A 64675-nucleotide genomic window follows, 5' to 3' on the forward strand; every position below is an offset into this window, starting at 1 on the left:
CAGCGGTTAAGGTGACTTGCAATACATGCGGAAAAGTTGGACATTTTTCCAAGGTGTGTAGATCGGCTCAAAAAGAGGTGCGTGAGGTAATGGTGAATGACGTTACTGTGCTTTACATGCAGGGGGCCGTCGTGAATGATCAAATTATGTGTACTGTACGAGTTGATGCAAATTATCATTCCCATGATGTTGAGCTGATAGTGGATACAGGCTCATCTGTTTCTATTATTCCAGAGAGTACTTACCAGACACTTTTCCATACATGTGTCCTTGCTGAGCCTACAGTGAATCTGCTTACTTACTCCAGAGAGAAAATTCCTGTTAAAGGTTGCATGCATGCTACAGTTGTTCATAATGGACATTCAGTTACAGGTTCATTGATAGTGGTTGAATCAGGAAATGCATTGCTGGGACTAGATTTATTTGTAGCATTGCAGATGTGCATTGAGGGTAACAAAATTATTACTGTTAGCTCTGCTAGCTCTCCTACTGTGCTCCGAGCACCTACTGTACAGAGTACCACTCCACAGACCGAACCAGAGGTTCTAGTACAGGAGTTAGGGTGTGCAAAAGGTTTTATGCACAAAATACAGGTTAAACCAGATGCTGTGCCAGTACAGCAGAAACTGAGGAGGCTTCCGTTCTCAGTGAGGCAGGCTGTGACCGATGAGCTCGCAGATCTACAGGAAAAAGGCGTTATAGAACGTATAGACGCATCTCCATGGGTTTCCCCTATAGTTGTGACCCAGAGAAAGGGGGGAGGAAAGCCTCGCCTGTGTGTTGACCTCAGAGAACCTAATAAGGCAATCATCAGTGACTGTCATCCCTTACCGCACATGGATGAACTGTTCGCTGAGCTCCGTGGAGCCACAGTCTTTTCTACTATAGACTTAGCCTCTGCTTATCACCAGTTGCCATTGCATCCAGATAGCCGTGATTTAACTGCGTTTATCACGCATGAGGGTCTCTTTCGTTTCTGCCGAGTGCCATTTGGCCTCGCGTCTGCTCCTTCAGCTTTTCAGAAAATGATGTCGACTGTACTGACAGGCCTGCCAGGCGTACAGGCCTACCTGGATGATGTGATTTGCTACGGCATCACACAGCAGGATCACGATGTCAGCCTACGGAGAGTGCTACATGCTCTAAATGAAGTGGGACTTAAACTGAACATGCACAAGTGTAAGTTCAACCAGAAAGCTCTGCGCTTTCTGGGCCACACTGTGTCCAAAGATGGTCTTCATCCTGACCAAGACGGGGTCAGTGCTGTGGCGAACGCGCCTGCCCCGCACGACACATCCTCCCTGCGGTCCTTCTTAGGACTTGCATCGTGGTATAGTAAATTCATACCTGACTTCTCTACTGTGGTGGAACCGCTACGTGCTACACTCAGGGAATCTACTGACACTAAGTTTGAATGGACAGCGGATGCAGAGTCCAGTTTTACTGAGGTTAAGAGACTGATTACTGAGAGTCCTACCTTAGCATTATATGATCCTGAGTTACCTACTTATGTCACTACCGATGCTTCTAACTATGGATTGGGGGCTGTAATGAGCCAGATTCACCCAGACAATACAGAGAGAACCATAGCTTTTGCGTCCAGGACACTTTCTCCTGCAGAGAGAAAGTACTCTACCGTCGAGCGTGAGGCGCTGGCATGCGTTTGGGCGGTGGAAAGGTGGAGAACCTACCTGTGGGGACATCGTTTTGTCCTACGCACAGACCACCAAGCGTTGACAACCCTACTCACTTCCAGGGGTACGGGTCGCGCAGGTCTGAGAATAGCGAGATGGTCTGCACGTCTACTATGCTTTACTTATGATGTCACTTACCATCCAGGGAAACGTAATGTGACTGCTGACTGCTTGTCCAGACTCCCTCTGCCTTCGACAGGAGAGGTGGAGGAGGAGCCAGACATGGTGGCTACTGTGTTCACAGGTTCCTCACATGCCATATCTGTGACCGAGTTCACTGCTGCCTGTGAGGCCTGTCCTGAACTGACTCAACTGAGACAGCAAATACAGAAAGGTTGGCCAAAATGCAGTAAGAATGTGACAAAGGAACTTGCTCCATATTTTAGAGTGAGAGATGAACTGGCTGTGGATGAACTACTTGTCATGAGAGGCCCCGACCGTGTGGTTGTTCCTACTACACTACGGTCTAAAGTTGTAAATTTAGCTCATGAAGCGCATCAGGGAATAGTGCGTACTAAACAGAGACTACGAGAGCTATATTGGTGGCCGCAAATGGACAGATGTGTCCAGACATTAGTAGGCTCATGTGTACCCTGTCAATACAATGACAAAACAGCCAAAACTGCGCCTGCACCACTTACCCCAGTGGAACTGCCAGGTGGACCATGGGAGAAGGTGGCCATTGACATTGTTGGTCCCTTTGACTGTGCGACATGGGACTGCCGTTATGCTATTACACTCACAGACTATTACAGTAAGTGGCCAGAGGTGGCGTTTGTCTCTACTGTAACTACAGAGGCGGTTATTAGCTTCTTGACTACAGTGTTTAGTCGTGAAGGTAACCCTTCCTTCCTGGTCTCTGACAACGGATGTCAGTTTACCTCCCATGCTTTTGCAAGCTTTCTGGGAGAGAGAGAGATAAAGCACCTGCGTTCCAGTGTTTATTATCCAAGAGCCAACGGGGCTATTGAGAGATTTAATCGAGTTCTCAAAGAGTGTATTCAGACGGCTGAGAGAATGCACAAGCCATGGAAACATGTAGTAACAGAGTTCTTACTGAACTATCGCGCTACGCCGCATGCTACTACAGGAGCTACTCCCTTTGAGTTGCTGAGGAACAGAAAGATGCGTACAAAACTAAATGTCCTCCCTGTCTCACACCAAACTAAGTCACATGAGAAAGTGCAGGAGACAGTGAGACGCAAGCAACAGGAGAGTAAGGAGTACACAGACAGAATGAGGGGAGCGAAAGTGCCCATGTTCCAAGTGAATGACACCGTACGTGTCCGCAGACCGGAGCATGTAAAAAAGGGATCATCAAGATTCACAGAACCGCTGACAGTAGTTAGTAAAGCAGGACAGAATACATACCTGCTCAGTGATGGTCGAAAATGGAATGCATCCAAGCTTACACGCTTCCCCAAGGATGCTCTGTCTGGCACCAGTGGTGAAAAGGAGATTGAGCTAGAGGAGTTCACGGTGCCCGAGACAGAGAATGTGTTTAATGAACCAGGTCCAAGAAGGAACCTGAGAGTCAGAAACCCACCTAGGTGGCTGGTAGACTTTGTGCCGTAGAGAACGTACTACAAGGGTAGGATAGAACACGGTTCTAACTTAGTACTAAAAGGTCCTACAATGCAATGACAAAAGTGAATGTTCATTTCATGTTTCACTGTCATAAACTGTTTATTGTTGTTATTCATTATGCTGATTCATTCATTTTCATTTCCTTCGTTTTCATTTTATTTCAATGGTACTGACACCAGTCTACAGAATATTGCATTCGTTGAGGACTGTAATCCCTTTAAGAAAGGGGGAAATGTTGTGTCCTGTTTATACCGCCAGTGGGCGCTAGTATGCAAGTGATGTATGCAGTGACGGAAGTGATGTATGCACTTCCGGAGGTGAAGAACGGGAGTTGAATAAATGGCGAATTGAACAGCAGCAGCGTGTCTCCCGGTCTCATTCTTTTACTAACTACTTGCTTACTACAGAATACCACACCTCTATGCATCTTCAGCCCCGCCACAAGTACATAGTTCTATTCTCACTTTAATGACAGCCCAAGCATAGTGAGCAAATGAAACAAAACAAGCATATATCATACATGTCATCGTCTATGCATTAAACGGAAACGTAGCATATCATTTTAAACAAGGACCAATTTCATAAAAATAATTCAAGCCAAGATCTTACATTGTTCGCCGTGTTCATATAGTCCCGTACAGCTAAGAGTTAAACGTTGTGAAAAAAAGGGACAGGTGTCTAGAACACACACACAAATAAGAAATAAAAATAAGTTTTAAAAAAAAGGGGATGGAGATAGTTTTCTAGACGTCGCTTTCCTCTTCAAACAAAGCCAGCATAGATCGTTATTATTCGCCGTGTTGAAGTAGGCTAAGACTGAGTTAGGCGTTTGAAAAAAGTCAAATGTTTACAACAAAAAAGAATGGAAATATACTTCCAGCCATAACTTTCCTCTTCAAACAAAGTCAAAGGAGATCAGTCTTGATCAGTCATACACACACAGGAAAAGAAAAAAGAGTCTTACTGTGCGTTGTTCATCGTTGTTCTGCTACTCCATCATAGTGTCTCCAAAAAATGCTCTACCTCTGTCGGTGTTTCAAAAACATAAGAACGGTCGTTGTGGGTTATCCTCAGGCGCGCCGGGAAGATTATTCCATATCTGATAGCCTTGGCCCGTAGCCGCTGTTTAACGCCGTCAAATCGCTTCTGCTGTTTATGAACTTCCATGGGTAGATCTGGGAAAAACATAACTTGCTGATTCTTGTAGAGAACTCTCCCTTTCGCCCTGGCTGCATTCGCGACGCGCACCTTATCCTTGTAGTTTAGGAATTTCATTATCAGAGCCCTCGGTGGTGCGTCGGGATTGGACCTTGGGCCAGAGATTCGGTGAGCTCTCTCGATGATCAAAGGAAAGCGTAGTGTCCCCATATCCAGGGCGTCGGGAATCCACTGCTCCAAAAATGAGCAAGCATCTTTTCCCTCCGCACCCTCCGGGAGGTGGACCAGCCTCAGGTTCGATCTCCGACTGCGGCCTTCTAGATCAACTAGTTTGGAGGTGAGCCTTGTAACTTTTTCTTCCAGAGCGCTGGTGGTTGCGTTCAGGGTTCCGATGCCGTCCTCGGCCTCCGAAATGCGTAGCTCCGCCTGTGAGACTCGGCCAGCACACTCTTTGACTTCTCTGCTGATATTGTCCATTACAGACAAAACTTTTTCGAGTTTACCAGAGAATTCTGTTTTCATGTCGAGGATGGCCTTGAGAATATCCTCAGAGCCCACGAAACTGTTCGTATTGCTTTCCTCAGTGTTGTCTGGAGCTCGCGCGGCGCTTTCATCCTCAGAACCAGTCATTAGGCCTAGATAGTAATGTCTTTGGTGGCCTTTTTCTTAGGTGGCATAGTATATTTCTTGCGGCTAACCTTTTAATACTAAATTATTAATGTAAGATCTTTGAATGTGAGCTTTCTTTTAAGAATTTATTTCAAACTTGTAGCGGAGCAAACAAATGCGTCTGATCAGCTCCGCGTCATTACCGGAAGTGACCATGTAAACACTATATGCATCATTACAGACTACAACAAAACAACTGAAAACACAATGTTCAGTGTGTGAGAATGTTCTTTTTTTTCACAACTGCCAAAGCACATTTTTAGAAACCTTACAGTATCTGTTCTCAGAATATATCACTGTAGAGTATTGGGCATTCATAGATTTGTGTGTTTCATATGAACAATATGTAAATCTCCAGAAAATACAGTATGTATGTTACGGTACATGTGGGAATACTGTACATGTGGGAAAACTAGGGTTAGGGTTAGGTGCTAGGGTGACTTGGTACATGCTGGCATGTCTAACCCTAACCGTAACCTTAACCCTAACCCTACCCCTAATCATAACCCTAACCCTAACCCTACTGTAACCCTAGCACCCTAGCACCTAACCCTAACCCTAGTTTTCCCACATGTATGATAGTCATGCATAAAAATCAATCTGCGCTCCCTGTCTAACGTTATATCTAACGTTACATATTTTAAGGCTGATTTTGTATGATAGTCATGCATTTTTAGATATCTATTTCCCCCCCTTTAAATGGCATATGATGTCCGAAATTTCACTAAAGTTCAGCCGCGAAGTTGTTGCACTGTTGTACTATCGAGTTTTAAATAAAGGTTTACCGTATTCCCACATGTACCGTAACATGTACAATACTGTACTGTATCACAACTCAATGCAAACACTACAGAGGATCCATTACACACAACAATACTCACTGAAAACAATGTTCAGGGTGTGATGTTTTTTTATTCATTTATGGAACTATACCACACACACACACACACACACACACACACACACACACACACACACACACCACAATCATTTGCAACAAGTGTCTTACATTTTGAGTCGTTATGTTTAATGAATGAAGCCAGGTGTGTTCATTGTGTTCAAATTTTGCTGACTGTGGCAAGCATTTTGCATCACATGAGCTTTAATTTGAGAATTTGAGCACAGTTTTTTGCAACTTGTGTTTTAGCAAGACAAAATGTGTTTAGATTTATGAGAAAAGGAGGATTGTGTTTTGTGAATTGTGTCTTCATGTGAAATGTGTTTATGGTTTTGGCAAATGGGAGCTAGTTTTATTAAATGTGTTTAGAGAACTGGTCATTTGGTTTAGAGAATTGGCTTTTGTGTTTTAGCAATTGGGAAAAACTGTAGTAATTGTTTGATTTCAAATCCAATCTGTTGGGAATATTCGGTTGTTAAATCGTGACGTGTTTCCTGGTCCAAAGTTGGCTGAGACACTGTCTTCGAAATGCCTCAGTAATAATAATAATGCATTATATTTATATAGCGCTTTTCCGAGGCTCAAAGACGCTGACAACTATGGGAAAGACGGGAAAGTGCTGCGTCCCTTGTTGTATGAATAGATCTGAGTCTAAAAAGCGATTGAACTGTCATTCTACCGCTGTAGTACACTGGTACTGTGGTGCAGGGAATTTCTGGTTTGGACCCGAAAATTGCTAAACGTCACGTTTGACGTCAGACTTAACAACCGAATAGAGCTAAAACAAGCCAACAGGCTTCCTCTTTCCAGTACTTCTGGAGGGCGCTATATATGATATCTGAATGGTGCTGCCGGTAGCAACGTAAAGAATACATAACAAGAGACGCTTTCACTATTGAACAACGATGTGAGGAGATACATGGCGCTTTTCCACTACCGTGCCGCGTGAGCCCGGTTTGTTTTCCTTTCTCCACTGCCAACCGAGCCGGGCCGTTTTAGCTACCCTTCCTGACTAGGAGCTACTAGGAGCTAACGGTACTTTCGGGCCAGGCTACGTGTGACGCTGCAGACCGTTGATTGGTCAATGGAAATTGTCATCCCATGTTCATAGATTTAATCGCTAACCGCCATTTTTAAATACCACAACATATTTGGCTCTTGGAAAATGTCACTTACTGTTTCTGTAATAACTTGTTAATAAAGATTTGAAAGATTATCTTATCATTCTTATTATCTTAGTTTAATGTAATTTCAATGCATCATAGAACTTTTATTTACAACAAGCATAACAAAAAAAAATCGCTATTATGGCGATGTGCTGTGCCGATGCTAGACTGTTCCTCAGTCCAGCGCGCTTCATCATTCCCTTTTTAAAACTGCCCCCTTTTCGTCCCTTATGTCATTTTATCAATGAACATGGTGTTACTGTTATTTCAACATTTAAGCCTCTTTCACACATAGTTCCCTATAATTTCCATGGAAATGGAAGCTGTGCCGCCCAGGCATTTTCGCTGTTCACTCATGAGCCAAATGCCGGTAGATTCACGTCTTGCTTTGTTTAACACGTCTGTGTTTCCCTGGTTGCGCAATCTACTAGAACTACTAGATCTACTAGAACTGAAAGCGGCAAGTATGCGCTATACAAATAAAATTTGATTTGATTTGAATTAACAGGCACGTAACATCCATATGCTGTATAAATAACTATATTTCACTACCAGCAAGACAGCGCAGCACTCGTATCTATAACAAACGCGGAGATTGTATGAGCCCGCGTCAGTCCAATGGAAGTGTCAAGCACAGCCTTTCCGTAGAAATACATCACTCCCTGTCTAACGTTATATATCTAACGTTACATGTTTTAAGGCTGATCTGTGCATGATAGTGCTGCATTTTGACATAATTCTTATCGCATTTCCCCCGTTGAGCTGTATAGCGGCACTTATTAAAGTGAATGACACTTAACTCCTCCTACTGTCCCGGGTCGCTCCAGGTCTGTTGTGTATAATGGAGAAGCGTTTCTGAAAGTACGGTACAGGTAGGATACAAATGCATGCCATACCGAGCCGTACCGGTCTGGTCAATGGAAAAGCGCCAAAAGTGAGTGGGGGAAGGTGAGCGACGGTGAAAGAAAAGAGGAAAAGGAAAAGACTGACAGTGTTTTATTAATCGAATCCTCTTGGAAGAAAGCTGCGTTCAAGTCCAACGGTTCCGTCTCACAATCAATTCTGCAAACACACACAGCCGGTGACAGTGGCTGTGTTCGGAATAGGATACTAGCATACTTCTCATACTAGATATGACGTAGATTTTGAGTATGCAGTGCGTTCACACTGTACAGTATGCGAGATTTGAGTATGCGAGAAATTTAGTATGTGAGCAATATTTCCGGGATAATTGAAGTCTGTTACGATGGACACTACTCGGGTACTGTTTCCCAAAATGCATTTCGCGTCCAGGGTTGCCAGATGGGGCGGGTTACCGCCGAATGGGCTACTTGATTTTGAGGTTATAGAAAGTTTAGGCTGTAAATTGTCAATCCCATCTGGCAACCCTGTGCGCTTTCAGCCTCGTCAAACTGCGTCATACAAACCCGTCATACAGCTGTTGTTTACATCGTCCGCAGGGCCGTTTGGGAGATATGCGAGGCCCTGTGCGAAGTCAGATTTGCGAGGCCTTTTATAATGATGTAGGCAACTATTATAACCGCGCGACACGCACGCACCGATATATTGCAAGAAATGCGCTCACATGCTGTGCTGATAGACAATAGAATATCTACTTATTTAGATAGTTTACAACCATGTTTGTTTCATTTCAAACCTTTTATACTCGTAAAGGATTAGGATTTAGGATAAAGCAGTCATCATACCCAACATTAAATACGCACAAGCCATTATTGACATGAATAGAGATGTTACTCACCACCATGTAGGCCTATCCTTTATGTTGAAAAGCTTAAAGCTTACAACTCTCCCGTTTTTGAGAGTACACAAGCCACTTTCTTTCAATTTTTTCCCCATTTGGTAGTTTTCGGAGAAATAAAGTTTCACTAAAGTTTCTGTTCTCATTATTTTTAGGATAACTAAATCCAGGTTTCATCTTTGGGGGACCTCTTCTAATGATCACTTCTGTAACTGTAGAGTCCATATGTACCGGCCAATTTACCAGGATCATCATACATGACATATCTGACACCGTAGGCTCGTCTTGCGTTCCATCACTCTCAGCCCTGCTGCTGCTGCTCTGAGTAGCTCCATCTTCCGCCTCCGTATTCTCTACTTCTCCACTCCTGACTATCATCACCTGGGGCTGGGCAGCCCCACTGCTGCCGGTGTAGCAGTTGTCCTCCTCCACCTCCGAGACATCATCTTTGCCTCTCAGGGGGGGCTGTGCCGTGCTACTACTAGCATCGCTAGTGCTAGCAGTAACGTTAGCTTCTTCGGTGCTAACGGGAGCCTCACTTGTTTTTAGAAATGTTTCGAACTAACCTCAAAGCGAGGCCTCTAAGCGAGGCCCTGAAGCCTTTTATTTTTATTTATTTTTTCAGCACCCGATTAACATTTTCTTCCTCGGTCTCGTTCCCTCTGCATTTTGTCCGTTGCACTAACAGTCACTATGCACAACAAGTGTCAACGCGCGCCCAAAATTCACGTTTGACGTAAGGTGTCATAGGGGGAAAGTACTTTTTTCTGTTGCTAAGAATCTCCCTGTCCTACAGGCAGGGTTTCCGTTAGAAAAATTTGCCGTCGGACATCGTGTCCGGGAAGAATTCGATTTACCGGACAAACGTGATATATTCCGGTCATCATATTAAAATATAATAAAATAAATAAATATCAAAATCATATATTTTTAAAAAAAATCTAATATAGCTGTTTGTCGCGTTGATTACTGTTGTGTAGCGGCCTATATATGCCATTTAATGTCTATTTCTCATCCGATACGATTAGATGCGAGCTATATAATATATAATAATATAACATGATTTGACGCATGCGCGCTATGCCATGCGTCAAATCCAGCGCTGAACGGGTCCAGCGCTGAACGGGCGCCTCACTGGGAACTGACACTTTTCACATTAAGTGAGTACCAAGCCTGTCGTTATTGTATTTAATAACCTAATTGTATTTTGTATATTTTGAATGAATGGCTCATTCTAATTATTATCGATTAGAATAATCGTGGAGGTCGATTCTCTATTCGGACATTATAGGCGCTATATAGTCCAGTAGTAATAGGGTTACACCCGGAACAAATTTGTAACAAGCTGATCAATGAACGGACTCCACATTACGTTAACTGAAGTTTGTTAAATTGTTTGGGATTAATGTGAGTTTTCTATTTTCTCTTTCCAGTTTTACCCTTTTTTTAAATCAATAAAACGTCATTTCTATAACCAGGTCTCGCTGGTTGGGAAGGCATTTCGTTTAGCTCGGGAGTATGACAATGGGGAGAACATAACTGTTTATTGAGAAACAATTGATAGGCAGTCTGGGATACGTATATAAAGAAATACCACAATGTCTAGATGTATAACATTTTATTGAACAGTAACAGTGCAAGCATGTAGGCTTCTGGCGTGACACGGCTAGCCTAATTTCCGTTCATATGCCTTTTTATCAGATAAAATAAAATAGAATAAAACTCTTTGAAAATAAATAGGCTTTAAATTAACTTGCAATGCGTATGTATAGGCTAATTTCCGTTCGATGTTACAGCCTAGGCCTATCGCCTATGCCTTTTCTCAGATAGATAGGGGATAGCCGTAAATAAAATAGCCTAGAGTAAAAACTCTGAAAATAACAATGGCTGCTCATATAATTCAGCTACTTATTAGGCCTACGTCGCTTTTTGGCAGCACTGAAGCGTGCAGCTGCGGACTTGAAATCAAAGCTGCAAAGTGTCTCTCCGCAACTTGCAATGCGCATTAGCCGTGTGACCTTGCCCTCCCCAAGGCGACTTCGGTCCGCAGTTTTAATTCGGTTCTGCAGAGAGAATCCTCTCTCTGCAGGCATACTGGAGACGGGAATCAAGCAGGCTATCTTGGCCAGTGTGGCCCACTCTGGGTAAATTTCGCTGAAGTCTCGGATGAGGACTTCGCAGGCTGTTGAGAAACGCAAGCCCCCATAACCACGAAGCGCTGTCATGACACCGATGGCATCTCGTTGCACGTTTGTGGCATCGATGACCGGGGCTGTGGCTGGTGCTGAGTCATCATCGCTGGTCATTTCTTGGCCAAAATGACCAATGATGGTCTGGATGGCCGGTTTAGCATATTCTTCAAGCGCTGAGGGGACGGAATAAGTGATAATGAATCAGTGATGGCCTATTTTTTTTTATGACAAAATGACATCAACAGCCAGATTAACTGAAAAGTAGGAAGGTTTAAATGTTATCCTGTTGTTTTCATCATTGTTGTTATTATAGCCTAATAATAATTATTGTTATTATGATGATGATAATTATTATTAGCCTATGATGGGCGGCGGCCATAGTCTACATTTCGCAATTTAGACAAGCATTTTAGGTTATTCAAAAAGGATAGGCCTAAGAATTATACTATGCATTTTGCAACCAACTTAATTAAACAGGCTAGCTTCTACTTACCATCCTGCGTCTGTGGGTATTGGGAGGGGTTCAGAAGGATGTCGAAGCTGTTCAGTACATCTAGGGAATCTTCGGGGAATCGCTCGTGTAGTGCATCTACTAGATGCTGGATGTAGCGTGCACGGGCATTTTTAAACGCCTGAACGGACCGGTCACCTACATGTGTCACTCTGACATCATTGTACAGGCCGTCTTGGCAGTCCACCTGGAACTTCACTTCTTCTGGGCCTGGGGCATCTCGTAGCTGTGTTAGTGCCGCTACGGATGCGTGAACCATTGGTCGGATCATGGCCAGATTGACGTCGTATTTCTGGAAAACCAAGTTCAGTTTGGTCATCACCGGTAGCACATCAGCCAGTGCGTGAGTCCAGGCGATAAAGCTATACGGCTGGATTTGACCTAGGATGCCTTGGGCTTGGGCATTTCCTCCCACAGCCTCTTGATTTAGCTCCATCACCAGAGCAGGCCAGTTACGTTTTATACCCTCCACTGCCCTGTGCAAGGATAGCCAGCGGACAGCGCACGGCTGCTTTAGGCTCGTCATGTCTTCGTCGCTGAGATCTGCTGTCACCTGACGGAGGCGATTGGTCCTGCTGGCTGAGTGCTTGTAAAAGGAGTACACAGAAGCAGCTGTGCGCTTGTAGGCTCCTACCTGGTCAACAGCCTTTGCTGCATCTAGCGCGGCCAGCGCAACTCGGTGGGCACCACAGTGCACCTGAATGGAAAACGCACTCTGTTTCTTCAGAAGAGCACCAACTCCAGCACGCTTTCCCATCATTACACTGGCCCCATCCGAGCCCAGGCCAATGACGCGGGACAGCTCCACACCTCTCTCGCGGAGCACCTCCACCACTTTGTCAAATATACACTGTGCGGTCCCGGAGTGCACATCATAATTGCCCAGAAAACATGTCTCAACTCTTCCTTTTATTTCCAACTTCACGTATATAATCAGCTTCTTGTCCACGGTGATATTTACTGTCTCATCAATGATAATGCCAATGAAGTCACTCCCCTTTAGCTTTTCATCCAGCTGATCCATCACAACGTCTTCCAGTGCCCTTTCCATGTCATCAACAGAGTCGCTGTGGTGGTAAATGCCCTCACTCGAGACAAAATCTGGAGCCTTAACTGCTTTCAGTAGCTCAGTCAGACCCACATACTGATGACATGCGATGCCATTTTTTGCCATGTGAAAGGCAACTTGTAGCTGAGAGTGCAGCTTATTGTTAGCCGTTGCATTAGCCTGCTCACAGTGGCCTTGCATAGCGGTTTGCTGTTGCCTCAAACTGACCGCCGATATGTGGTCACTGCACCGACTGTGATCAGTGAGAGCCGACATTCTCATATTAGTTGCTCCTCTCGTGAATCCATTATTCCTCCCCGATGTTTCGCACGGTGAGCAGAACATTTTTCCGGCTTCCTCATCTAAACGCAGCCAGGGGAAAGTTTTTTTCCATTCAACTCTGAATCCACGAGACTTCTTGGCTGGAGGAGCCACGACGGCGTCAGCCGCTGCGGCCTCCATCTCTTCAGAGTCAGACTTCTCCTCAGGCTCAGACTCATTGTTGCTTGGCTTCATGAAATAATTGCTAAGCTTACTTTGTTTTGCCATCTTTCCATTAATTTAATCGCTCGCTATGGTGCACTTTGAGCTGCAACGTTTGCGTATTACTATGGTGGACGGGTTGGCAGGGTTGCCAGATAGGCATGGGTTACCGCCGAATGGGCTACTGTGTTTAAGCGGTAATAGACTGGTTAAGCTGTAATCCCATCTGGCATCAATCCCATGTGGCACCTGTGCGCTGTTTCGCATAGGCAGCCTACACATTAGGAGTCATCATCATGCCGGTGTCAAATCATATCATAATAAAAGAAATACATAGCCTATATATTCGTCTTTTTTAAAATAGAAGGAATCAGAATGTGAACTTTAGCGAATTGTATTCAAAGGGAATTATTTTCACCGGACAATATGTCCGACGACTTTTCAATTTGTCGGACTTCAACAAATTTTACCGGACAAAGACCGGTAATTACCGGTTAACGGAAACCCAGCCTACAGGTATGCTAGATTTTAGATATATGATTGACTATGATTATCACGTGTGAACATTTAGAAATGTATTAAAGGCAAAAATAATAATATGGTCCCTTGCCTGGCGCTTTGGAGGGCCTCGCCAGCCAGGGTACAAAAAAATAAATAAAAATAAATAAAAATAATAATACCCTGCCTCACGCGAGGCCCTCCAAAGCGCGAAGCCCTGTGCCACCGCCCCAGCTAGCCCCCCCTTAAAGCGGCCCTGATCGACCGATAGCCTGGGGACCGAAAGCTTGCAATAAACATCGTTTCTTGCACAGATTTGAGTGTGCAGATGCTGCTTTTTTGCACTCTATTTGATACTCTTCAGCTGCAGCACCCCAGCTAAGTCTGATCACGGATGAGCGGTGGTATTTTCACTATACTGGGAATTAACATGGTGAAATGCATTCTTAGACAAGGCTACGTCGTCATGATTACAAATATGCCACTTGAAATGCATGAAATCCAAGTTTATTTGTGTCTTACACACATGTTCACCTAGTATTTGACTGCTTGTAGCCCAATCACGAATGATCCCAGTATTGTAGCTTCAGACGGACAAGTTGGTTGTCGTGCTTGCCCACGATATGTTATTGCTCATACTGTATATATTTATTTTAATCATGTTATTTTACCAACTGTTAAGACAACAATATAGTAAGCTAGTTACTTGAGCTAGCTAAAGATATTGGCCCCCCAAATCATTTTACAACGTGTTGTAATTATGTTACAATATTTCTGTCGAACTCCGTAAGTGAAGGTAAGCAACGTAGGGTGCATTCGTAAAATCGCTCTGAGAGCGCCGGAGCGTACACTGGGTGCAACGTCATAAAGGGACCAGGTAATTTGATTGGACAAGAGGCATTCCATGAGTGCTGACCAGATTTCCTGGGCGAATTTACGAACGCAGCTAGCGAACAGAAGACGCAAAAAATCGTCAGATCAGATATATAAACGGGTTATTTTGGTAAACTGGACACATTTTGGGAATATATGTGGTTACTTTCTCGCCTGAAAACATATTAAAACTTCATAAAATGACATGTTAACACTTGTAAAGCCAAAATTACATCTTTTAGCTAATGGAGGTTTAAAATGGAGGTTTAAATTCGCTGCTCCCGGCGAAATTCATTCTGGGAGGCAGTATGCGTACTGTGTAAAATGGTCGGCTGGTTTTCGCATACTTATTATGAATTTAGTAGGCAGTATGCAGTATATACTCATTGAGTATGCTAGTATGCAGTATGCTAGTATACCATTCCGAACACAGCCACTGTCAGAGAGAAAACCAAATGCATTGTGGGGCAGGAATTCCTAACCTTATCAAAGTGGACTGTAAAGGTATCTTCGACAGGATCAATGAAATTCTGCATTCTCAGATAAGAGATGTCTTTTATGTTCTTCCATGTGTAGCCACCAATTCCACCTTTACAATGAAAACAGTTATAGTCCGGGTTGGATAAGAACGCACGCCACACTGTCCTAAATTGTAGAAAAATTAAAAGGTTTATTGTCCATAGTCAAAAGTAATCCAATGAATCCAACGGAATGAAAGGTAATAAAGCAGACGGTAAGGTATGAGATTAAAGAATAGCGTAAACGTGATCAAAATAATGTTTTTCCAAACTAACCTGTTTCCATTGACCCAGGTGCAACTAATTGTCTACCTAAATACACCTGGGCCTATCCTATCACCTCACCACGTGACAATTATGAAAATTATTAACAAAACATTCATAATATAAATAACCCAAAAAAAACATTAATCATGAAATATAAATATAACTCAAAACATTAAGCACAAATCACCCAAAATAAAAGCCCAAAGTAAAAATGGCCATAACACCATGACTCATTTTAAAGCAGATTCTATAGTTCCTCTACCTTTCCAATTATATGATAGGAGAGGTTTTTCCTTTTCAAATAATGTTTGTGGACATTGCAATACATTTTTCATCATTCAGTTTAATTCCATTCTTGTTTCATAGCATTTAAAAAAGTAGTGGTTGATTCAGCAAAATGATAAAGATCATAACTAATGCACTTCTAAAGACTAATTTCAGAATTTCTAACATCAGAACTGACACTTTACCAAAACATGTGTGATGATCACATAAGATATTAAAGAAACTCATTAAAGAAAATTCCAAGTTCCAAGTACAAACATTAAACTGATGCACAACTACAGGTTATACCAACACGTTCTTCATGTTTAAATTCATACTGTTTCATTAAGTATTTTATGGCGCTTGTCTCTGAAAGATGGATTTGTCCCAGAGTGCTGAAATTAAAGCTATGCTCCTTAAAGGAAATCGTAATATTATTGTCTAACATAACATGGTACATCCTGTAATCCAGGGGTCGGCAACTAAATTTGGCCTCGGGCCCCAAAAATTTTTAGCCACTAGATGGCGGGCCCGAACATAATCAAAGGCTAATTTAAGTAATTGATTGTTTAAAAATGTGACACGTTCTAATGCTTTGACTTTTCTTTCGAAAAATGTACACATCGCTAGTCAACTAACACAGCTTGTTTTGTGAACCTGCTAACAATGTAAAGTAGTGTTCTAGTTAACTAGGTAGCAATCCAATCCATTACGTCCAATCCATTACGTTGCAGTATTTTGGCTTGACTAGCGAGTTTGTGTTGTGATTCTCAACAACGTTGAAACATAGTTTCACCCTTTTCCATATTTTTGAATAATAAATGTGTGGACTGACGATGTAGCGCAGCCTAACTTATTCTAATAATTATTTAACATACTTTTGTTCTGATAATTATTCCTCCCTCCTCCCAGACAAGGTCACATTATTATTGAATTGGTTGTTTGCGTGTCGGGTGAAGTTAGCTAAACATTTAACCTGCTAGCTAGCAAGAGAAACATAATGTCACTCTCCAAAGGTCTAAAGAGGAAAGTTGACGGTGAAAACAGGGCATTTAAAGAGGAATGGACAGCGAACTTTACGTTCATCCTACCTGATTTCATCAATGCAAAGCCGTTGTGAGACTCACATTTTACGTGCTCACAATGTTCCCTTTCTATACATGCGAGTCGTCCTTTTCGTCAATGAATGTGATAAAGACGCACGAGAGGAATCGATTGATGCATAAAAACCGTAAGAATTGCCTGCGGATTAAAGTGACGTCCATGTCACCAGATATCAAGCAAATAGTGACCGATGGGAGATGCCACTTTTCACATTAAGTGAGTACCAAGCCTGTCGTTATTGTATTTAATAACCTAATTGTATTTTGTATATTTTGAATGAATGGCTCATTCTAATTATTGATTAGAATAATCGTGGAGGTCGATTCTCTATTCGGACATTATAGGCGCTATATAGTCCAGTAGTAATAGGGTTACACCCGGAACAAATTTGTAACAAGCTGAATTTTTCAGGATATGTTCAGAATACCTTTAGGAATGACATACTAAAAGTCCCCGTGAATCCCCCTTGTGCTCTCTGAGATATTCAAGATGGCGTCCATTTGGTCAAGGTGCTGTCTGTTATTCCTCTACCATGGGTCATCCCTCCACTAGTTTTCAGCATCCTCATCAGGAACTGCTCAATTGTCTGGTCAGAGAAGTTGCCAGACCAGAACTCGTTGGCTCGACGGATAGTGAAGTACCCCTTTGAAGAGAACAATGTGTACTCCTCAGGTGGCATGACTTGGATGGAGTTCATCTGCTGCAAGTACAGTCTTGCAGACTTGGCATATGGAAGATGACCTGCTGCATGGAAATGTGGGATCATTCCCTGCACACAGTGAAGATGAAACTTCCAGTTGCCTGTCCTTTCGGCTCTGATGAAGTTGAGCATGAGGAACACCTGGTTGATGTACTGTACCCATAACTTTCCTGTTCTGCTCTGTGTGGCAGCTTGTTCCAGGTGATGAGTGAGAAACTGTTGAAACTCTCGTAGAGTTTCATCTTCGTTGACCTGAGTTGCATCTTCATCTTGGTCAACTATATCTTGATACAGATTGACCAGATGTTCCTTGTCAGTCTGATTTGCCCAGTCTGACTTCTCTAGCAGTACAGAGATGAGGGCCAACAAGGTCAGAATGTGAGCACGCACTGCTCGAGAGAAGGCATGACCTTTGAGCATATGCACCACTGAACCTTTGGCATACACCCGTTCCCACAGCTCTGCCAGCCCGCTTCCTGTCATGATCTGCCCAATGCTGCCTAGAAATGACATCAGCAGGTGGAAACCTGCAGTGTGATGGCTGACTGGATACTGTCTATAAGTGCTGTCGTTTGGCTCATAGCTACTGACAGCCAGTCTGAGACAGTCTGTGAGGTGTCTGTCAGTAAGGCGGCTCCTGTACTTTGATTGGATTATTTTCATCTGTGAAAATGACATTTCACATAGATACGTGGAAAAGTAGGCACTCACTCTTAGTGCACATGCAGTGAGGAGAGGAAACTTCTCTCTGCTGACAAGTCCCCAAAAGTCACTGTCCCTTGATCTGGCTTATGTCATATAGATATGATATATCTATATATCATAGATATGTCATTTTGTAAATCAACCATCTCCATGTCAACTCCGCTTGGCAAAGTAAATACTTGCTGGAATTTGGCTGCTACCTGCTCTATGGGCACGAATGGGTTTGAGACAAATGCAGCGATATCTCCCATGACATCTAACTCACCAAAACACCGATTGAACTCTGTTGCCAGTTTGTCCAGGTGAGCACAGTACTGCTCAGGGTGAAGAGCATCATTGTCTTCCAAGGCCTGTGCCATTTTATCCAGGTTGGGAAAGTGTGTCAGCCTCCCATTCTTTAGGTGTGTGGTCCAAACACCGAGCTTGGCCTTGACCCCATTCACTGCGCTTACCATGTCGGGAAGGTGTCGGTCTTTTCCCTGCAGCTCGTAGTTGAGTGCTTTCAGTTTTGCGGTTATGTCTGTCAGAACCCCCAGGTCCAGTAGCCACACATCGTCTGACAGTTCCTTGTGCTCCTCGTTCCTTGTCGACAGGAACGTCTTGATCTCGGGCAGCAAGTCGACAAATCGCTGCAGCACTTTGCCGCGACTCAACCACCGCACATCAGCATGGAGAAGCAGGTCTCTGTATGCAGCATCGAGCTTGTCCAATAATGCTTTGAATAAGCGCTGCTGAAGCACTTTCGCTCAAATCGAGTTGACTAGTTTCACCACCAGTGTCATTACATGAGAAAAGTCCAAGACCTTCCCAGCCAAGGCCTGTTGATGGATCACACAGTGATAATTCACGAAGTAGGGAAAATCAGGGTCATTACGGCACAGTCCAATAAATCCATTCAGCGCACCGTGCATTGCTGGGGCCCCGTCAGTAGTAATCGCCACTAGTTTATGAATGGGTATGTCATTTTCACCAACATATTTTTTTAACTCATTGTAAATATCCTCACCCCTTGTTTTCTCCTTTAAGTGCAAAAGAGTGAGGAAGTCCTCCTTTGTTGTAGAACACCATTTTGGAAAACCATTTTGACAAACACAACAAGCTGAGCTGTGTCCATTACATCCATGGATTCATCGAACTGTAGTGAGCCATATTCAGTGTGCCAAGTCCTTTAACACACGTCTGTCCACATCCTCTGACAGTGACTCGACCCTCCTCGTCACTGTTGCAGGGCCCAGAGGTACACCACGTAGTGCAGTTTTGATCTCTTCTTTGTTTTTGAAGTCACTGAAAACAGTCTCTGCGGTAATGGCCATTGCTTCCTTGACTAATTCTCCATCTGAAGGACTTCTTGTGTTTAGACAAAAGATGACACACAAAATGATGCTTCACTAGCAGCCTTATTTTGAGAAGCAGGTTTGGTGAAAAGCGATTGCTGGACCTTCAACCCTGATTTCAGCTCATGAACTTTCCTTGCACGGATTGTGCTCTTTGGCGGGTAGCTGTCTTTGAATTTCTGGTGGTTGGTGTTATGGTGCGAGAGATTTCCTCTTTTAGGCAGTGCTTGTGTTTGGTTGCACAACATACATACACACTTGTCTTTCACCAAGGTAAAGAGAAATTCTTCTTCCCATTCTGGATGGAAATAGTAAGTTTTCGCTTTCTTGCGTGGAACCTCCGCCATGCTAGCTACCTCACGTCACCAACTGTCACCACCTGTCATAGATTTTTTTGCGAGTCATGTACCAGTACTATTCTCTTATCTGATTGTCACTTTCATGCAGCGTCTGCAACACGACAGTTGGCTCAAGAGAGAGAGAGGGAGAGAGGCACGTGCAAAACATAGGCTATTTATTATTATTATTTATTATTAGGCTAATTTTCTATTATTTTGGGGACATGGAAAGTCAGACAAAGATCTGCAGGCAAAGTCTCAAAGATCTTGTTGGTGACCACTACTCTAGTGTTAGCTAGCTAAACCCATTGCAGACAGGCCACGCGTGACACAGGGTCTCCGCGGTGTCTTGAAAAGTATTAAAAATTGATGGATCAATTTTGGGAAAATCAAGACCCTTAATAAGTATTAAAAAGTATTTTCACGATTTTATGAGGTCTTGAATTTTGTAGGTATTTTTTCTGAATTAGACTCCAAAGAGTTTGAGTCCTAAAAACTTTTGGTAAAAGTTCGTGAATTTATTATTTATTATTATTATTATTTATTTATTTTATTAAAAAAACAAAGATGAACCGGAAATTCTGTTGTATGATAGTGGTCTAGTCTGTTGCAAACTAAAACTGTTAAGTTAAAGGTGTCACTGATGTCAACTGTTACAACTCGAAGTGGCGGTGAGGTCTGGAAAAATATTGACAAGCGAGGTCTTTAAAAAGTCTTAGAAAGGTATTGAAATTAACCTCAAGATTCCTGTATATACCCTGTGACATTAATCAAGAAATAGTAGGCTACGTGCACAGTGGTGCCAACAAGCCAGCTGATTACATCGCCCCTGGTTATCAGATTGCACAGTAGTTCATATGGAGGATCATTTGATTGTCTGTAACGCCAAGTAGTTGTATTGTGCTCACATCATTTGAATCTTCAGAATCTTAACTTTTTTATTTTCTTATGTTTTACTGTTGCATTGCTTTAAAATTATTATTTACATTGAATTAATTGAAATTCATCTGTAGTCATATAATAGGAGATCTGTATATATTTTAGAGACTAATTGTATCCACTTCCTCTATTTTCACCGGTAGATCCCAGACACAACAGAATCAAAATATGAAGCAGACTCGGTTGAACAGCGTACTAAAGAAGAGGCTATCGCCAAGTGGATTGGACGCACTGACCTACCTGCCCGTTCGGTTGAGGACGAAGACTTCATACAAATGATGAAGACCATCGATAAGAGGCTGACCGTCCCCAAAAAAACACAAATAAACAATTTAGTTGCAGAACTTTACAATGCAGAAAGACTGAAATTCAAAGAAAAACTTGCCACAGCACGCAGAATAACAATTGGGCTGGACATATGGACAAAAAATGGACCAACGGCGTTGTCGTTCCTTGCCATTAGTGCATGCTACTTTTGCACTCAGCAGAACAAAGCGGAACACATACTGTTGAGACTTCAGCAGATCGCCCACCCACGCCTCACGTGTATAAAGACATGTGTCTACGAATGCACAGAGGACTGGGGAATACCAAAAGAAAAAATTATGACTGTGATAACGGATAACGGGAGCAACGTGGTTGCAGCATTCAAGAATGAGGAAGATGATGATCCCAGCTCTGAGGAGGAAGCAGATCTGTGTGATGGAGAATCTGAGGATGAGGATGAAGAAGAGCAAAGGTAAATTATTTTAGTTTGTAGTAGCAGGCTAGATAATGTCTGTCACTGAGCTATGTTTGAGTATTTAGTATTTATCCCTTATGGCGTTATGATGATGTGTGTGTTAATACATTATTGTGATTGCATGGTGTTGCTCATGGCAATTGATTTTCCCTTGGATGATTAATAAAGTGCCTGTCTTCTCTCTCTATGTCTGTCTTCTATATCTAGGTATGGAGCCATAAAGAGGACCCCCTGTGTTGTACATACGCTGCAACTTGTTGTGAACATGATCCAGAAGGAACAAAGTGTCAAACGTCTCCTTGACAAAGTTCGAGTAGTTGTCAGGCTCTTCCGCAATTCGTTTGTAGCAACTGAGCGACCGCTTCAGGTGTGTGGACTTACTCTGGTCAAAGACTGCCTCACTAGATGGTCCAGCTCATACCTGATGATCTCCCGCCTTCTTGAAGTGAAGGAATCAATTATCCAGGTTGCTGATGGGATGGATTGGGACTGTCTCCTGCCGAGTGAGTGGCAGAAGCTGGCTGCTCTGAGAGACCTGCTCCTCCCCTTCGCAGAGCATACCAAGATGCTACAGAGTGACACTATGTCCCGGTCCCTGGTGGTGCCCGCCCTCTTGGACCTGAGTGCTCACTTGTCTGAGTTCCCCCTCAACACTGACGACAGCGACCTAGCTGACCTGGCGCAAAAGATGAAGGCAAAGATGGAGGAGCACTTCAGCTGCTTCCTTGATCCGAGTGATCCTAAGTTCTCACCCCTCGCCACTGCTGCATGCTTCCTGGATCCGACCGTTTCACCTGAAGCCCTCATTGAAAATTATGACCAACAAATTCAGGAGCTTCTGAGAAGAGCAGAAGACTACATTTCTAAAACTGTGTCACCAGTAATACGGGAGGAGGCGGATGATGATGCATATGAGGTGGAGGAGGAGGAAGAAGAGAGAAAAGAGGCACCAGAGACAACCCCATCAAAGCGACCCAGATTTAGTTTTCTGTCAAAATCACATGCAAGCCGGAGACGTAGCCCAGTGTCTGGCAAGAGATAAAGAAATACAAGGAGCAGCTTTCTCAGCCCATAAACGAAAAGAGTGCTATTGACTTTTGGGCTGCACATGGTTCTACTGCTTACCAGGCCCTAAAACCTCTTGCTTTTGACCTTCTGGCAATGCCAGCATCTCAAGCATTTGCTGAGCGAGTTTTTAGTGTTGCAGGCGACTTCACCCATGGTCATCGATATAGAACAATGCTCATTTTAGAGAGAAGTGCTTTCCTCAAACTGAACCGAGATAAGTAGCCTAATTCTGACAAGCAGCAAAGCAGATAGGGGCAGCTGAGAGGTTATTTGTTTTTGAAAATTAATCCATAAATGACGATTGTTCGGATTATTATTATTATTATTATTATTATTATTAATAATAATAATACTATTATTATGTTCTATTATTGTTATTATTGTTATTATTATTATATAAATATTATTATTCGTTGTAGTTGGAATAGTATATGTCATGAATGAGAGTGTGAAAGTGGTTGTTTGGTTCTGTTCCAGGTGGTGCTGACCCAGCTGCATGGACAGGAGCTGCAGCTCCAGCTGCTGGACAAGGACATGGACATGAAGGATGACTTCATGGGCAGGTAAACTACAGTACAGAGCGTTCACACTGAAATTTATTTTTCATTTCTGATGTAGTGGTCTGCACCCGACAGAATGCTGATAGATAACTGTGATAACAGTGGTCTGCACCCGACAGTCAAGGTACTGTACACCACCTTTAAATAACCACCACCTCTCAGGCACTCTCGTCCCTCACGCTCTGTCCATCTCTCTCTCTCTTCCGAAATGAACTACTCAACAGGACAATATATATATATATATATATATATATATATAGTACATTTTTGTGTATGGATGATTCATATGCACACAAAAAAGTTTGGCAAGGTGCAGGCTGGCATGCAGTAATTCAAAGAAAAGTAGAAAATGCTCAACTTTACTGCAATAATAGTAAATGATTTGCCATTGCTTGTTCTGGGCTTTTATGATCATAATCAACACATCAGGGCAGGGCTACAGTGGGTCAGGTGAAAGGTGATAAAATAAATCACTGGTTGGGGGTTTGGGTGTGGAAAGTCAACAAGTTGAGAGAGACGTTACAGGAAGGCGCATGCGCGTGTTAGGACGCATGGGGTGTGAGTAGCTCCGGAGTTAATGCCTAAAACTGTGGAATTATAAAGAATCCAGACATCAAACCTGTATAAATACAACGGGTAAAGTTAAAGTCTTTATCTGGCTTATTGTTGCTGAAGTCCGAGATAGCGGACACTTAGTCTAAGTCGGTATAACGCAAGTTCAAAACCGATCGGACCAAACATTTCAATATGCCTCCAAAAACGAGAGATCAATCGGAGAGAGACAATGAACAATTAAACAAGATCCAGGAAAGCATAGACAAAGTTCTGGCTACTGTTATTTCAGTGGATCTTAGAGTGAATCAATTACTGCCGATGTTCATGAGCAAGGTGTACGTATCGATAACCACGATGAAAGAATCGAGGCAATGGAATTTAAGATGCAAGCGCTGGAGGAGGATTATGATTCTTTAGAGAACAGAATGCGTAGAAATAACCTGCGGATTCTCTGCATCCCAGAGGGAGAAGAAAAGGATGATTTGACCGGCTACATGGTCAAGCTGATAATAGAGGAGCTAGAGGTGGAATTAAAATCAGAGGACCTGGAGAGGTGCCACAGGCTCGGGGTGAAATTGAGAACGGATAAATACCCACGCATCGTGATCTGCAAACTGTGGAATTACCAAACAAAAATGGACATTCTAAAAGCGCAGAGTAAGCGAGAAGAGCCACTGAAAATTAGACAAAAGGAGGTTCGCTTTGTCCAAGACCTATCGGCTAAACTAAGAGGAAGACGTGCGGAATATATACGGATCAGACAGGTGCTTAACAAGGAGAACATTAAATCCCAGCTACGCTACCCATCTGAGCTGTGGGTCTGGAAGGGCAAGCAGAAAATGGAATTTACAAGTGCAGAAGAAGCCCTCAAGAAACATTCCCATTTGATGAACTGCAGAATATAAAGGAAATTACGAAATGGAAACCAAGAGAGCGCACTGGGCCCAAGTAGGCCTATTTCCTGGGCCTCCGTCTCTCTATTATTCTTTTTTTTTCTCCTCCTTTGATTTTTTCTTTTTTTTTCTCCTCCTTGGAACCCACCAAGTCGCACCATCACTTTGTCCAAGTCTCTGGAGGCAGCAACTATCTCAGAGGCCTTTTGATACAGGGGTTGGTCAAATGTGACTGGGCAGATCTTGAGGTTGTGCTTCTCACTCTGTGTTTGTACAAAGCACAATGCAGTGTAGATAGTGCTTGGATTGCTTGGATCCAGCTTTATGAATGGAAGAGTCTCAATTCTGGAAGTTTGAAATTCATCACTTCTCAGGGCAGTTTTCATGAAGCCACTCCAAGGCAGACAAGGTGTTAACTTCAACATGTACCCAAGCATCCAAACAGAATCAAGAGCTGATGCTTGCAGTATGTGACTGTCAGAGATCTGCAGAGGCTCTACTGTAACTGACTGCAAACCAGGAACTGCAGGTTTGCTGTATGTCCTGATGGGTATTTGCCCAAAAGTGCCAACTACTTCTGCGGGCAGTGGTTGCACTGTGCGCTTAATTGGAGGCTTGTCGACTGTACCTGGTGGCGTCACACAAGCTATGCCACCCATGGCATGAAAAGTGTTGTGCCCAGTAAGTGTAGCCACATTGAAGTCAGCATTATCAAACACAAACTGGGTGAATCCATTAAGGTCATAGGAGAGCTCACCAACAGATATGAGACTGTTTTCAAACCACTGGACCTCCCTGTAATCATCTGCAAAACTGATGCTACTGAGGATGTCTATCAGCATTAGACAGGCCCCTCTTTTTCTAAAAAAAATGTGGCAAGTTACAAATGGGCTTAAATGGTGCCTGGGCTTAATGGGTACACTATGTGAATTTTGTGTCATTGTCACATTAATGACCTTGAAATCTTGGTTAACTTTAATTTTAGCTGTGTGTCAATGGTGAATTTGGATTCCTTGTATGAGAAAACATATATTTTAACATTTTTATTGCATTTGTATTATGTTTTAAGCCTGAGATATGGAAAAATCTCCAAATAGCGGCAATTTTGGACGCCATCTTGAATATCTCAGAAAGCACAAGGGGGATTCACGGGGACTTTTAGTATGTTATTCCTAAAGGTATTTTGAACATATCCTGAAAAATTCAGCTTGTTACAAATTTGTTCCGGGTTTGACTCAATTTTGAGCTAATGCTCTTGGACTAATATGTGGGACTGTCGATCCGATAGGCCTATTGTAAAAAAATTAATTAAAAAAATAAATAAATGTGATTCTCAAAATAATCTGCTGGGCCAAATATTGGCCGCCTGTTGCCGACCCCTGCTGTAATCATATCAACGGTATATCATAAAAAGTGTAACAAGTCCCCCCCTCCCCCAAAATCATACCCCTTCTCTACCAAAGCATTTTTCTGCATTGATTTCATATGAACTTCATATTCATCCTCAACTGACAACGCAGGTCTTATCAGACTCCTTTTTTCTGTTCGGGCTGGGGAAAGAACTGGTGAACACTGGTGCTGGTGCTGGTGCTGGTCTATACACTGGTGCTGGTGCTGGTCTATACACTGGTGCTGGTGCTGGTCTATACACTGGTGCTGGTGCACGTGCTGGCAAAGCAACAGGTACCGGTTGATATGTTACCTCGTCACCATACTGGATAAGATACTCTGGGTATACCTGGTGCTTCTCAAAGACCACAAATATGGAGGGGTCGCTGACGTTGTCAACACAACTGTCATAGAAGACGGTGTCCCCTCCGTCTTTCGAGGGAGGTCGGAGGTAACTAGAGTGTCCTGTAGTGTAATCTCCCACCAACACACGGCAAACAAACATGAACTTCACGCTTGATTGGCCAGCGTAGCTGTTTGAATACTTAGCATCTCTGGCAAAGTAGCTCCCTGAAAAGAGATAAAAAGGGGATTTAATAACAAAAAAAGTAAAAACAGTGGTTGTTTTATACAGGAAAATATGAAATACAATACCTTCTCCGATACTGCAAATATAATTGCCTCTTAAAGGGTTATTAAAAGCTATTTCACCCATTTTATGTCACTACTGAGCAACTGCAGTAATATGGCTGCCTCCATGGGTCAAAATATGTATTACAGATTGAGGATTTATAACATAATGAACATATTTCATGTCTTTCTACCAACATATTTTAGTAGGAGATGGCAATTAGAGCATAAAGGAAAACCAAATTGTGCCATTTGGAGACATTTTGTCACCATCAGTGTATCAGACTTTCTCATGTATCAAGACTGTAAAATTGATTATATTTCATTGACATATCACTATAGGGATGAATTGAATCCAAATCCGACTGTTTAGACTCCATTTCCCAGCAGCAGGGCCTTCCTGCGTCCTTGTCTGTGCGCACCCGCCTCTTTTTCACACCAGGTCAGATTACGCAGTGAAATTTCTCCAGGAACCATTGTTCAGAATGTCATTCCATTGTTCAGAAATGACTTTCGAGGACCAATGATATGGAAATTCGGCGGTTGAAACCAAGCATGCTCGGTTTTGCTATGTGACGTATCTGTAAACAAGAGCTTGTGACGCGCAGTGTTTTTACCGGGCGAGGAAAATATCGACATGAGCGGATAGGAGAGAATCTCATGAATCGTTTGCGACATCGATGAACATTATTGATAAAGGTAAGCTCTTTATATCTGTTATATTGTTATATATGTGTTATAAAAAGGGGGCTTGACCCACCAGTGTCCCCGGTTTAGCATGACTGCACTTCTAACCACCTCACCTTTTCCATAGGAGGTTCCATGTGTCCCACAGATCCTCCAGTCAAAGTTGCTATGGCAGATGGCATCGATGTGTTTGGAGTCAGTGCCGTGGAAGAGCCGTTTCTCTTTATTGTCCTTCTTCATCTGATCCCTTTGCCTTTCAGATACACAACAGAGTAAAAAAACTGACAAAGGAGTATAATAAACATTTACTGAAGCAATTAATGAAATAGAAGCACTAGAAACAGTGCCAGAATGTGTTACTAATTGGGCAAATGATGTGCATTACTTTTGACAACAGTGTCAATTTGTGACAGAAATGTATTCAAGAGGTAGAAAGTGAGGAAAAAGAAACGGTTGTTTAAATGTGCAATTGTTTTGGAGGACATTTTTACATACCACTGAAAGACTTCCCAAAGTGCTTTGTTCTGAATCCTCTCGATTTGGCGGAGGCTGAAGCCTCTCATAGTCTTACCAAAAAGGGCCTTCATCTCCCCATATTCAACTGAGGAACTCTGAAGGACCACTCTCTGAGAGGGAGATGGGAAACAGGAATAAATCAGTTCAATACCATTCAGGGGTAAATGGGGACATCTCATTTAGTCAAAACGGGATCAAATTGAGAGATCATAAAACCATGTACAGCAGCAGTGTGTCACAAAGTACCTTGCAGCCTGTTTCAGGAGTTTGCAACTTGTCCCAGTGTCCCGGTAAAGCTTTGAAATTTGGTTGAAGGTTGGGAGCCCTTTTGCTGAAATGAAGATCACCCATGAATACGCATTTGGTAGTCCAGCAAAGTAAACATACAGAAATCATGTTTTGCAGCCAGGATAAAAAAAAACAACGAACAAATAGATATGCAGTACAAAGTGATTAACTAGCGGTACTGACAGTGAGAGTACATGAAAGAAATTTGTGTCACGGCTTGGTGAATAGGTCCGCATGTCGGGAATTGTGAAACCTTCGCAATCGAGCCAAACAAGTCTTGTTGTGAAAAAAAATAAAGAATCAACGAAAATGTAAGCGATGAAGAACCCACTCGATATCAAAACCAACTGTTTTACATTCACTAAATACCTACAGTTTGTTAGCAAACTTGGGTGGGAGTAGTATTTTTATTTATTTTTGAGTGGGCGTGTCCCTTTCGGTACTCCCCCACATCCTCATTAATAGCCATGTGCGCATGTGTCTGTTTGTTGACAAGAGAGGACACTGCCATCAAGGACTATCCACAGAGAAAGTTTTGTTGATCAACATACTATCCACGTGACTGTGGTCTGTCAATACACCTTCTGCTTTGTTTTTGGGTAAGTTAGTTATATGCGTTGTTTACTAAGCTGTGTGTACAAGTTTGTATGTTTGTTGCCGACACACCGACAGTGAGTTACATGGCAAAGCCAAACGTGTTAGTTTGTTAACTGTGTAGTGAGTTACATTCCATAGCCAAACGTGTTAGTTTGTTAACTGGTGCAGAGTTACATGCTAAGCTGTATCAGTGTTTACTAGGCTAGCCACACAAGTGTTAGCTTGTTAGCTACCTAGCTTTGTTAGAGATATTATAGAAAAGGTAATTGCTTTTGTAATGAACAGTAATGTTGTGTGGAATCAAAAATAACGATTCATTCACAAACTGCACTCATATTTAGCAGCTTGATGCTAGAGAATGTTGCTGATTTGTAGATTTGCTGTAGAATAATACTGTGTATTGAAATTATTTCACTAGCCTATTTCTTTCTGTGCAGTATGTAGGATGACTTCCAAAAGTAGAGTACACTATGTTCATGAGTCTACGAAAAGCATGCAAGCCTACACTATAGAAGTCTGACCTGAAATTTGTCTTACAGAATGACGAGGTGAGAGGTTCCGAGAGACGAGACCTTGATGTGAGTCACCAGCAATTCAGGTAGCCTATTTGTCATTGTATTAGCAATTCTATTTTATGAACATAGCAGTATTTTGTAAAAATGGTGTGTTGATAACAGTGGGCAATCATTTTAGATGTACTGTCTTCTATTTTTATTACAGCTTTGATGCCCAGATGGGATGGGAAGGAACCACACAATCCCACTAGATGCATTATGGTCTAAAATGATAAATGCTTACACACGGACACAACATTATTATTGTTTCCTTTTGCCATTTTTCCCATCGCCATTTTGTTTTCTCTTGCTACTGCAATGTTGACTGAAACTGAAGCCATAAGAATTTGACTCTCTTGTACTTGTATAATGGGATGTAATAAACGTTTGGCACACATGGCAATAATCCTTTCTTCCTTTCCTGAGGGTTAGCTAACCCCACTGACAGATGACAGGTAGATAATGACAGGTAGTGTAATGGGGGAGTGGTTGGGGTGGAGTTAACCAGCTATTGTTCCCACCCATTACCTACCTGCGAAAAGTGGCTGTGAATACTTTGAGGCCGAATTTCTCGGCTCATTGATTTGGGAGGTATCAACATTCAAATATGCATAATTTCTTCAACTCAGATTTCAATGTATGTACTTGGGGACCTTTTCATCAGACCCTGTCATATTTTACACATCAAAAATACAGATTACAACTAAGGTATAATAATAATACTACTACGACTACTACTAATAATAATAATACCTTGTTTTGATCGCTTGTGCATCGGCTGCAGACACAAACAAAGGTCGTCTTCTCACAAGCTTTTTGGTGCCATACTTCTTGTTTGTTTGTATCATATCTGAGGAGGAGCAGAGCTGTTGTAACCATTTGGTCACTTTCACAAATCCACTTCATAACCAGAATTATTATTATTTCCCGATTTTTTTTTAAATACGTAATCATGTCATTTATGGTCACCTTGGAAACTGAGCATGTAGGCTTGTGCCCCTGCGGTGAACTCCACCACCTCATTATTGTCACTCTGGAAACTGTTCTCCAGGTCATCACTGGTGAGGGCGGACGCTGTGTTTTTGCTGCTCTGTAGGGAAGAGTGTTATAGAACCAGGGAAGCATGGGAGTCTCATATGTGACAGCAGCTGGTGTAACCGGGAACAAGTCGGCAGCCGATCAAATGTTTGGACTTTTATTCTGAAAAATGTAAAATAAAAAAACACTCGCTAGTCAACTAACACAGCTTGTTTTGTGAGCCTGCTAACAATGTAAAGTAGTGTTATAGTTAACTAGGTAGTAGTGAGGATTACTCACCGAATCCATTGCATTGCAATATTTTGCCTTGACTAGCCAATGTCATTGTTTTTCAACAACGTTGACATTTATTTAAAAGTCTGAACAATTTGATTGGTTGCCGACTTGTTCCCGGTGAAGAATCTTCTTGTCGGTAAAATTATGTAATGGATCAATCTATTGAGGATCTGTGATCTTAAATGCGTAAAACCAGCATTCGACATCATGAAATACAGACAGGTTTATATACTTTTCATGCTATCTCAGATGTTACGTTGTGAAATGAGCTCACCATCCCTGGCGCCTACAACCCCCCAAGGTCTTAAGATAACAACCCCGAATCTGTCTATTTGTGGCGTCACTGCTAACCGTGAAGATCAGGCTGACCTGGAAGCAGAATGTGTGTGCGTATGTGTGTGGGTAGGTGTTATGTGTGTGTCTGAGTGACATGAGAATAGAGTGTGTGTGTGTGTGTGTGTATGTATGTGTGTGTGTGAGTGACATAAGCATATATGTTTTTAGAAAACCCCACCTAGATCTAACACCGGTTTCAACAGCTGCCGTCACGTATGATTTCAGATGCTAGGCACTACTTTATACGGTAACATTTTACATAACGTGTAATAACACTTTAGTTACATGCTGTGACAAAGTGCCTGAGCAATTGTTTTAAAATTGCATACACGTTTTAAAAATAGGAATTTGGCTGTAGAAGTTTTCGTAACCATTAAGTTGAATAAAGAATTAGTTAAGTTCTATTTAATAACTTGTTGATATATCTCTGATACACTTTCACACTAGTTTTATACTCCTGAATAACTTGGGTAATGGTCTTTCTGTCATCACAACTGACTGTCACTCACTGATGATGATGCGTACTGGATCCAGTTTCCAAACTCGTCCTCCCAGTGCCAGGTCCACTGTGTGGTGAGCAGGAAGGTAGGCTGGAGCACAGAGGAGATTGTGGACAGGCGCCGGGCTTTTCTCAGTCCACAGGTCATTGTATCGAAACACACAGGCTCCACTCCCCGACTGGGACAAAACAATAAAATAATCCATCAGCATTTAGGAAACGTTGGCTGCCAGAATCATTAGCAATTAAAAATGCACATCATCATCATGCCCATTAAAGTGACAAATCAGTGCTAGCATCTGTTCACACCTGTGCGTCTTAGCTGGGTCACAGTAATCCCTCTCGATCCCCTCATTGTCGGCTAGAGCTGTCCACTGTAGACCCTCCTTTACCTCCCATCGGTAGGGCAAGATAGAGTGGGCCCTAAAGCACTTATCTGAGACATCAAGCAGATTTAAGGCATTATGTGAACTATACCAAAACATTATGAAATATGAATCAGATGTACGTTTTTTTTACTTATATCAAAGTGATATACTATCAAACTTCTTGCTACACATTTATATATCTTACTTTACATGTAAATGAAGGTAGTTTGAGATGTATTCTAACCATATGCCTACAATTCAGCTTAGTAAAATCCTTTCTTACCACCATGTGTGCAGCTGCCCTTGACGTAGTACAAGCATATCTCATCTATTGACGTACTTGATTTCGCTGGACCTGAGAAAAAGGTTAATTTCATGAACATGCAAACAGAAACATCTCTGGCCCAGTGTCACACTTGACTGAGACCGTGTGGTTTTGTTCATTATATTTTATATTATTAAAGCTTGATACCAGTAAACAACTATGCAATTAAATAGTAGGGTACAAACTGTATATGGCCATTAATTCCTGAATACTTCAATATTAGCTACAACTACTAGCATCAACTCTATTACTATGACTATAGCCCCATTCGCACGTAACTAGTATTATCTGGGGCCAGTTGCATAAAGATAGGCCCAGTCTTAGACTTTGATATCACTTTAAGTCAGTCTTGCTATAGACCCTAAAATGTTCCTGTTGCATAAAGCTCACCTATGAGCGACTAAAGTAAGACTGACTTATATCGCTCGTCACGTAATGCATTCTAGGTCAAATAAGACACTTGACAGAAAAAGAAACATGGCGGCTGAAACAGCTCCACTTAGCGGCGGAGGATCAGAGAGATCAACTCCCTTTTCTTCTGCTGAAAACTTGGATATTAGAGGAATATAATGTGGAGAAAAGTATACTGCTTAGCAGTTTTAACCATTTAAACGGGAATGCTATGAAACACAAAGCGTGGGGAAAAAATAACAGATAAATGACAAATTACTAAAGGTCACCAGATAACACTAGTCCTGTGCGAATAAGGCTTTAGTTGTCAATGATAGGTGATACAGTTGAGATGATCACTTGGTTAATAACAGTATTTCCATTACCTTGACCTCTCTGTGGTCCTCTGTTGGTTCTCCGTCTTGCATTGGCAGCTGCAGGAGCGCTGTCTCTCATGGCCTCAATGTTCATGTACACAAACTTCATGGAGTGAATTAGCTCCTGAGTCACACCTCTCTTTTTCAGTGTTTCAAATGGATGGGGTTCGTAAAAATCATGAGCCCTAGGACAGTTACAGGTGCCTCTCAGGTAGCTCTCACAGATGTGGAGTCTCGTGCAGTTCTCACCATCAGGGCAATTGCCATACTCCCCAACACCGTTGTTGTAGGAGTGGCACACCTAGCAGAAGGAAAACAAGGAAGGCGTAATATAAATCGAATTTCTAGGAAACGTAAGCATGTATACTGTTAGTGGGAGTTCTCTCTTATCAGGATCCAAGCTAAATTAAATGTGGATTCCTATCCCACTTGGGGGATATAATATGACTCATGCCAAACAATGCTTTGAACAGACCATGCATTAGGCTAAATGCAAAATGTTAATCTTTTCATCTCTTAGAAATATACCCCTCCATTCAGACATGTTGATATGTTCTTATGGCCACTTACTGGGGGTAAGAGGAAGGTGTCATTCTGAAGCAGCAATGTGCACAGCTCAGGCCTATCCAGGTCCTCCAAATCATGTTCTCTTAGGAGCTTGGCATTGGGTGCCGAGGTCAGTTCATGGCAGAAGCGACACCCATTTCTAAAGTCAACAGTAAATTGTTGAATCAGGTGCCAACATATAGAACATACCTCTGAGTATTCTTTCCATTTGAATGTTAATTGTGTTAGTGTGACTGGGTGCATGAAGTACTGATTCCAGGTCTGGGCACAAATATGTGTTACTCCATCTGAACTGAACTGGTCAAACAACAACAGTGTGCTATGTCTGGTCACTTCCTTGTTACAGATCAAATGGGTGCACAATTTAAGTGCCTTTTCGATGTAGGCTGTTTTGAATTACATGGCATTACTTAAGCCTACACATGAAAAACATAACTATTGGAACACACATATTTGTCAAGTTTTAAATTATGTAACTAATAAAGTACACCTTTTTAATCTGTCGTGGCAGGCCAAGAAAAGTATGGTAAACAAAGAAAAGGCCTAGTCTATATCAAAACAGTTCAAATAACAGTGTTCTACCTTCGCCGACCGAATGGACAGTCTCCGAGCAAGAATCGTTTACATAAATGTAAATTCCTGCATCGAGGGTCGACACAATCAAGGGTTTTGCAAAGTCGAACGGCAGTCTTGGCTATCACCCGTTGCTCCCCGTTTACAACTGCGACAGAAAACTTTGTTTGATTCTTAATAATATCCCGCACCGAAACATGGGAATAATTGACAATTAATTCATTGACGTCCATTGATCCATGGTTGGCACAGATAATTTTTGTTATTGCAGATTCTGTCATCTTCGAAAATAACGTCGCTCCCCAGGCACGAAATGGAGATCACGCAATCACACTGCAGCTTTATAGGCTTTGTAGAACCATTTAGGATGAATCGAAAGCGAAACTTAAAATCTTGTGCCACCACTGGGGGGTATTCCATCAACGTCGCTAAAGGAAAATCCTGGCTTATTTTTGATAACTCTCGCGAGACTTGTCAGAATATGCCTGGATATTTTTAGGAACCCTCGCGAGTCTTGTCAGACTAAACCTGGATTTTCTTTTAGCGATGTTGATGGAATACAGGAATACCCCTCGCTCGGAGCGTTGCCGTCTGGGCTCTTCCATCAAATATAAACAAACATACCGTGACACTCTAAATTACGCAGCACATTGCTGGACATAATCATTGCTTTGAAAATTTAACTCACAATTATGGTCACTTTTATGTTTGTTTATACCATGCCATGATATGATAGGCCTATTGAGAGAAATTAGATTAGCTACACAAATGTTGATATGTTCTTATGGCCACTTACTGGGGGTAAGGTTGTGAACATTTCAAACCTGCAAACTGCGACACTTTAAATGAATGTGCAATAACACTATGTGCAATATGACAACCCTCGGGTACATAAGGTTCAGAGATAGGAAATGTTAGAATAGGTATAGCACAGCATAGAGTACAGCACAGTGTTTTATTTAGTATAGTATAGTGGATAGTGTACATAGCCTTTATTTATGTAAACCAGCTCTTTTCCCTTCTTGTTTTTAGTTTTCTTTCCTAGCACCAGGGGAGCCCCCCCCTCCCAAATTTCGTTGTTTGGTACCTGTACTATATCAATGGCCCCGCCCCACACACACACACACACACACACACACACACACACACACACACACACACACACACACACACACACACACCCAGTCACACACACACACACACACACACACACCCGCGCAGCCACACCCAGACCCCCCACACACACACACCCAGTCACACACACACACACAAGTACGCTAACGTCCACAGGCGCTTACCTAGTGATAGCGTGTTGATCCTTGTGATACTGACATCAAACTGGCTCGATTGCCTTTTATAAACCCACATTTGATTGTGACGTTATTATGTCATCTCGACTGTTGTGATTATGACGTCATCCGTCTGAGTTTTGTCTGCAGCCCAGCCTGGTCTCAGGAGCTCCATTTTTTTTACATCTTTAAATCCATTAGGTCTAGGGCCTATACGGTACCCATCAATAGTTCACACTGCAGCATTCTATGGAATGCTGTTTTTCCTCGCAGTGAACCCATTCACCTGATTATGGCTCAAAAGCTCCCCCATGCCCTGAAGCCTCCATGCAGCGTGCCAACCCACCCCCACCCCCCCCCCCCTCTGGTGAACTTTGTGCCGCCTTCTGGGGCAGTGCTCAAGACCGTTGTCCATGGCGACACTGATTGCTGCTCTACGAAGACGGGTCGGACTGACCCAGAACATCCTCCCTCCCCCCACCCATACCTACCCCCCCCACTCCTCCCTCCCCCCGCTCCTCCCCCCCCCCGCCCATGCCACCCCGCCACCACCCCCCCCCCTCCCTTCTCTACAGTATTCTGTGGACTACAGCGCCGCACATGGCAGCTATGGTTTTACAGTTTGTTGTGTTCTGTCTGCACTGCTGTCTGTCCTGTGTTGTTTTGTTTGCATTGCATTTAGAAATGCTCTTACTGTAACGCCGAATCAAATTCCTATATGTGTATGCTTAATGTGTATGCATAAATGGCAATAAACGTTATCTCCATCTCCATCTCCATCTCCAGCAACAGCAGCATCACATCCGAGATACAGTGCCAACTAAGTTACAGTAATAATGCTCTTTAGAGAAGTAGGCTACCTACAAAAACCTTCTGATGCCAAAAGCGCTCTCTTTGTTTCTCTCTCTCTCTCTCACACACACACACACACACACACACACACACACACACACACACACACACACACACACATACACACTTTTCTCAATACACATTATCCCATGCCATTTTTAACAAAAACACAATGCAAGAATTATGAAATGATTGGCTACATGATAGAAGAGACGCTCTATCATAGCCTAAGCCAACAATATCAGAAAAGGTCCACCTAAAAGGAAAACAGAATATTCAGGCACCAGATGACCAATCAAAATATAATGTAATATAATGCAATATAAGGCTCTCAGGCATTCTGTACTTTCAAATATGTATTCTCCTTGAGCAGTCAACATCAACTATCAGCTATTTCGCTAGCGAAAACGAAAGCTAACTTATTTGCGAAACAGCGCCCCCGCCACCACGTCGGCGCAGTGCCGCAATTGCAGTTTTGTCGGAGGCGGCCGCCTCATAATTCTCTATGCAGGAAAAACCCTGCATATGCACTACCAAACGTGGTCCAATTGTAATATCTGCCAACAACTCAATTGTTGCTTGGGCCTACCTTATTTGAAGAGAAGCTCACGTCGCCTTTCTACGACACAAACCGGTTAATCACCACATTATAATTAATGATAATGATTTTATACATATGTGATTGGCCAAATCACTGAAAATGGGTGGGCAGAGGAGGCCTGGCCTCACCATGCATTGAGTCCAGGGCTGAAAGATTGACATTTTTGTTCGTCCAATCACATGAAGCCATTTTGAGAATTCGCCAGTCACTTCAGTCAAAGAAACACTCGCCATAGAGGCTACGAGTGTCCTATCAACTTGTCCTTTGCAGGACACGTCTAGAACACCCATGGCTATTATCCCTGAAAATAATAGCTCATTTGGCCAAATACTTAAAATGCTTAAAATGACCTCGGAAGTCGGCGGGATTCTGGCGCGATTTATACATCGAATAGGTAGACAACATTTAGGATTTATTGAACAGTTTTATTTTTTATGTAGTCGATTTCGTTTTATTACAAGTCAATTTAATATTCTTCCATATGAAATTACTGCATTTTTTAACATTCTTTGTTGCTCTGTGAAGAAATACACTAACTCTAACCAAACAGGTCGCATATATATATAATATATAATTATTCAGAGCAAGAGGAAAACAATTGGCCTCCTCAATTCTGGAAGTCACCAGCCTCCACTGCTGTGTACAGTCTAAATGTAAGGGGTATGGTTTGTGGATGGTGGGGGGGGAGAGGATGACCCGGGGGTGCGCAGGGGGGATATCCCTTATTTTCCCTTATTTTTTGGAAAATATCCCTTATTTTCAAATCCCAATGTTGACAGGTATGCTACTTAGTAGTCTGCTAATTACATGAAGGTAAGACACGGTTATTACACTGTGGCTGTGCAGTGCTCTTTTTCTGCTTTGGTGAAGCTAAATGTAATATGCACTGTGGCTGGTGTATTGTTCAGGCTCATAGGCCTACATGTGATGGTTCATGTAACTGTAGCTTTTTTTTGCTAACGTTATTGTATTCCGTGTCAGAGCAGCTTCATTTAGCTACACCGAGTCTATATTAACGTAAGCTATTAGGCTTAACTGGGCCTCAAGGTCACAGGAGCTCACTCGCACAGGGAACAACAACTCCACTACAGAAGCGAAGAGACAAGAGAGTGAGGGAGACCCTGACATCCTACTTCTCCTCTCCAGCAGGTGCTGTCCCATGGCAGAACTCCATCATCTAGAGCAGCCTCTACAACCAGTGCTATGCACCCTCAAACCCAAAGGCTCTTTTAAGAGCCAACCACAGCTTTACATAAGAGCACAAAAATCCATTCGAAACTTGTGTTTTTCTTTCTCATGGATAAATTCTACCAACGTGAGCAACTGGCATAATTTGAATAAGGATAGTTTAAATAATGACCCTTCATAAAAATGATTAACAAATAACAAAGCTTTTAATTGATTGAGAATTGATTGATTGAGAATGTTTATTTTGGTCCCCTATACAATTCACAATACAGATATAAGAAAATGTACACAGTCACAATTTATAACACCAGGACCAAAAAGGTGTAGGCTGAAGCCGTGGCTTATTGCGCCTACCCTTGTTACATGTATGCATGTCCCCCCATGAATGCATAATCAAAACATTGAAACTTTTATAAACAACATTTCTCTTTTGACGCATGTCAACAAAAAGTTCAAAAAAAAATACCAGACAAAAACTATATTTAAACCTCTGTTTTATACTTGTTAATCATCTTATTTTAAAATATTTTTTTTAAATCCTTTTAATGTACTACACATTTTCATTTCCTTTTCAAAAGTTAATAAGCAAACATGGGGAAACAGTGGAGGATGTGGGTACAATAGTACCATACTTTTAGTGCCACAGTGCCACCATGTGGAGACATGTGAGGGCAGGCAGGCAGGCAGGCAGGCAGGCAGGCAGGCAGGCAGGCACGCACACACACACACACACACACACACACACACACACACACACACACACACACACACACTCTCTCTTTCACTCACTCTAACTTGCTCCCCACACGCACACACACACACACACACTCTCTCGCTCTCTCTCTCTTTCTCTCAGTCGGAGAGGTACACCCATGACGGCCTTTCAACAGCATGTGGCTTATTCTGTAATGAAAGACAAAAACAACATCCAAAGGGTTAAAAACATACATCCACATCAGATTCTCCACTGATAAGGGGATGATTAAACAGAATGTAAAAAACGTACGTGGGAATTCTGCATTATATAATAACTGAGGAATCTGAAACTTCAACGCTGCCTTGGTTGGCAGTGGAAGCCTCCGCAGAATGAGGACAACCGTTTGACCAAAGAGGTCGTCTTCGTCGGGTGGTGTCTGGTTTGCCCTCATCTGGTCATCTTCCAGCGCAGCGGCCACACGCTGTTGAAATGCTGTCATGGGTGTACCTCTTGAGGTACCCGGAGCACGGTGCCTCCTCCTTTTAGGGCAGGGAGCTTGGGGGGTGTGTGGAGGTGCTCCTGCTGATGAAGCTGTTGAGGTAGAGATAACAGAAAGGTTATGGCAGCTCCTGTTGTATTCTTACTTAGGAACAACCCCCATCCCCTTGAGTCTTGGTTATTAAGCAAGATACCGCTACGACTGCAGTATCAGTAAATCAGTAAAAACAAAGTAGTGGCATATGTGTGCGTGCGTGTGCACACATATTGAATGCGCTTGTCACCAGCTTTTACCAGATTGAACAGTGAAGCGTTGTACATGTGTCTCGGTGACGTCAGTAAACCCCAGTATGGCACTCACAGAGCTTAAATGGGCTACAGTATGTTTTTTTTTTTTCACCCTAGAACAGTGGTTCTCAACCCTCTCCTCAGGGACCCCCAGCCACTCCACATATTTGATCTGTTCCACCACCAGCTCACCTGATGCTCCCTCCAACAACTCCTCATCCTCCTCTTCCAAGCTCGCCTGTCCCCCCATCTCATCCTCTGCTTCCTGTCTCCATTCCTCATCTATCTCTCTTTCTGATACACTGACCATGTCCTGCTCTCTCCTGCTCATCCATGACGACCATGACGTTGCTGCTCGTCGGGCGCGGCCGCATAAACGGCTCAAGGAAATTTAAAATTTTAAAAAACCGCCATGGTCGGCTGTTTGTGGCAGCCGAACCACTCTTTTTTTTCTCGCATCTCTCCTCCTTTCTATATTGGTCTCTGAGGCTTCGCCACCTCCTCCTACATCTTTCTTCTGAAAAGAACAACAATACATCAATTAATTGTACTGTCATTCTAATCTACACTGTCACTAACTGAACACACACACACACACACACACACACACACATACACACACACACACACACACACTTCAGTTTAGTAGTAGAGTAGTACCTCAATAGCTGGCTACAGTACATGATTGAAAGTCGAATTTGAACTAGATGGCCACACACACATAGCATAGCTATGTACATACATCTACTGATGCCTCTGGACACATCTTCAGTGATGTTCCTGGAATCATCGGGCGTTTCGGGTCTTTCAACATCATACACCCTCCTCCAGGTGACCCAGCCGGGGCTGATCAGACCCCAGCTTGTGTCCAGATGGCTAACTAGCTACCATGACTCCATGGCTCTCCTCTTTTGAGCCACAGCCATCTAGAGGCTCTCTCTGCCGCATTGGTGGTACTGCGGATGGCTCTCCTCTTTCTCTCTCCATCGATGCCCAAACTGCTGAAGGCTCTGGCCAAGGAACGGGCTGCAAATCCTCTGCAACCAACCTCTACTGGGAAACACCTCACTCTCCACCCAGCCTGCTGGCAGTCACTGACCAGTCCCGCATACTTGGAGAGCTTCCTCTCAAAGGCTTCTTCCAAGCGGTCTTCCCACGGGACTGTCAGTTCCAGCAGCACTGCTTGCCTGGTGGACTCAGAAAAGAGAACAATGTCTGGTCGCAGGGTGGTGACTGCAATGTGGCTGGGGAACTTCAGCTGATGTTCAAGGTCAACCAACAGCTGCCAGTCTCTTGCAGAGGTCAAGATGCCTGCAGATGTTTTCCTGGCAGGGGTTGGCTGCTCCCCAGCTCTGACAAAGGCGATGGTTTTCTTGGAGGGTCGGAACTGCTTTGCCCACACAAGTCCTGCACTGATGGCTTCAGCAATGGTCTTCAGGACTTGGTCATGCCTCCACCTGTACCGTCCATCTCCAAGGGCCCTTGTACAGCAGCTGAGGATGTGTTCCAGGGTTCCTCGCTTGGAACACAGTTGGCATGCTGGTGTCTCTGCTATGCCCCATGTGTGCAGATTTGACGGGCTTGGAAGCACATCATAGACTGCCTGGATGAGGAATTTGATGCGGTGAGGCTCAGCTTTCCAAAGCTCAGCCCAGGTAACCTTCCTCTCAATCGCATTCTCCCATCTCGTCCAAGCTCCCTGTTGCTTCATTCCCACTGCCTTGCAGGTTCTTGTCTCCTCCACTGCTGCTCTCACCTCCTCCTGAACAAGGCGGCGCTTTTCCTTCCCCCTGGTGTTCATTTGGGGAGTTGGAAAGGATCCAAGCCCAGCTCGACCTCGTGTGACCACTCCCACCAAGCTCCTGTGACGCAGCCTCGCCTCTGCCTCTTGAACAGCTTCCTCTGCCCTCCACTTCCTGCCAGTCCTCACTTGGATCCCTGCATTAGCCACCTTCGGATCACTTGAGTCCCTGTACTGAACCACTTCTCTGGCTCTTGTCACCTTGAATTCCTCCTCCAAGGATTTGAAGGGCAGTTGCAGTTTGTTGGTGTTCCCATAGAGTGCGGTGCTGCTCAAACTCCTTGGTAATCCAAGCCATCTCCGGAGGTGGTTGCTGACCCTCCTCTCTAAGGTCTCCACTGTTGAGATAGGGACCGCATAGACAAGGAGGGGCCACAGGATCCTGGGAAGAATGCCATGTTGGTAAACCCAGGCTTTAAACTTCCCGGGTAGGCCTGACTTGTCCACGGATTTCAGCCAGCCATCCAACTCAGTGCAGGTCGACTTGATGGATATTGTGTCCCTCAGAGAGAAGTCAAAAACCTTGCCCAAGCTCTTGACTGGCTTCTCTGTGATAGTTGGGATGGCTGTGCCTGTGATGGTAAACCGGAACTTGTCCTCCACTTTCCCTTTCCTCAGCACCATAGATCTTGATTTGGCGGGTTTGAAACGCATCCGGGCCCACCCCACTAGCTTTTCGAGTCCCTTCAGAATCCACCGGCAGCCTGGGACTGATTCTGTCGTGACTGTGAGGTCATCCATGAATGCCCTGATGGGTGGTTGCCGTTGTCCGGAATTCGTTCGGGGCCCTCTGCACTCTGGCTCAGCAGACTTGGTGAGCATGTTCATGGCTAGGGAGAACAGTGTCACAGAGATAGTGCACCCTGTGATGATACCGATCTCCACCTTGTGCCAACTGGATGTTATTGCTCCTGAAGAGACCCTCATCCTGAAATTGCTGTAGTAATCAGCGATGAGGTCTCTGCACCTGCTGGGGACATGATGCTTCGTCAAGGTGAACTGAACCAGCTTGTGTGGAATGGAGCCGAATGCATTTGCCAGGTCAAGCCACAACACTGACAGGTTGCCTTTGTTCTCTCGGGCCTCCCGAATGAGCTGTGTCACCACGCCGGTATGCTCCAGACAACCTGGCATTCCTGACACACCGCCCTTCTGGACGGATAACGTTAGTTAAACAAGGAAAAAATGATTTACCAGGATTTATAACATAACCAGGCATTTGTTAATTTTATTTCGACACAACACAGACGGCTTGCTAAACATTAGCTAACGTTAGAGTTAGTTAGCTAGCAGCCTCGACATTAAAGCTTTTTAATAGTTTAAGCTTTTTAATAGTTTATTCACAAACCTGGTAGACGAAGCTCGGCTGCCACTTTCGCCCAAGCAGCATTCTTCCTGTTCGTGTCTCTGTAGCTTTCCAATGTTGTATCGTAGATCGCAGGTTGGCCAGAGACGGCAATAATCAGTTGCTCCTACATTGTTCAAACTTTTTTTTGGGTTCAAACTTTTCCCGCTGCGTTGTTGCGTCTGCATCGCACGTTGAAGTACGTCAAGTCCATTGTCGGCACTCTGAATTCATCAGCGATTGTAGTGTGTGTCAGTTGCGTGTGTTATGTGTTCCAAATGTCTACATTGGATTCTAGTCAGTCTGATTATCTCAAGCTTTATATGTTAACAATCCGTGTTGCGTGTTGGGTTTGGAAATAGGGCTGTTGTGTCGCAAATGCCAGGGCTGTTTTTTGATCCCAGTCCGCCCCTGATGACAATAAAGACCATTCATTCATTCAAATGTGGGACCTTCGTGGGGACGCTTCGAATTAATGTTGGATCCTTATTGTTTAAATGATACATTTATTTGGACTATCTCATCATTAGGCCTGAGCATAAACAAAAATAGTTGCTTTTTGAACTGAGACGTATCAGCGTATCCAGTACCAGCAATGCCCAGTAGATGTCAGAATCATTCCACCCGGCTTCATTGTTAGATACAATTGGGCAAGACAATGTACAGTTGAGTGGATTATTCAAAATATGATTATGATAAGTTAGAATTAGTATTCTAATATTCTATTCTAACACGGTAAGCCTGTAGTATAGCCTAGATAAATATGGCGTAACCAAGTACGTAACAATGACTATAGTGTTAAATACATTGCATGCTTCAACTCATGCTTATAACCCATTGGGTAACATTTGATTTGAAGGGTAGCATAATGACACATGTGTAAGCCATAGCCTACAGCATTCTCTGTGCCCCGTGTTCACAGATCTTCGATCAACAACAATAACCGTGTATCACTGATACTGCAGGTTCTAAGAGCTATGCTATGCATATGCTATGCAGTTGTACATGTGTGTTGGGTCACCAACAATGGCTTTTCCCCACATGGAAACAACACTGCAAAATTATATTTTAAAGCCTAATAATTTTGGAAGCAACAACATTACTTTATCAAGTGATAATACAGACTACAGTGATTAATATGTTTAGCAAAGGTAGGCCTATAATGTGGCCTGTGCTTCTTTTCATCAAATTCAAGGGTATTTATTTCATTACTTGATTAGTGGGTAAAATAACAGACTGTGGCTTTAAACGTTTGATCGGCAATTTCCTGATTCGGGTTTCCCTTTAAGGGGGCTGGGCTCGGTGCTGGGAATCCACGTCATTTCGCCGTTTTACACATCCAAATCAATGGGCACGGAGATGTCCGTCTTTTAGTTCAGTCTTCCAGGAAGAGATTAACCAACGCGCCGCCGAAATGTAGCGCGCAGCTTCCAACAGAAAACAAAAATAAGTTTTACGCGTGAATGATAGACGAGATCATCATGGATTAAAGATCAGCATTGCAACTATTTACGCAGGCGCGTAATCCTCCTCAAGTGTGGGTGTCGGGTGTGGGTGTTTTACTGGTTTATTTCAAAAGGGGAGAAAGGGGAAAAAGGAAAGTGGGAAGAGGAGAACTTCCTGAATTTGAGCGAGACATGTCCCAGTCTCCGTCGCAGATCACAACCAAGGTATTTGCAGATTTTCAGAAAGCAGATTACATTCTAGGACCGCGCGGTGAGACGCGCTTTGACGCAGTTGTGTTGTTGACAAGCGCAACCGTTGTGTTGGTAATCATCTGTTGCTGAAGGGACTCGTTTCCAGCGCCTGGTAAGTCCATGCAGCGCTAGTTTACAGGTTTCAATGGTACACCTGAGCTCCATGTTTTCGTCACGACTTTCATTTTCACAGGTTATGACTGGTTTAGAAACCATGTAAATGTCATAAAAAGAAGCGTCATTATTGAGGCCATAGAATGATTTACATTTAGCCTATTCATTGAATAGTATTCAACCCATATGTCTATTTGATTATAAGAGTATGGATGGCCTATTGTGGACCCAATGGTGTAGGAAATATAAAATAGTGCAGGAACTGTCACGGTTTAATATTTTACTTGACAGAGAATATTTTAAACGACTGTTCAGGGCACGATCCATATTTTCTGCGCAGTGCCCACGATTTGGAGCGTGTTGTCATGTTAATGTGTCTGATGAGATGTCACACACTTCTCCACTCCAGACACCAGAACCATCTGAGACGTGCTCATATGAAATATGCAGATGATCTGGAACATTGTACTGTACTATGCCCGTTGCCCACACTTGCACATCTCCAACTAGATGGATCATCCAATGCGTAATGGCATTATATCGTTATAAAAAAAACATCTCTCATGAATTGTTTCTTAAAATTAAAGCTGTTTATGCCTGTCAGTGGGCATTTAGAAAAGGTGAGAGAGGAAATAATACTACTCAATATAGGGACATAGGCTGACATTGTGTCTCATATCTGGAGAAATCAACTACTACCCTTTAAAAACCCATGTTTTTATAAGGTTTTATACAACTTTTTGTAATCTAGGCTGTGCAAATGTAAAATGGAATTCTGCAAAAGTGAGATTTGCTGTTAGCGCTGATCGGTGTGTCTGGACATTGAACAATGTGTGGCTATAGGCTCCCTCTCGCAGCCTAAGTGGAGAGTACATTTACTATTTTTGGAAAGTATGGAAATCTTGAGTATAAGAAGAGATTAAAAGATTATTGCTTGCATTGCCACAGTGAATTCCTAGGTAGTTACTAAGAACTAGCAGTCTCAGATTGACTGGCTGAATGAATCACTTGTCCATGGCTTGTGGTAAAATGCCATTGGTAAGCTAGGAGCTGATGCATCATACAGTCACACTGAATATCAGCTGGTGATTAGCTTGGTTATTTCACACAGATATGCATACAAACAAGAAATGCATACAGACATTTCCATGTTATGGTGTTTACAAGGAAATATTTGGCTCAACTCAAATTGTTTAAAGATTACTCTTATATCCTTCTATAAACCAATTCGCCCATTTTCGTACTGCAGTGACCATGGAAACGCATTCCTATATATTATTTTTTTTACAACATAGTCATATCTCAAATTGAATTCTATTCGTAAAGAGTTCCTGATTAGTGCAATTCCCTTTGATGAAAACAAGGTTAATGGTGTTAGTTTCTCAGTGTTGGCGGTTCTCAGGCTGTTTAGGTTCAGGGCTGGTGTTGGGGAGGTTTGTAAGGCATGCTTTGTGTCTCTGTGTCTATTCATAGCAGGAGAGGAGCTCATTCAGTCCTTCCGCGAGCCCCCTGCCAAACTCCACTTCCTCCCCCGTCCATGCTCCCGCAGCGAGGCCAGCCAGCCGAATGGAGGACGAGGCTGCCAGGCTGCCCGCGCACCTGCGTGAGTAACAACGCTTGCTTACAAACACACACACACACACACACACACACACACACACACACACACACAGACACAGGCACACAGACACACACAGACACACACACACACACACACACACACACACGCACACACACACGCACACAGACACACACAGACACACACACGCACACACACAGACATACACGCGCTCACGCACACAAATACATACTAGTGGACAACTATAATCTTCCTGCATCATTACAACCCTCACCCCTTCTCTGGACATTTCCCTCGAGAGCTTTTGACCACTTAGAAAAAATGGAAGATTGAAGTCTATGACTTGAAAGCTGCTATCAGTCCTGACACCAAAGCAGCACCCAAGGGCCACACACACACACACACACACACACACACACACACACACACACACACACACACACACACACACACACACACCATGCGGACAGGCCTACTCATGCATCACCTCCTCTTGCCTCAGAGGTGCTGAAGCAGATCCAGGGCCAAGGACCCAGCACAAGACAGCTCTGCTGGACCAGAACAGAGCTACTGTACTGGAACACTAGACAATAGAACACAGTGGAATGTTAACACAGCAGGACCACGATAGCCAAACAACAGTTGTCTGCCACAGTACCTACTATACACCTCAGGATAAGACTGTAGGGCAGGACACCACAACATGTGGCACAACTCTAGAGACACCTCAGAGGAGTAGGAAGAGCCATACCTGCCGGTGGACAGGAAATAGGTAGGGCTGAGGAGAGACTAGGGAATAGGGTTAGTACTTGGAAGAGTGGAGGGAAGATTTGAGAAAAGGTGGAGGAAAGCGTGGATAACCGTGAGACGAGTTGACATGAATGGTTCTAAAATACTATCTATCTGATGCACATACATACTGTCTGTTACACAGTCTGTTAAATACTGAAACAGGAAGGAAGGAGGGAGGGAAGGAAGGAAGGAAGGACAAAATGTAAGAGTATGTTGAACAGGGTCAAGGAGAGGAGGCAGCACCATGACGGTGTGTGTTGGCTGGCGGAGCTGACTGCAGGTCTCAACCGGCCGCTGGCTGAGCCAATAAAGTAACAGGCGGGGCTGGAGGCCTGCCAGGGTAGAGAGACTTGGTGTTTAAAGAGTACCCTGGGCTGCACTGTGTAAGACACCATCAATATTTAACCAGGTTCTTTTTAACATGCATAAGGGCTCAGGAGCCCAAGTGACTGTCGTTAAGGTTCGTTATGCTACATGGAGAATTGCAGAGGAAATTCCACAGGTCCACTTCCTCTTTTGTATTGTAATAGAAAAAGGAAGAACGTTTCAATAGGTCTGCTAGTAGTGTGATGTCTTCTGGGTGTGGTAGACTTTGCTCTCCTCACATGGGGCTTTCTGATCTTCAATTAGATCCTATTGTTTCAATCACTGGATTGAGCAAGAGATTCCTCTTTTTCTTTTTTTACATTTGAACTCTTATTCATCATGTCAAATAAACTATATCCTTCACCTCTTAAGTCCCCCAAAGCCGGGGGAAGAAGTGAGAACCTCCTTTGGCTCCAAGCCAACACTCTTCCTGACAATGATCATCCTGTTCTTCCTCAGACAACTTGTAACATGTTAGTTTTCCCCTCCAACACACACGTCACGCAGCTGGGATCCAACAGGACCATGTACTATGAGACAAACCATCCATTAACCCCCAACATTTAAAGAGAATTTTGCCCCTGGGGGAAGGGAAGGAAGAGAGAGAAAAAAAACAGAAAAAAGAAAGAAAGAATGAGAGAGAGGAAATTGCAGTGTGGGCAGAAATCCGCCTTCTCCATTTCCTGGTGAGGAAGTGGATTAGATCAGGGGGGGAGTTGCAGCAGCCTGCTCCTCACTCTCAAAGAATGCTGCTCCTTTTTAACCCTTCTCCTCCGCCAGGAACTCATCTCACAACCACCTCGGTCCCAGAGGAGAGAGACCTCTGATTGGTTAAGTCTGTATCAACCTGTGGGTTTGGCTCAATTTTTTAGACTAGGCAATTTGAGGACTTATTTCCCCATCGGACTGGGTGACCTTTCACCCTCACCCCCTTATTTGTGACATAACATTGGGTTAGGGTTAGGGTTAAAAAGGTTAAAAAGCCAGGTAGAATACTTTCAGAACACAAGCATTCAGATACCTGAGTAGGTTCACAGAAGGCTGCAGGAAGTTTATATGCAAAATGATTTTTAGATGGATTGCGGTGAGGATATAGAATCGAATCCTACAGTATTCATACATGGCTTGCCAGATTTCCTGAGTAAATGTTTTGTATGGATTGTGTGTTTGCTCACAGGGTGGGTTTGTACTATGTGGATGCTAGTGTGTGTGTGCGTAGATTAGAGTGTGGGTATTTCTGTGCATAGGCATGTCGGAGAGATGGTGTGTAGGTGTATGCATGTGTATTCATCCATCTCCGTGACTGCAAACACCCCCCCCCCCCCCGTGTGTGTGTGTGTGTGTGTGTGTGTGTGCCCATGTGTGTGCATGTGTGTGCGTGTGTGTGCGTGTGTGCGTGTGTGCGTGTGTGCGTGTGTGTGTGTGTCTGTCTCTACCTGCGTAAGTGGGAACCTGAGTCTCGTTGTTTATGTTTTTGTGTCTACAAGTGCCACAGGGTATACTTGTGTGTAGTTGTGTTTTTGGTGCGTCTCTATATGTGTGTACATGTGTGAGAGTGTGTGTGTAGTGTACGCCAGTGCCTTTCAGAGGGGAAATTTCCTGCCCCTGGAAGCAGCTCTCGTCCTCAGGAATTTCCTGAGTGGGCAGTCGGCGCTTCCTGAATAAATGTTGTTGTTGTTTTTTTCTCTCCCTCTCTTTTCTCCTCTGAAAGGGAAACTGTTCTCACATGCCAACGGCCAAACTAAGAGCAGCCCCCTTCTCTTCCTGTTTCGAAACAGACTCCACATGTCATTATGAGGGGGGCGGGGGGGGGCACACTGCCCCTAAATCAGGCGGCAAATTGAGCTCACAATACTGGTGCGTGTTGCTGCATTCTCATTAAGTGAGACTGCAGGTTTATTGAGTATATTATACGACACAGTAATTTCTAGCCTTTGTCATGTGGTAAATAAATCACACTAATTCTTGACTGAATGTTGAGGGCGGTCGGAGGATGGCTATTCACTGGAGCATCTCTAAATAGTCCAAATAAACTGGGCTGAAGCCTGTTCTTAAAATGAATATTTGCATGATTTAATTTGTGTAATATCATGTACGACCTTCAATCCTTGCAATGTGCAAACATTTTGTTTGAAAAGTTCTAGGCCGCGCACCGACCTAAAAAACACAGGCTCTGTTGATTGCAACATATTTAGGGTCATTGTTGAATATCTCCTCTATGCTTGTCATGCACGACAGAGGGCTAACTACCTTCTTAGGATCCCTTGGTTTTGGAAAGGTGCGTTACAAATCATGTTCTTTGTTATGAAATAATGACCTCTACCTAGTACCTAGTAGGCTGTTTGAGACTTTGACATTACCAACTGCTACTTTTGAGATAGTTGTTAAACATCTTTGGTGGAAGTTCCTTTATTTGGCAAAGGGGGGTACTCATAAAAGTAAAAAGAACAGTAATGGCAGGAACACAAAAACTACAAGAGCCAACTTGCCACCTCCTCCCCCTTACGTCTTACATACAAGCTATCAAAAACAGGTCTCTCTTCTTCCAGGCCCATAAAAGAGAAGTTTGATTGACGATCTGTTTCATGTTTGTTTTGACTGGATGAAGTCCAATCCTGCTGGACTTGAACACACACGTGTCCTTAGAAGAAAAGGAAAAGAGAGAGAGAGAGAGAGGGGGGGGGGGGGGGGGGGGTCTTTTTTGTTCTAACGAAGTCTACACTTGCAGATTGACATGGATTTTGCCCCTGCCACACCCCATCTGAGAGGGAGGTGGTAAAAGAGTGCACGAGAGCGATAGAGAAACTGATAGAGAACTGAGAGCGAGTGAGAGTCACTCCGTCTGAGGTGTGAGGCAGAGGAAATCTGTAAGGTGTCACTCCCACGTCTCCATGACTCACTGGGTCAGAAGGTTAAGGCCGGCCCTCCTCCTCCTCCTCCTCCGCCTCTTCTCTCTTCTCTCCTACTCCGCAAGAAAAGAAAAGCTGTTTTCAATTGGAGGTAATATCCAACCTCCTCCATTCAAGAGGGAAAGCAAACATTTGCAGGAGAGTTGAATGACTAGAAAGGGCATTGATTCAGCAGACCAAAGTCCTCGCATGTCAGACGCGTTTGCCGCCACACTTTGCAGCGTTTTCAGTCGACTTCTTCCCGCGATTGCTTTTCAATCTGCCGAATCTGAAAACAATGTGCTGTAGATTTAACACCCATAAGAGGCTGATAAAAGGCCGACAGCAGAAGGAACACGTTCCCGGTGTACTCTGTGGTGCTGACTGGGGGGAGTTGGGGGTGGTGGTGGTGGAGAGCAACAATGAAACAAGATACTAATGATCTCATCCACTCGTTCCTCCATTCATCCCAAGCACTTACAAGTTGCCTCAGCAACATTGTGTGTGTGTGTGTGTGTGTGCGTGTGTGTGTGTCTAGCGGGGGGCTAGTCAGTGAATCCACACAGTGAAAATTAAGTGTCATCACACAGGATTAGAGCCCAGGGTTTAGTCAAGGGCTTTGTTATCCGGTGGTCGTGCACAAGTGCTTCAACCAGCAAACAAACACACACACACACACACACACACACACACACACGCACACACAAACACATCAGGAAACCAACAAAGACATCGACGGTAAATATTATTAATGGAGGTTGAAATTGATTTTGGCCTGAAAGCTGCTGCAGGGTCCCTCCCATCAGTGAGTGGGGTGTAAGGTGTAGGCGTTGGTCAAAGATGCACTTTTGTCTCTCTCTGTCTTTCCTTCTCTTCCTCCTCTTTTTCCCATCCGTCTCTGTGAGCCATCTCTGAACATCTCTGCTGTCAGTTTGTGTCTACGAACTGTCTCGGTGTCCGTTTCTCTTCCTGTCTGTTTTTCCCTCTCTATTTCAACCCTGTCTTGTCTCCCCCCTCCGCCTGCTTGCCCTTTTCTTCCCTCTGCCCATCCTTGCGCATTTCCTCTCCCTCGCCTTTCCTTCCCTTTCTTCTCCCTGTCCTTCTCTCTCTCTTTCTTCTCCCTGTCCTTCTCTCTCTCTTTCTTCTCCCTGTCCTTCTCTCTCCCTTTCTTCTCCGTGTCCTTCGCTCTCCCTTTCTTCTCCCTGTTCTCGTTCCTTGTTCCCATCCTCTGCTTCGCTCTCTCTCTGTCTACCTCACCTTCCTCTCACTCTCTCCTTTTCTCTCCCCCCTCCCTCAGCTGCTGCTGACTGTTGATAAACCCCACTGCGCTGCTCCCTAACCTTACCACAGGAAGTTTCCTGTGCTGAAACAGAGCCCACGCTGGATTGCTTCCTGCCAAAGTGCGTTGTGGGACACATTTGTTTGGGCTTCTTTCCTTCTCGTCTTCCCCTCCTCCTCCTCCTCCTCCTCCTCCTCCGCCTCCTCCTCCTCTTCCTCTCGTTCCTTCCTCCGTTGGGCCCTGTGCAGATGGCTGGGTCTGGCAGACCGGATCTCTGAGGGGTTTGGCAGCTCAGTCCCTCTCCCTGCCGGCCCTGGAGAGAACATACCACAGCAGTGACCTCACAACCAGAGTCCCACTGCACACAAGAATGCCTCACCAGGGGCCTATGATCAAGAGGTCACCCTTAGGAGACACGCACACACACACACACACACACACACACACACACACACACACACACACACACACACAGCTTGTGGATGCTGTGCATATGGGAATTAGATACAAAAATGTTTTTGTACGTGCTAGCAAAGAGCTACTGTTACTGATGGCCTTTTTTTTACCACTAGTTAATTGCTCTGTTCCAATATCTGAGATTTGGAATTGGTCTATTTGAAAAGGTATTCCATAGAGAAATGAATATTTATAGTATGTTCTAGCTTTCTGACACATACAGTATATGTTAAGAGTATGTTCTTGAAATACCATTGAACACAATAAATAAAACCCAAAACATCCATCGCTTGTCATTTGTGATCCCATAGATCCCATGTTGTTGTTGTGGACTCTGATGGGGCAGAACATTGAGATGGCTCTTTGACCGCCCCACATTGGATCTTTTATCAGTGACACGCCTGAGAGGAAATCTAATCCCGTTCCTCCACATACAGTATAGTGCACGTGACCGTGTCTCTGCAGTATAAGCGTCTCACTATGTCTCTGTAAAGTTGACCTGCCATAGGCTATATGTCTTAGATAACCTAGCCCTGACAAAGCTATCAAACGCCTGTGTCACGATCTGAATATAGATGGGAGAGGGGAAGCTGACAGAGGCTTCTTTTAATATTGATCGTTCCTCGTGAAAACTTCCTTTGTTTGACATGCGGTGGGGGGGGGGGGGGTGGGGGGGGGGGGCGATGGCTCTGAAATCGAGCCTGGGGTTCCGATTACTCGCGTGACAGTTATATTGTACGCGCGCCGCCGGCCAAAGATAACAGCTGTCCCACTCTTAAGAGGAAGTGTTTGAGGAGTGGCGATAAGTGAGACAGTGTAAGACAGTAAGACATCGGCGCTTGTTCTGCTGTGTGGGTGTTGATGGATGCTTCTGGTGGTTCCTCCAGTCCAGCGTGAGTCTGGGGGTTGATGGATGCTTCTGGTGGTTCCTCCAGTCCAGCGTTCCTCCAGTCCAGCGTGAGTCTGGGGGTCGAGGTTAGGCTCGGGGCTACTGTAAATCTGTAGGCTACGTTGCGCCTAAGTCTATACGCCTAGGATACGCGTTGACATTATTTACATGTAAGTTACAGGCACGTTTACATTTGAACCCGTTTAGCAGACACTTTTATCCAAAAGCGACTTACAATCGGAGATCACAGGGACAAGTCTCCTTGGAGTTAACTTAGGGCTAAGAGCCTTACTCAAGGGCACACGAGTGGTGGTGTTGCCAGGTGTTATTTGAACTCATGACCTTCTGATCACCAGTCTAATTCACTATCAACTAGGCCGCCACTACCCCTGGATATCATAGTAGCCTACATATGCCTTGATTCATGAACGTTTTTCACGTAATGACCTGTGACAGTATCCAAGTACCCATTTAGGTCATTAACCACCGAAACCACAGGCAGCACAGAAAGCATGGAACTATTGGCACTGCCAAAGTCACACACATGGGGACAGGCACACTGCCGGAAGAAGCTCCTAGTGGCTTTTACACACCTGAAGAGTGAATACATGGTTGTTACAAGGTTATTCACCAGCTCTCTCTGTTGGTGATGGGAAAGCATTATAATTCAACCTCTCATATGGCTTTTAAGCCCTTGTCTAAGCTCCCCAGAGTATGTGAATTACATGATGTTTACCTTTTTATTGATTCATTACCCTCGCCCTTATACTGTACATACACACACACACACACACACACAGTTATATTTCCAGTACTGTTCTGTTGTCCATGTCTGGTTAGCTAAAAGGATTTTTGCGTGGCATCCATCGAAGAAAAAGTGGAACATTTTACGAACGCACGGTTTGAATATTTGATCGCACCACATTTTTCATGTTTACGGTAACAAGGAAAAGGTTATGACTTGTCTCAGTCTGAGTGGAGAACACATATTTGTGGTGAGCATAATTCCTGGGTCATTGCTAATTTTTTCAGTCACTCACATAGTATTGGGCCATCTACCAGGGCAGATGTTTCTCTCCCTCTCTCTCTCTCTCTCTCTCTCTCTCTCTCTCTCTCTCTCTCTCTCTCTCTCTCTCTCTCTAATATTTTTTTCTTCTTCTGGTATTCCTATGTGCCCTTGGCATTTATACATACAATACAATGCAATGTGATGAGTGGATGAGTTTCTTTTGATACACGTGTCAATGAAGGTTCACTCAGAGTGCATGAAGTGAATATGAAGTGAACGTGTGTGGATAACTCTCTTCCTTTTTCTTACCCCCCCCTCCTTCTCTTCTTTCCGCTCCTTCTTTGCCTCCTTCGTCTGCACTCTGCTATTATCACTTCATACCTCCCTTCCCTCTCTCCTTCTCTTTACCCTCTCCCCTACTCCTCTCCCCATTTCTTGTCATCATTCCCTTTTATCTCCTTCCTTCCTTCCTTCCTCTCCCTGCTGCTTTCTCCCGTCTCCACCTTCTCCTTCTCTCCCCCCCCCCGTCCCTTTTCCTACTCTGTCTCCCCCCTCTCCTCCCCCCCTTGCTCCCCTCCTCTCCCTCCTGTCCCCTCTCCTCCCCCCTTGCTCCCCTCCTCTCCCTCCTGTCCCCTCTCCTCCCCCCTTGCTCCCCTCCTCTCCCTCCTGTCCCCTCTCCTCCCCCCTTGCTCCCCTCCTCTCCCTCCTGTCCCCTCTCCTCCCCCCTTGCTCCCCTCCTCTCCCTCCTGTCCCCTCTCCTCCCCCCTTGCTCCCCTCCTCTCCCTCCCGTCCCCTCTCCTCCCCCCTTGCTCCCCTCCTCTCCCTCCCGTCCCCTCTCCTCCCCCCTTGCTCCCCTCCTCTCCCTCCTGTCCCCTCTCCTCCCCCCTTGCTCCCCTCCTCTCCCTCCTGTCCCCTCTCCTCCCCCCTTGCTCCCCTCCTCTCCCTCCTGTCCCCTCTCCCCTCCCCTCCCCCCCCCCTTCCTCTCCCGTCTCTGTAGGCCTCCAGCCGGTGTTCTGGAGCAGGGAGGACGTGGCCCAGTGGCTGCGCTGGGCTGAGAGGGAGTTCGCCCTGCGGCCCATCACCAGCGGATCCTTCCAGATGAACGGCAAGGCCGTGCTGCTCCTCACCAAGGAGGACTTTCGCTATCGCTCGCCCCACTCTGGTACGACCCCCCCCCCTCACCCTCCACCCTCCACCCCCCACCCCGCCAAACAAACCTCCAACCTCATCCCCGACGTACAAACATCTGTTCATAAAATCTGTTGTTAAGCTGTTACGGTCTGGCGACTGGCTTGTTATCGGTGTTTGTTTAAAAAAAAAAAAAGAAGAAAAAAAAAGAAGGGGAAGAGGTATTGAAGGGGAACTATACGTAAAACCATCCCCTGTTTTTTTTAAGGTAAAATCAATGTGTTTTCATCCAAAGAATGTTCTCTGCAATGACAATCAATACACTCAGCCAGAACAGAGGAAGAAAGAGAACAATACGAGGCGACGCTAGCGGCGGCAGCTGCTGTGGTAGGGCTGCTGTCTTTGTTGTTCAGTAGAGGAAGTAGGAGACTGGTCGGGTAAACGGTCTATCAGGAAGTGCAAACCGACCTCAACCGTCACCTGGTAACACCAGGAATTTCCCCTGCAGCCCAGTGTGAGGCTGCAGGACAAGAAAGTGAGAACTGAAGAGTGTGTGTGTGTGTGTGTGTGTGTGTGTCTGTCTGCGCGTGTGTGTGTGTGTGTATGTGTGTGTCTGTCTGCGCGTGTGTGTGTGTATGTGTGTGTGTGTGTGTCTGTGTGTGTCTGTGTGTGTGTGTGTGTGTGTGTGTGTGTGTGTGTGTGTGTGTCTGTGTGTGTGCGTGTGTGTGTGGGGGGGGTGTGTGTGTGGGTGGGTGGGTGGGTGGGTGTGTGTGAGCCTGCGCGTGTGCCTGCGGCGTCTTCACTTCCTTTATGAGAACCATTTCCTTGAAGTTCTTGACGGGAAGCCTTTTAAAAATGAAGAAAAAGAAATTACTCACAAAGAGGTAGTAACTCTTAAAGGTAGTAACAATCAGGTTACTCGTTAACTCATTCAGGTCGCCTTCCGTACGTATAATCTTGCGTATATTGTGATTTGTCATGTGGTGTAAAAGTTACCAAAGGTAAAATATATCTTCTGTCACAATGACCTTATTATCGCGCTAATCTGGGAGTTGTTGCCAAGTCACTGAGTCACACATCTGGTTTGTGACCAGGCTTGCTGTGATGACTCTCCCTACTATCACCAAGTTCAAGTGCTCCAGGCTTTTGACTCAAGTAGGGTAGAGATCTAGGAGTAGACTCCATGTTCTGTCATAGGAGGATATTTGCAATCATTTCAAGTCTGGACTTGTCACTTGTATCCTGAATCATTAGCGTTGGCTTGGGCCATGAGTTTTTTTCCTGGTCTGGTCACATGGCAACCAACATAAACCAACATAAACCAACATAAACTTAACAACATAACAGGCTGTAGCTACAGTATGACTGTATGATTTCCATTGTGTAACATTCAATCTGGAAAGATGGGAAATGTTCATATGTTGGCTTCTGGTGGGAGTCTTTCTTATGATCGTTATTTCTTATGACATTTTATGACAGTTGCTGCCATTCCTATATTTATACTGTACGAGTTATGTCACAAGGAGGCTCATACGGTAACCTCCGACCTCTGTGGCTCTACAGGGGACGTCCTGTACGAGCTCCTGCAGCACATCCTGAAGCAGAGGAAACCCCACATATCCTACCCATCCGCCTACTTCCCCGGCAATTCCTTCCACTCACTGCCAGAGGGCGCTCTTCCACACCACAAACTTGAAGGTCAGTTGGGCTGGTGACTCGCCTGCCATTGAGGCTTTTCTTGTCATGTAAAAAAAACTCAAAACATGCTCAACATGGACAGGGAGGTTTAGTTATCATGATTTCTCTGAAAAACATTGAAATATTATTTTATTAATCGCCATACAGTCTTCCAGCGGGTATTTCGTAATCATGGACTTTTCTTGGCGAATTTGTTTGTTGTCTTTTTAAGTAATTCGACCAGATTCTCAACTACTTCTGTTTTAAGAAGAGTTACTCAATGCACTTCGGAAAGTGAACCTTAATTTCTAAATATCAAGAAGTGAATCCAATTCATCGTTAAGTATACAGTTCCTAAAAAAGAGTTAGTTCCCGTGTCTAGTAAGGCGTTAACTCGATGTGTGTTTATACAGTCCACTTGAAAGGGGGAGGGGCGTCTCCTTCCCTGTGATACACTTTGGACTCCATTCTCTGGCATTGATGGAAAGATATGTGACATGGCAGGAATTTAAATGTGTGGAAAGGGCAGAGGTGTTGACAGAAAAACCTGCTCCACAAGGAAATGGATCTATTTTTAAGCAGTTTGTGGTCTAGAAGTTTCTACAGTAGTTGTATTAGTGGGGGGAGTGATTGGACAGGTTATTAAAGTGGTTCATAACTTCCTTGTTTTTCCAAATCTGCATTGTGACTGCATTAATCCACAACTAAGGCAAAGACATAGGCAAAGACATACTTGTCATGTCCTTATGGGTTCGTCCATTTTGTAAAGCTAAATGATCCTAGGATTAGGTCATGGGTCAGTTTCTACCAGTAAATCACGTTTATTTCTATTTAGTATTTATGTTTTATTTTTTGTTGTAATTTTACGAACCAGCAGAGGGCAGTCCAAGCCTACCTGTAATGAAATACCATCCAGATGGTGAGACGTTTAGTTTCTTATAGGCAGTAGTGATGAGAGATAAGATAATTATCCAGTCAATATGTCACTTTATCTTCACACTGTTACCTCTTGAGTAAGGCAAATCCTAGAAATCCGAAAATCTAAACTTATGAAACATAAGTTGAACCTTCTGATCTATCGTTGCAGAAACGGTACGGCGGACCCCGCGTGGTACAGAGCCTCTCCCGCAGCACCTGCCCACCATAGAACTCCGACACCGCTCCCGCTCTCCTCTCCACCCCGCCCCCCGCCGCTCCCCGTCAGAACCCAACCATCCGCGCACTGCGGCCGAGGACCATCTCCAGGCGTCCTCCCAGCTGCCCGACAGCAACCACCACCTGCCGGAGGACCTGTACCCCCTGTCGGTGTCTCCGGCCGCCCCTAACGGCCGCTGCAGCACGCCCCGCGAAGCCCCCTGCCCGGGCAGCCCCGGTTCTCAGGACACGGCCCCCCCCCGCGTCATCCAGCTCATGCCCAGCGCCATCATGCACCCTCTCCTGCTCAGCCCGGGGCGGGGGGGCGGGGGGGGCGCCGCCGGGGACTTCAGGCACGGCCGCGGGGGGGGCCACCTCCCTCAAGCCCTCAGTGAAAACGGCGGGAGAGAGAGCAAAGGCCACATCCACCACCAGCTAGCACTAGTGGCCCACCAGCAGCAGCACCACCCTCTGCACCACCAGGAGGAGGCGCTGTACAGGAACCACGTCATCGTGCCCGTCTCGCCCCCCGAGGAGCAGGCCATGCCTATCGGACGGATAGCAGGTAAGGCTCAGCGCTAACGTGCCCTTCTGCTAGTAAGGGTTGACACCATAGGAAAGCTTGTGGTATTCGGTTGTTAAGTCGTGACGTGTTTCCGGGTCCAAAGTTGGCTGAGGCACTGTCTTCTAAATGCCTCAGTAATAATAATAATTCATTATATTTATATTGCGCTTTTCCGAGGCTCAAAGACGCTGACAATATGTGGAAAACGGGAAAGTGCCGTGTCCCTTGTTGTATGAATAGATCCGAGTCTAAAAAACGATTGAACTGTCATTCTACCGCTGTAGTACACTGGTACTCTGGTGGAGGGAATTTCTGGTTTGGATCCGGAAATTGCTAAACGTCACGTTTGACGTCAGACTTAACAACCGAATAGGCCTAGCCCTAGACCATGAGTGCTCAACAAAGGTGTTCCTGTCAAGAGACCCCTCTTGTTGACTTGTTTGTGTCATGGTCTCCAGACTGCAGGCTGCTATGGGACTACGTCTACCAGCTCCTGTCAGACAGCAGGTACGAGAACTACATCCGCTGGGAGGACCCAGAGACCAAAGTCTTCCGCATCATGGATCCCAACGGTCTGGCTCGTCTGTGGGGGAACCACAAGGTAAACCAGCCACACACACCCACCCAAACCCCCAAACCCCGAGGTCTGTGGTTCGATAGACATCCTTGATGGATGTAGAGGACACCTTCTGGTGTTCTGTGTGCACTGCAGACATCTTCCACACTGGTGGTTTCCTGAGGTTACCATGTTTGAATTTATTCCATTTAAAGTGGGTTAATGTCACTCTTTCCTTCTATTGCTCCTAACAGAACAGGACCAATATGACGTATGAGAAGATGTCGCGAGCACTGAGACACTACTACAAGTTGAACATTATCAGGAAAGAGCCGGGACAGAGACTTCTATTCAGGTACGGGCTAGTTTAGTGGTTTTAAAGGTGGACAATTTTTGAGTTTTTTACATAATCTGATCCATTAGGTGTTTATTAATGCCTGTGTGGTGTTATTTTTTAAATGTTGAATTTTTTGAGTTTGTAATTCATAAAATACAAAGGTTCCATCTCACAAACATAATGGAATGTAAAAACGCTCAATATCTCTGAACTGCCCTAAACGGAGATAGAACCTTATAATTCTAAGCTCACGAAATATCAAAACGTGGATGTTAACAGGATTGATATTAATGTGTGTGTGTGTGTGTGTGTGTCAGGTTCATGAAAACCCCAGATGAGATCATGAGTGGACAAACTGACAGGCTGGAACACCTGGAGTCTGACACAGACGATCAGATCTACATCAAAGAGGAATGTTGAGCCTCTGGTAAGAGGAGTCCACCTAAGCGATGAACTACTACAGCCGCTGATGCCTTCCCTAAAGCAGCTTGAACAATCTTTTTAAAACTGAGAGAGCCTGGACGTTCACTTGGTCCAAAACACAGAGGGGACTCCAAACCGACGTCTCTCGATTGCCTTTAAGACTTTATACGATTTTATTCTCCTGCCAAATCCTTCTCAGTTTTCTTTTTTCTGTCTTAAAACAAAGAGTTTTAACGAGGCTGGTCAGTCTCATGGGACGTTTGAAACACAGCCCGCCCTCCCCCCATCCAAATGAACTGCAAGAGCAAACCAATCATTTCATGCTTATCATGTTACGTTTTGTTGATTTTTGTCCCCACGTGCATTATTAAGAAAATGTTGCATAATTGTGCAAATAAGGGAGGGGGTATTGTATGTAGCTGGAATGTTTTCACCACAGAATAAACCTTTTTAATCAATTTGTACGACTGAGCTCTTTACAAAACATCTCAAATGTTTTGACCTGAAGCACAAGTGTAAACATTTCTCCTCAGGCGATTATGTAAATGATTTGGGGGACGGTTTATGTTGGAATAGATGTTGGATCTGTTTTCTTCTGGAGGAGACCAGCTCTGTTCAGGTAGAATGGATTAACGTACTGTGTATTCTACTCTTCTGTGATATGCTGTCCTCAAACACACTGGCGGACTCAGGGGGGGGGCGGGGGGGGGGGGGCGACCGCCCCTCCTGGTGCCCCCACGGTTGAAAAACGTCTCGCCTAAGTGCCCTTTTGAGTGGCGAAAAGTAGAGGATGTGCTGTGCCCTAATGGTACCCCTCCAATGGTCTAAATTTGACCATGTGCACTGATGGGGTCCCATGTTGTGCAGTAAGTGCCCTTTTTTTCTTTTCGCCCCTGCCCTTCAAATAGCCTGAGTTCGCCACTGCTCAAACATAAAAGCACTGTATAATTTTTAATATGGCACATGGTTCAAATAGCCTTAAGTTCAAATACCTTCATCCGTGGGGTATTTGGGAGAGATGGTCACATGTGTTGGCAGTACTGAGGTCGTCGAGCATCTCTGTATGCACTGTTTGCAGCAACTTGACGTTTGTTTCATATGCACTAAGACTAAGGGATGAATACACTGACTGTAATATTAAACACAGTATAGAGGGGCTTTGTGTGAGGAGTATGTAAGTGCTGGAGCTCAGTCTTTTCACTACTAGGATGTTACTATTTTCAGATTTAAAGGAGGAACTTGTCATTCAAACAGCAAAGCGGCCTCCCCACCAATTCTTTGGTAAACAGCTGAGGGATGGGGCTGGAGAAATTGTGACGTTAGAATTATAAGGTTCTATCTCCATTTTTTACATAATCTGATCGATTAGGTGTTTATTAATGCCTGTGTGGTGTTATTTTTAAAATGTTGACTTTTTTAGTTAGTAATTAATAAAATACAACGGTTCCATCTCACAAAACATAATGGAATGTAAAAAATGTGATGCTCAATATCTCTGAACTACCCTCAACGGAGATGGAACCTTATCATTCTAAGCTCACGAAATGTAGCCACTCTATCACTATGTCAAAAACAGCTATGGATGCCACAACCGACTATCCATGAGATAAAAAAACATATAGTTTTAAGTATGTTTTGAAGCTATACAGTGTTTGTTTATAATTGCATTGTTTATTAATGTGAGTAAAACAACTGTATATTGTGGGTTCGGATGGGTAGGGAAGCTCATGAGGCATTTATAAATTATATTCTTCAAGAATCAATATATATATAATTAATTTAAAAGTCCAGAAATTGACAATGTCAGATGTAATTTACCAATTACAGATATCCCATTTAATAGCCAATAAACAGGTTGGTTGGCAGCTTGGTGTGAGGCATTGTCTCGTTGTACAACTGCCTTTAGGCCAAATAATGTCATGGTGAAAGTCACTCGAAGAAAGGGAATTGTTCCAAACGGCAACGTTTTGGAGACATTCTGAAACAAGCCACATGATGGCAGTACTGGACCGTTTGAGACAGTGGATAGATACAGATACGCCTTTACACTACTACAGCATAGCCCACTGCACTGTGCTCCAACATTCATCAGGCACAATCTCTGGTTTATTGAAAGTGTTGGCATTATTTAAGTTAAAAGTTACAACATTGTAATAGTAGAGCTACTTTGGTAATGTGAAATCTAATCCAGATCCTAACCTTCTTTAAATATAAAACATATTGTATACATGTTTTTTCTCTCCAAACATAATTAATACAACACTGTCAAAAGATTAATTTTTGAAATACTGCACATCATTTTGGAAGACACTTGACCTTTTCAAATAGGTTTTATGATGAGGTGATGTTGGTTAATATATTGATGGTACTGTAGTGGCATCTACGGTGGGTCGTCCCCGTGCCTGTGAGCGCTGCGCTCTGCGGGGGGTGTCTCCGTGATAAGTTGGTGCGCGCGGTGTGCGTGCCGCCAGACTCTGTGGGAACGCTGTGGAGTACAGACCGTCGTTACTGAGAAAGAAGTAACGGGACAATTTAATTCGGGTTTCGAGAGTTTAGTGGTCATTCTCTGCCGGTTACCTTTCCTCTCACTTCAAGGGCGCACCCTTGTCAAGACTTGAAGCATTAATAATAACCGGAGAAACCCCTCCAGTGGACTCTGAAAGCACAAGAGGGTTAGGACGTGAGAGCATCTCAATAATAACTCTCTGTTCCTCCTCTCCGTCTAAGTGTTTGTTCCAAGAAAACGGACAATTCAGTGTCTGGGCGCGGGGATTACATTTTTTTGGGGATATCCATCACTGTCTTGTGCAATATTGGACGTGCACAAACCTGGACTATGCTGATATCACCAGCGGACAGACGCACAGCTGGATTTTAGCAGAGTGTCGATGGATTAAAGGGCAACCTTAACACCTTTGGCGGGCGTGAGGTGCGCGGAGGGAGCGGGGCAGCAGGTACGAGATGACCGTTATTCTACCACGACTCAGGTACGAGATGACCGTTATTCTACTACGACCCCGCCAATATGGTGTGGTTTGTTCTTGAGGCTCGAGAGTTTCGCGCTCTTGAGAAAGTGTGCGCAATCAAGCAAAAAACCGTCTCTAGCTGCGCTCGACTTCAGAAAATGACAAATCATTCAAATCATAGAAGTGCTTAAGTTGTATCGCATCAATATCCAACCAAGTCTGAGATAATTACCGCCATAATGAGGGAGGGCGCTTTAATCTTCATTTTTTTGTTCAGACTGACTCTCAGCATGGGTTTAATTGCCAGTCAATCGCCCTCATCTTGAGAAAGCGCACCTCGAGTGGCGTGTGGACCTGCATCTCTTATGGAAATCGTATCTTTATTTCTTTATTATTTCGTTTCTCTCGCTTAAAAGATTAACTACTGGGAGAATGGATAGCCTATATTTGTAACAAATAGAATACTCTTTATTTGAGATGTATTCGATTAGGTCTATTTAGTTAGATGTGCATAAGAATACATTTTATCCAGCAGTTACCATTTTTAACATTGTCATCCTTGTTCTAACCTGCCAGAAAACGTAACCTATTATGATTAAATGATTAGTATGACTAACTACTCAAGGTCTTTGGACACAGTCTCTCATTATCCAACCAATTAGCGCACAGCTATAGCCTCTATTCATCTGCCCATCAATGAAACCATTCAGTAGGACGTTTCATGTTGTTTCTCATCATAAACATTGATTTGTTAGGGAGGCCCACATTAATCCAATACATCCCAGCACACAAATAAACTATTGTTGTTAGTTTATTTAAATTCACCCTAAAACCCAGAAGGAATGTAACAGTAATCTTCTGGTTGGGTACATTCCTTGATATCAGCATGGTAAGACTGTCTCCATACCCAACTTAACGGAGTAGCCTACAAGGGCCCTCTTCAATCAAAATGGTAACTGGGTTTTATGGAGACTTGAAAGAATCTAACAAAAATAGTATTATTTGTGTGCTGGGATGTGTGCACATTTGAATTAATGTGGGTCTCCCCAACTAATAAATATTTATGACAGGAAATAAAAAGAAAGGCGACCACATACAATTCGCTGTAGTGTGTGTGTGTGTGTGTGTGTGTGTGTGTGTGTGTCTGTGTGTGTGTGTGTGTGTGTGTGTGTTTCTTTTTACTTATTACTTGTGTCGTTAAACAATGACAGTATCATAAACATGTCAATATATTCTCAAAGCTGGGATTTCTAAGACATGTTCCATAGTTTAACCCCCATACATGGTCTCAGTTCATGTCACACCACACACATTGTTAATCAGAATAAGCATCTGCAACCTATCAAAATGCAGTGACAATTTCATTAGAAATAAAAGAGAGGGCACAAAGAAGTGACACGCACGCACGCACGCACGCACACACACACACACACACACTATGATACAGTAGCTATATAAACATCTAACTGAAGGCCTCTTCAAACAGATTATGTATTGTCTGTTGATTGGCTCGGGCATGGCTCCTGGCAGACTGGACACACTGTGAGGTGGCATCACAGAGGAACACCTTCTCCAGCTGGTGACCCGGTGCCAACTGTCTGGGCAGAGCTCGGAGGATATGCCACCAATGTCACCTCCCTGGTGTGTCATGCCACCTTTTTCCATACTCAGCTTTACCATTGATCCAAGCCATGGTACCAAGGATTCATATATACTCTGCTGCTAAATAAACAGCTCATGTTGTGGTCGTGCTCTTCATATTACATTCAGAGTTGTAAACTCATTCCAGGGTTATTGAATTCTAAGGGCCACTGGAATACATGACCTTAGTGGCTATAATATCAAATCAATACAGGTAGAAATCAATTTAGTCCATTTCTCTGTGGCTTGTTGATCTTTCAAAATGACACACAAAAATGTAGCAAATCCATAACAATCAATGACCTTAGATACTTTTGTTTCAACTTTGTGACATATCAATATGACATATCCTCGGTGGTTTGTGAAAGTCGTTAAAATGTGGTATTTTCCTTTATGCACAATACAGTAGCTGGCTGCCGACTCTTCAGGGCTCTATTTCCTGAGTGATCAAAACAAAATACTTCAGAGAAGGTCAGTCCCACTGTCGTGTTGCCTCGAAAGCTGAGATCTTGCTCTCTTCTTGAAAACTATTGAAATTTCTGTAAAAAATTGCTAGTTGATTGGCACCCACTGTGCTAGCGTTTGATGTAAGTAGGAAGCAATGGCTTTTTTCCCCCTTTCCCTCTACCATTCTTTTTGATCTCCCTTCTCTCAATTGAGAGTTTAAACCAATTCACCAGCCACTGA

At 44.0% G+C, this 64675-nt stretch overlaps 2 protein-coding genes across 4 annotated transcripts; one reads left to right on the forward strand and one right to left on the reverse strand.

Annotated features, from left to right (window-relative positions):
* Window positions 1-26027: 26027 nt before the first annotated feature.
* On the reverse strand, window positions 26028-34214 carry LOC308164262 (protein mono-ADP-ribosyltransferase PARP12; the record flags this gene model as incomplete). Its single annotated transcript, XM_080538399.1, has 12 exons — window positions 26028-26482; window positions 27346-27482; window positions 27725-27855; window positions 27992-28076; window positions 29938-30034; window positions 30154-30274; window positions 31344-31512; window positions 31643-31769; window positions 31985-32056; window positions 32803-33094; window positions 33364-33499; window positions 33943-34214. The coding sequence occupies 12 exons, from the start codon at window positions 34212-34214 to the stop codon at window positions 26028-26030; spliced, it is 2094 nt and encodes a 697-aa protein (XP_080394525.1).
* Window positions 34215-43907: 9693 nt separating this feature from the next.
* On the forward strand, window positions 43908-59906 carry etv6 (ETS variant transcription factor 6). 3 transcript variants are annotated; one of them, XM_080537504.1, is made up of 8 exons: window positions 43908-44162; window positions 45777-45906; window positions 54559-54723; window positions 56253-56387; window positions 57454-58065; window positions 58524-58666; window positions 58876-58976; window positions 59276-59906. In XM_080537504.1, exons 1-8 carry the CDS (start codon window positions 44130-44132, stop codon window positions 59376-59378), a joined length of 1422 nt encoding a protein of 473 aa, XP_080393630.1. In that variant the 5' UTR covers window positions 43908-44129; the 3' UTR covers window positions 59379-59906. The 3 variants fall into 3 exon arrangements, with proteins under 3 accessions (XP_080393630.1, XP_080393631.1, XP_080393632.1); XM_080537505.1 differs by having other exon boundaries at window positions 45780-45906; XM_080537506.1 differs by lacking the exon at window positions 43908-44162 and adding an exon at window positions 44193-44301.
* The last annotated feature ends 4769 nt before the right edge of the window (window positions 59907-64675 follow it).

The sequence above is a fragment of the Nansenia antarctica genome (assembly GCF_963989245.1).
Source record: "Nansenia antarctica genome assembly, chromosome: 8".
Taxonomy (NCBI): Eukaryota; Metazoa; Chordata; class Actinopteri; order Argentiniformes; family Microstomatidae; genus Nansenia; species Nansenia antarctica.

Excerpts from the sequence above, each read along its gene's own strand:
- etv6 (XM_080537504.1), top strand. The coding sequence starts at position 44,130 with ATGTCCCAGTCTCCGTCGCAGATCACAACCAAG. Across the intron at positions 44,163-45,776 it reads CGTCGCAGATCACAACCAAG|CAGGAGAGGAGCTCATTCAG; the intron begins GTATTTGCAGAT and ends GTCTATTCATAG. Across the intron at positions 45,907-54,558 it reads CAGGCTGCCCGCGCACCTGC|GCCTCCAGCCGGTGTTCTGG; the intron begins GTGAGTAACAAC and ends CCGTCTCTGTAG.